The 72089-nt window shown below is 46.8% G+C and overlaps 1 protein-coding gene and 1 pseudogene across 1 annotated transcript; one reads left to right on the top strand and one right to left on the bottom strand.

Moving 5' to 3' along the window:
* Positions 1-27628: 27628 nt before the first annotated feature.
* Positions 27629-59709, top strand: LOC146176061 (uncharacterized). Its single transcript, XM_084582387.1, has 5 exons — positions 27629-27849; positions 54747-54947; positions 55779-55910; positions 56397-56649; positions 57100-59709. The coding sequence occupies exons 2-5, from the start codon at positions 54753-54755 to the stop codon at positions 57834-57836; spliced, it is 1317 nt and encodes a 438-aa protein (XP_084438513.1). The 5' UTR covers positions 27629-27849; positions 54747-54752; the 3' UTR covers positions 57837-59709.
* Positions 59710-65913: 6204 nt separating this feature from the next.
* LOC146176062 (chromobox protein homolog 3 pseudogene) lies at positions 65914-66674 on the bottom strand (annotated as a pseudogene).
* Between the last annotated feature and the right edge of the window lie 5415 nt (positions 66675-72089).

Here is a 72089-nt window from a genome sequence, read left to right on the forward strand (position 1 = left end):
GATGCGTAAAGTAGGACATCAGATGCCTTTTTCCACGCTGGTTATAGCCGTACCATTGACTTGAGCGCAATACTGATACACATCCGTTAGATGATGATCTCTTCTAGCGCGCAGGTTCTGCAAATATTTTTATAACATTGCACAAAGGCAAGCATATGTTATTTATACTGACTTATTTCATATGTGCATGTGCCTACTCTATTCGCTGATCGTCTCTTTCTTTGTGTCTTGTGTAGAGCTGGCTGTTGCGTACATCCTCGTGTTGCACTGAAAAGTGCTGTTTTGCACGCAAATGATTTTAACAAGACTTCTATAGGGCACCGTTCTCCACAAAACCTCGCTTCATGGCCATTATGAGCGACATATCACGGGCGTTCCTCAGGCGACGTGACCGGCGCTGGTTGGTCGGTGGCTTGTGTGACGTCACAAGACTACACGACATCGAGTTGGCAGAACCTGCAAAAATGAGTAGTTCGTTTGAGACAAAAAGATGAGATGGGAAACGAGCCCCCGATCTCCAGTGACAAACGGGGCTCTTGCACGTAATGTGGTATAGCTCACCATATTTTAATGAGTATGACCGAGATAGTATAGGCAGAAATTAAGGAAATAGTAATTAAACAAGTTACACTAAAGAGATTCTGCCAGACGGAAGCCGTAGACCGAATCTATTAATGTCGTCGCGTCATAACATAGAAAAAAAAAACTTAGGTGTCCCCATATTTTGATTTTATTCTTGTATTTCGTTGTTTGGCTTCCCTTTCTTGCTTTGTTTTCTTGTTCACCTCCTGCTCCACATAGGCCGAAATAACGATAAGGTATACCCTCAAACAGCTGAAGCGGACGTGTGAAAAAGAAATCTCAGAGAAACTGATCAAGTGAACACAGAGGCAGGAAAAGAAATAGAGGGAGGGGGGAGGGGGGGGAGGGGGGGGGGGTGCAATGGTTGACTGGCAGCTGACGGCATTTGTGACCATTACAACCACAACCTTCATGATACGTCAAGTTGCATTCACTGCAGAAAAGAACAAAAGAACGCGCCTCCGAGTGCCACCTGTTTATTTTGCTGTGTGAGAGTTCAGTTCAGTTCAGTCGTTCAGTCGTGTCCGACTCTTCGTGACCCTATGGACCATGTCACGTCACGCTTTCCGGACTCCCACTATCTTTCTAACATCACGTAACTTCATCTGCGGTGCCTCGAGGATGCCGTCTAACCATCGCGTTCGCTGCCTACCCCTTCTCCGGCGACCCTCAACCTTTCCCGACATCAAATCTTTCTCCAGCGACTCCTCTCTTCTCATCAGATGACCAAAGTAGCTGAGCTTTAACTTCAGAATTTGACCCTCCAATGAGCAGTCAGGGTTTATGGTCGACAATATCGACTGATTTGACCCTCTGGCAGTCCAAGGAACTCTCAAGAGTCTTCGCCAGCACCACAATTCAAACGCGTCAATTCTTCGGCGGTCAGCCTTTTTCACAGTCCAATTCTCGCATCCATACATCGCATGTGAGAGTTGGCTAGTGTCAATTTATGCCCGGAAGATCAATAAGCTCGCCATCCTTCTCTGGCTCCGATTTGGCATCCCTCTCAACGCCAACTTGGACCAACTGCCATGACATTCACCGCATCTTGTGCAATATGCAACGTACAACTTTTCGCATAAATTTGCGAACTAATATGTATTCATGGTGTTACGACAGTCGCCATCACAACCTGCAGGAAGAATAAGCATCTTGTCGAATTTTACTTATATCTTGAACAATATTGTCATTGATATTAGGTATGAAGATCTCAAATAGATTTATTTGTACATCGATGCAGGGGTGAGCTTATGAGTCACTTCTTTAGAGGTGGGTATGGGAGGGAGGATGCGGCTCCATTTGAACAAATGTTCTACACGCTAAAGAAAGAAGTAAGGTTTAATTGCAGTTACTCTACCTGAAATGTAACCGATTACAGTAGTCAATTAGAGCCCCAATAAAGTAACTGAATAATTACCGAACAGCAATCGATTACTATTGGGTCACTTTTTTCGAACTCTGTTGCCATGACAAACTCGCGCAAACTTCAATAAGCTAGTGCGGCTTTCTTAAATTCTTTTTAAAGTTGTTAATTTTCAACAGGACGCATTTTCCAAAATTCTCGTCGCTGTGAAAAGTAGCTGCAAGTAATGTAACTGAAAAGCTGAAATAATCGTTTATGCATGCTTTTTTTTTTGGCAAAATCAGACGCGGCCTACAATAACGAGCATGCTATATATTGAGGTTTCTAATTTCGGATGTGTTTTAAAACTGTCAACAAGAAATGTTGAAAGTTAAGAAAATGGTGGTACTTTATAACAACGAATTCACTGTGCATTACTTGCTTGAAGAATAATCTATTCATAAATGGCGCCAGCTAAACACCAAGAACGAAGACCGCAAAGAGTGAAATATGCCGCGTAGTCATGTGCACAGTCGTGCGGCCGAAAAATTTGACGCAACCACATATCGTCGCGGATGCTTCCCCCCTGTAGCGTTTTTTTTTTTTCAAGTAATTGATTGCCAGTAATCATTTATGGAAGAAAAATAATTGAATTACCATAAACGTTATGTTTCAAAAAGTAATCAATTGATTACAAAATTGCACAAATATGCGGTTAATTACATGTAATCTGATGCGTATAACATTTTACCAGGTATTAATTAGTGCGTGAGCACTCATCGTTAGGCTATCGCCCCGAACAAAATCTTGTTTTGATGTGGCGCGGCTGTGATCGGTCAACAGATGCATAGCGACTGCATAACAGCTGCATGCAAAACAACGCGTTGCCGAGACAACGGCAAGTCCCGCAGTGAGGCGCTGCTGTCAGGCTGCGGTCAACAGAATGAAGACATTTAATTAGTGGCAAATGTGTATCTCATTTCAGCCAGGTTCTGCTCTTGCTTCGCCTAGATTTGTGTATCAAATATCACTGAACAAGGGTAGAGGGGAAGCCTCAGTTCACAAGCCGAACTCGGCTTCCGAACAGAGGCTTCCCCTCTACTCTTCTTCAGTGCTCTTTCATTCTGTGTAGCCATCTTCTTTTTCTCGTTCTACCCTAGCTTTGTGCAGTTACGCAAATCTAGGCGACACAATAGCTGAACCTGTGTAGCACTGCCTTCACTCGTATTAGAATAAATTCACCGCGATTTTTCTAGGCTTTACTTTACCATAAAGTTATTGGGTTCATTGATGATGTTCGATGTAAAATTTCGCGTTTCAAGCGAGGAGGGAAAGGAAGGGGGGGAGCGACGCGACAGCATCCTCTCCTAAAACAGTCCGTTATTCTATGCAGGTAGAAGATTAAAATACGAGCGCCGAACATAGGCGACTTCTGCGTAAGGATACAGCGCGAGCTTGCACTATTGAACGCGATTCACAAAGTGTGGCTCATTTTTCCTTCGAGAGAGTGCTTATTATCTGAACAAAGCCGGCCTTAAAACGACATTCCTTTCAAAACAACAAACACTGCAGCTAAGTTCGATGGAAGGCTCAAAAAAGACGATGGCAGCAAAGTAAAATTCTGCGAATTCGAGCTCGAAGAAAACACGGTGCCACGGCGGCGCTTTCTGTCGTTCGAGTTCAAGGTCAAGCCAGTCGGGCCGCCGCCATAGAGTAAGGGCTCGACGAACTGCCGACGACAGGAGACCCGCGCGCAAGAATACATAGCTGCACCAGAAAGAACGAGATCGCGAAAAAGAAAGAGAAGAGCTAGATACACAGAAGGAGAGAGCGACACACCAATAAAGAGAGAACGAAAGAAAAGAAAAGCAGTTCGAGAGCTGCCGTAGAGAAGATAAAGACTCGTAATAGACAAAGACAGGATTCCGGACCGACGAGGCGGGGGCGTCGTGTGAGCGAGCAGACATCGAAACACGCGGCGGAACCCCTCGGCTCCCCGGAGAGTCCGGAGGGTCAAAGGCGCGGTTCTTTCCAAATTCCTGGATGCTTAGCTCCTTCGTCGAAGACGCTGCCGAGCACTGGCACCGGCACTGGTCGCACCCTGCACGAGCCAATAGAAACAAGGAACCGACTCCGGTGCACCACCCTTCTCGTTCGTCGCCTCTCCCAGGGAGCGGTCTGTGGTGGTGACGGTTCGTCGCAAGTACGCGCACAGGTCGTTATCGCATCGCGAAATAAGTCAGCAAACCTAAAGAACTGGAAAAAAAAAAAGAAAAAATAAAAGACGTCGGAAAAGTGATTTTGATTTTGTGAACAACCCAGCAAAGGAAACAGGCAACTACAGTCACGAAACATGGGAAACAGTGTGTGCCCGTGTATATTCCTTAGTTAAGGTCGAGTGTGCGAATGTGCGCGCAAGGAGAGAGAGTGAGAGAAAGAACGATAAAGACACAGGGAGAGAGTGCTTGAGGCGACTCATGTGTCTATATGCGGTGTGTGTTTGTGTGTCACTGTCCTATACTGAAGTTCTTGCGGGGAGGAAACGGAACTGCAGAGCATCTTCCGTTCGGGCAGATTGTGCGACTGTGTGCCAATTGTTGTGCAAATAGCGTAAGGTCAAGGTCGGGCATGCAGTAGGAACGAACAACAACAACAACAACAAAAAAAAAACAATAAAAAGGAGGGAAGGAACGCACGTGTTAGAGGGAGTGCCAAATCCGTCATTCGCTGGCAGTCGCTCTCCACGCGAATTGCACGGAATCGCGAAGAAAGGACAAGGGCTTGCCAGAAATGTGGATATCCGGCCGCTCTGCACAAGACGCACTTGATGCCGTTGGGGAAGTGGACGATCTTTACGTAACTACGCCTGCGAAGTGGAGCTGAGATATGTAGGCCGAGCGTTTCTTTCGTGAACCACTACTATACGCTTAGTGGAATTTTGCACGTCCGGTAAATTGCACGTGGGAAGCTCTATTAAAGAAGAAAAAAATGCCTCCGGCTGCACCTTAACCTCCTTTCAGTGAAAGTGTGCCGCGAAGTTTTAAACTAGGTGTCGACAACCCACTGAAGTAGACAAACATCCCGACTTCAGCATGCCTTCCGCCAATCTCTGTGGCGAGGCAGTGAATGCGGCAAAGTCGTGAAAAAGGACAGCGGCAACCAATATTAGTTCCACCTTTTTTTTTTCGCTACTTGATTTTCTCATCACGTGCATCTCGTTCAGTAAAGCTTTAGATAAACAACCTAGTTTTTGCATAATAGCCATTCTAGGTTAAAATAAACAACCGTGATAAGAATATCGCAGTTCTCGTTAGACCGGCAGGTTCTCTGCCCTCACAGTTCGGTCACAGTCCAAGCCCCCCGAATCTCGCCGTGCAGGACGTGTCCCTGCCTATGTGCAAATGGTTGAAGAAAGAAGGTCTCTGTATCCGTGAAAGTTTGTGGAGGGAAATACCAATACAAAATCAGCCCCCCCCCCCCCCCCCCCCTTTTTTTTTTCTTTACCTTTGTTTATCGTTCCTACCTAAACAGGGCAGTCGGCCAAAATCTGTCACAAAGCTCAGCAATGCGTTGGGGTCAGGCGCACAGTAGCCCACTGCATCACTTCAATTAAAGCAGCGACTGAGGGCGTGTCCGTCGTCGCGGCAGCGACGACGACATCAAGATTCGATAACTATCTCACCAGCTCGCCGGACCTCCTCATGTTTCTGACCCCTATGGCATACTTTATGTGTCTTCCTATAGCGCTGTCTAAGGACAGATCTCGGGTGGCCCTACAGGAGCCTCACTTAATCGGCTTACTCTTGTAAGCGTGTGACGTCACCAAAACGAACAACACCGCAACTCGCCATCGCTGTAGAGTGCCGACAACCGAGCAGGAAAGCCAAGAAAAACTGGAAAGAAAATCCTTACATCTATTCAGAAGAGTAGCGACAACTTCCCGACTGGGTGTGAGCCCAACGCAGCGCGACAGAAAGGGGGCACTGAGGCACAGGGCGACGTATACGTCAACCACGAAAGATGCGCAGGGGTTCGTTGCCGAACGCTCGGTAAACAGTCTCCCGGTATGCAGACTGCCTGTTTGAACACGGCCGCCTTCTTCGTGTTGGCATCCCTAAAGGCCGGAGCTGTTCGCTATTGCATAGAACTGGTTTTCGTGTATTGAGCGGGGTAGCTTCATGAATATCTCTCTCTCTGCGCTCTGAGCATATGTTAGCCACACACGGTCACTAAGTGTGCGTACCTGAAAGCGAGCACGGCGGTTAGGGAGGCACGGTGCCATTTATAACGAGAGCCCAGGTCGCCATGCCTGTCTTATTAGCGAGCGTTCTCATATGAATCACAGCGACGGCTGCGATGCCGTGCGATAATCCGTGAAGCTTATTACTCGCCAGTGGTGAGCCGCGGTTATGTATGACCTGCCGCGCAAGACCGCAGCAGAAAGCAATAATGTGTCATAGAAACAATCGCTTTCTGCTACAACACACGTGCCGGCCAGCCACTACAGATATTTAACAGCCTGGTTTGTCCACTGAAAGCGATAGCCTAACCACAGCGCCGCCAAGACAAACTGTCAGCACGGTGAGCACTGTAGTTTGTCGAATTTCCACCTATTTTATTTTCACAGCTATTTTTACAGAAGCGACGTGCAGGTTGCCAGCAGTGCGCCTTCTGTACCCTTCGTACTACGAGCTTAATAGAAATATTTGTTTATATTCTATATATGGAGCTTTCTTCAAAACATTTCAATTTTCAACATTTCAAATATTTTCAAAACATTGTCTGTAACTTTGTAGTTTTGTTTCCGTAATAATGTTGCAAATTCCTTCTTTAGGGGGGTTGAATTCATAAATGATGGTACAGCGACTGAGTAGTAAACATATATGTGCGTTTTGTAACCATTTGGGTAAGTAAAGTTTAGTTGTGCTCAAGATGAAACTTTTTGGTAATATTTCATTGCTTAAGCGGAAACAATGCATAGGGGATCGTGCTTGGCAAAAAGTAAAAAAACAAAAAAAAAAAGAAGAAACGATAGGGTTTCGATCTTGAAATATGACAACGGGCATGTAATTGGGCTAGTTGGTATATTGTTATATCACCGGAGAGTTGAAATACTGACAACGAACAAGAAATTTTTTAAACTATTAAGGCGGGACTTTCAGCTATCAACCGAGCTAAACAAATGAACCTTCGGAGGTTTTCAAATTTTACAACTTCAGAATTCATCAGAAACTTAAACAGGTCTTGGATTAAGATATAGATGTATACGTTGAAAATGATAATGCTTTCAATGAGGGGGAAATTATTTGAGTTGTCTTTACTTTATATCATTAGTCTCAGATCACCTCAGACCAGAAGTTTCTAAGATGCTAGCGACGATGCAACCTGTTGTGTGTATTGTAATTAAACATGTCATTACGATGGTCTAAGCAACGTGAGAAACGTGAAAAGGTAACAAAAAATTGGATATTTGCAAGTATAATTAGGAGAGTCTAAGGGCCATTTTGACGAGCTGATAACATTGCGGTAAATACATCGGTAATAACATCGCTATCTTAAATGTTGCATGAGCTTTTATTTAAACCTGTTTTTATTGCACAGTTAAATGTGTTTAAGTATAAAATGAGTATATTTTTGATGTTAATTTTTATGCACGAGATAGCAGTAAAGAATAGGCAAATATTTTTCGACGTGTGGGAAATATTAAAACCACATTTCGAGAAATATGATTTGAAACCATGTGTCGAGTCAGACTCAGAGCAGTATTAGCTGCGAAGTTCTTACAGCTTATTGAAGCCCGCCGATACTTTGCTATGTCGAATAATTACATGAACAAGCTAGCGTGGTAGTCTTGGCTGCAAACCTAACGAGATAAATAACCAGTATGTAATAACTCATTAGCAGCCACTTCAGCTTTAATGAAGTAAACCACTGCCGCTTTCTCAAGAAAATTCGTCCTGGTCTGGGGCTGAAGACCGCGAATAATATCCTTCCGTGGCATCCGTCCTGCTTATTAAGCTGACCAAGACGGCTCGCAGATGGGAGGGAGAAGCCAAGTAGATCGACAACCCGTAGCTGGATATGTCTCCGTCCATTCTACTTTGAAATAAAACATGGGCATCCACGCTCGAAGCACTTCTGGAACTGCAACAGAAGGAATAATTACCAATTGACCATAACTTGAAAGTGAGCCTTGATGTTTGTATATATGCACCTTTTTACAAGAGGAAGCTTCTTATAGAGAGTTTAGTGAAGCGATCCTCAAGAAAAAATTTTGTGCGCCAAATTAAAATGTGCATGATAAATATCTTTTCATTCAATGCACCCAGAAATTCTGGGAAAGTGTGTTTTTTTCTTCAACGAGAAAGGGTTAATGAAAACGTTTTGTTTTTTTCAATGATTCAATTTTCACTATGACGATACATATCTGTCTCAAGGTTCTCTTTCGACACGCTGGTAGTTTTTTGGTGCTAAGTTTTAAAAGTGCAATTCATTGATTCTCAAGGCAGTTTCAATCGCTCGGTGCGAACTTAGGACAAACTTTAATAGCAAGGAATTTATTTCCATTCGAATCAATATATTCATAAGAGTGTCTTACAGTACTCCAACCGTTACTTCTTAATTATAAGTAATTTCCAAGAAAGCTGGGCTTCATTTACTTCGTGTTTACAAACCCTCGCTTTAACTAGATCTTGGCAGTGGAGGCTGTATAGCTGTCGAAATTTAATGAAAAATCAAACTGTTACGTTATTTATTTATTTATTTATTTATTTATTTATTTATTTATTTATTTATTTATTTATTTATTTATTTATTTATTTATTTATTTATTTATTTATTTTAAGTACTTACAGCGCCCATGAGGCATTATTGTAGGGGGGATACAACTACATACAATAACACATGCAAAGAATATATCGGAAAACTTGTTAGCAAAGTAACACAACACCCTAATAGAACACTAAATGAATTCACAAGTAGTGGTAAACGCACGAGGTCTTGAAGAAATAGACCAGTCTCTCGCCAGCAATCATTCAAGGCGTTCTTCTAAACATTTTCATTCATTCATTCATTCATTCATTCATTCATTCATTCATTCATTCATTCATTCATTCATTCATTCATTCATTCATTCATTCATTTTTTCGTTCGTTCGTTCAATAAATAAATAAACCTTACAATAAACCTGGATACCCACATCACCACAGGCAGCTAAACACGAATGGTTTTCCCTGCTTGTAAAGGAAAGCTGGAGTTATAAGTTTCCCACCATGTAGGCTGATGAGCAGATGTAGGCTGAGTTGTGCCAATCGTACTAGGCGTCACCCGCTCTTGCAGCTATCCCAACATGTATGACGCACTTGGCGCACTTTACAGTGGAAACTGGAAGGTGGCGGCTGTAGGTATTCGGCTGGGAAAGGGAAGGTTTGACGGGGAGGTCGGCCTTTCCCTTCCACTTTTTGCTCACTCCATCTCAGTTTAAAGAGTTTACTTTATTCTCGTTTTTGTATTCCATTTACTGCGCTTTCACTTTCAACCTCATGTCCAGGCGTTTCGTAAGCTCGAGGAACTTCGACCGAGACACTTAATGCCCTTGAGACGCAAAACTGGCCTACCGTATGACGGTACTCGATCATGCGTAATTAAGGGCTGTCAAGCGGGTGTCTTTTCGGGGCCGTGGCCACCATGCGCTTTGCGTGGTCGTCGGTCGACTGCCCCTGCAGGTTTCAAGGCCCGAAGTGCGAAATCTGAAGAAAAATAAAGTTACTTAATAATTCATTGCTGCCCTTTCCTGCATGGCTACGACAACTTAGGCCATTTTGTTCATTGCCAGAACATGTTCCAGGCGAACATTCTATTATTTCACTGCTTGGAAAATGGAAGTGAACGCTGAAGAGGTGTCTCTTTCTGGTGGCTATATATTTGCCTATGATAACTGTAGCTGCATATGACAGGCATTCATCTCGTTGAAGGAAATACAGCTACATATCGAATAAAAGGCGCGTTACGGGAATTTACAGCCAGCGTTAGTCTGAATCCAAAATTTTCAACTTCCTAGTGCGGACACGTATAAGCACAATAAACGTTCTGGTCACAAACAAACAAACACAGTGTTGTCATGCTTCTATATCGAGCTTGAAGGATACAGAAGAAATCGAGAGTAGAAAGCATGCTTCTCCCTCGTAAGTAATTGTTCCCTAGTGCCATATTTGATTAACTGAGACATAAATAATAAAAATAATAATAAATAATAATAATAAAGTTTGGTCTTAAACTGAACATTAAAAAGACGAAGATCATGGCGTCTTGCCCTATCAAGTCTTGGAGCATCAATGGACAAGAAGTGGAAGCTGTGACAGATTTTCTGTTCTTGGGCGCCAAGATTACCTCGGAAGGAGACTGCAGCCATGAAATTAGGAGACGCCTGCTTCTGGGAAAGAGAGCAATGGTTAGCCTTGACCGCCTAGTAAAGAGCAGAGACATTAGTCTGCCAACCAAGATCCGTATAACCCGTGCTATGGTCTTTCCAGTTGTGATGTATGGATGCGAGAGTTGGACTGTGAAAAAGGCTGACCGCCGAAGAATTGACGCGTTTGAATTGTGGTGCTGGCGAAGACTCTTAAGAGTTCCTTGGACTGCCAGAAGATCAAATCAGTCGATATTGTCGACCATAAGCCCTGACTGCTCATTGGAGGGTCAAATTCTAAAGTTAAAGCTCAGCTACTTTGGTCATCTGATGAGAAGAGAGGAGTCGCTGGAGAAAGATTTGATGTTGGGAAAGGTTGAGGGTCGCCGGAGAAGGGGTAGGCAGCGAACGCGATGGTTAGACGGCATTCTCGAGGCATTGCAGATGAAGCTATGTGATGTTAAGAAGATAGTGAGAGACCGGAAAGCGTGGCGTGACATGGTCCATAGGGTCACGAAGAGTCGGACACGACTGAACGCCTGAACTGAACTGAAATAATAAAAAAAATCTCGCTTACTAACACTCACAACTTCCTTCAAAATTAATGAGAGCGTTACCACATAAGTCAAACGCGAGGGGGAGATTTGTACAACTGATATGCTATTCACAAACAAGATACAATGATTAGCGTGGAGGGCACTCTTCACAGAAAGTGATTGAGGAACGCAGGGTAATACAAATTATCTTGGACTGCAATTGCGAGACTTATTAAATAATTATTTTATGGCTCAGTAAACACAAATTAACCTATGCAACATCAGTGATAAAGAAAGCTTATCTGATGGCATGATCCTAAAGAAACAGAACTGAAGTAAATCGTGCGTAACAGGTAATCTTAGCCACATACCAGAAGTACGATGACAACCACCTAAAGCTGTCTTTTGTACTCGAAGCTTGGGGAAACCTATTCAAATCAAGAAATGCCTCCTCCAGTAAAAAAAAAAAAAAAGAAAAAGACTTAAACGAAATCTACCAACAAATATTTTGTTCTTCACAGGCGTCCGGTGCATATAACGTAACATCCTATTTCCCCGCAAGGAGGGTCCGAGAGCGTAAATATCACGGATTCGAACGAAAAACTATCTTCTACGCACGGTTCGTTGAACCCTGTGTGCCACTGGCGTCTATGGTTTTCATTCATCACTTCTTCGCGTACCGCCGTCCGGACAAAATTTTCCCATCTCTGCACGTCAGCACAACAAGCGACGGGAACCCCTAACCCACGTGCCACTACACAGCGTGCTAGTACACACTTCCTGCGGATGCTGGAGCCAAAAGGACGGAGCTGTAACCCAGCAGCGCTACGAAATAACCCAAATACAAACAGTAAGAAAAGACGGGAACACGAGTTCAGAGGGTATCCCACTTAGTTTAAAAAGAAAAGAAATATTGTTTCACACGCCAGTCAGAGGCACTAAAACACAAAAAAGAAAAGAGACCAGGGGTAAAGGGGCAAAGGGGAACCACGTTCACTAGAAAACTCTTGCACGCCGCCAGTATATTTTTGCCCGTCGAAGCCGCGCGGCAGCGGACGTTGGTGAAAAATCGCTCGAAAACAACAGGAAAGAGGCGCTTTTTAACTCCACTGCATTTTTTTTTTTACGCACCAACACACACAGACCGGCCGCCTTCGAAGACGCCGCGTTTGAGCGTACGTTGCGCACAGTATCTAGCGACGTCGCCGCCAGTGACGGTCGGACGCGTGCAGTTGGGGTGGGTGGGTTTCTCCAAAGTCGAGCCCGGGAAGAAGTTCGCAACTCCTCGTTTCCGGACGCGACGCGGGTGCGGCGCCGGTGGTTCTTGACGGTGGGAAAAGAAAAACTGAAGACGCTCGAAGATTCGCCAGAATTCGGCATAAGGCGCAGAAAGAGAGATGCGAAAGAGGGTAACAGAAGCCGCGAAGCGTTTGCTTTACATAGGCTGTCGCGTTTGTCGCATTTCCGGAACCTTAAGTTTCCCTCGTTTTCGTTCTTTTTTTGTTTTTCTTTTCTCGTACGGGGTTGTCCCTCACCTTTGGTTTTCCATTTCCGCACACCTGATTCAGATATGGGCTGGTAAAGAAAAATCTCCGCCGCACGTGTGTCGTCAACTTGAGTGACACGAAGAGCTTTTTTGGCTTTTCTCACATTTGTATATGATCCGATTGTTGGTAAATACATGTATTGGTACTCTGAAAATCCTTCCTCTTGATAGATGATTCATAAGGTGCTCACACAGAGGGTTATTTCGATATACTGCCAATAAGTGTCTATTGTGACCGATTGTGTTTCACTTTGCGGTGCTTTGAAAGGTCTTTATAGTTTGGTTTGGTTTGGTTTGCGGGGTTTAACGTCCCAAAGTGACTCAGGCTATGAGAGACGCCGAAGTGGAGGACTCTGGAAATTTCGTCCATTTGACTTTTTTTAACGTACACTGACATCGTACCGCACACGGGCGCCTTTGAAAGGTCTTTATACCGTAACGACTACGTTACATATATGTCATGGAACTGGCCACATGTTAAATGCAATAATGATTGTTCCAGCACCGATCGTCTCCCCAAGTTTCATTTCCGCACAATGAAAGAAGGGGGGAATTACACCCTTAATGGTATTTATTTGTAAGATTGGTTGATTGGGCTATAGCTTCTGTAAATAGGTCATTTTTGACGCGCTGAAATTTCCCATAGACACAGGAATAATTAAAAACAGACGAGAGCTGCTTCCAACTGACTTATGCTGTAAAACCCATAAGCGTTTTATGTATGAGTCTTTGTCAAAAAATATACAGTAGAGAAGGCTTGCTCTGAAGCCCTGTAATGGGGCTCACTGCGCATCTCCAGCGTTCGCAATCTCACAGGTGTCGAGAATTCGTCGTAGTGGTTAGGTATTTCAGGAATGTTTTAATTAAGTTGTTCGATTAACTCACTAAGAGGCAAACTTCTCGGGCTCCGTAACTTTGACAAATGCATTACATCATCAGCCATCATAGAATAACAGCTTCAGCAAGATGGCAAGAAAGGCAAAAGATTTGTTTCATAATTGGGACGAATAGTCAACTGACTCAGGTACTCGCAAGTGATGTAATTTTTTATGTCGCAGTGATTTTTCGGGTTTCGTAGGAGTGGATGACCGACGGTTGAAAAGGGTAACGAATTGGATACCAAGGGAAGGGAAGCGCACCAGGGGGCGGCAAAAAAGTCAAGCGGGTAAACGAGGTTAAGTTCGCATAGGAAAAGTGAATGCAGCTAGCCCAGGACCGGGTTATTTGGAGGAATATGGCAGAGGCGTTCGCCTTACAGTGGGTATTGCCCGGCTGTTGATGATTATGATGATTTCTCAGGTTATTTGGCCTGGACTTCTTCCAACGATACTGCACTGATTTAGGAACTTAACACGGACGCGGTACATTTTGTATTGAATAGGCAGGAAACCGGCGGTCGAATTTTTCAAGTTCTTTTGGGCCTCGCATAACTTGGCCGCTTTATAAGGAAAGGAAGGGGAATAAGGGGAGACCATTAGGAAATACCTCACCTTTTCCTAGCTGCTGCTCTGGGTGATGATGAAAAGGAGTGAAGATATTTTTTTTTATAACCGGTGACGTCTCAAATCGACATCGCTACGAGTGGCGCCATATTAGAGGGCTCTTTCAATTAGAATAATGTGTGCTCTTGAACATGCACTCGCATCCGGCAGTGCACGCGCGCCTACGCTGGCGTCGCTATACTGCAGGGATCGAACTAGTACCCTGGGCACCAGCAGTATAGCGCCCTGACCCCTGCGGTGGGGCGAAGGGACTGAGTGAACGACGGAAGTTCTATAATTGCAACATATATGTAGCGCAGGAGAAGCAATCTTTCATTATTACAGCGCAAAGATGGCACAAAACAAGAGGAGGACACAACAGCGCTGTTGTGTCCTCCTCTTGTTCTGTGCCGTCTTTGCGCTGTAATAATGAATGTATGTAACCAACTCGCCCAAAATGTTGTATTAAGGATAAGCAAATAGCGCTTTTGTGTACAATGCGCAAATAAAGAAAAAATTAAGGTGATCGATAATAAAAAGGCAGGCGAAAAGCAATACTGCTTCAAGTATGGATCCTACTTTTTTATAGAAAATACCCTTCAGTCCTTCAGAGAGCCACTCTGATTTATTGTTTACAGAATTTGACATAGGTTTCTGGTTAACAAGCCTGCGAATAGAAGGCTTAAAATTGCAGTCGAATCTGGATAACTTGAAGCAAGGGACTAGAAACTAATCTACGCATGATGCGGACTTTAAATCGCTATCTCACTTCCCTTATCATAAGGAATGTTAACAAAACCAAAGAATTGGTAAAAAATATAGGAGTTCGTGCCAACCAAGTTAGAATTCAGAAATTGCGTTTTAATTTGCCGGACTCGCAATGACGCGGTAATGGTTACATTTCATCGATTATGCGTGTCTAATTGTGTCGCATCGATTAATTCGGCCACATACGACAAAATGACATGCTTCCAGGACTTCCGACCTACGGCGCCACTACCTAAATTCTGCGATAGAGGGCCAATGCATGACGCTGGATATGGTGCGCATAAACCTGGGCGGATTGGTAGTATTACATTTTGGAAAAGGGAAGGACGAAATGGCGAACATAAATTAAAACGCCTATTTGTTTTTTTTTTTTGCTTTTTTGCTTGATTTTAAGAGAGACAGAAAACAGAGACGAACAAAGTTGACTTCAGGATATTTCACGAACACATTCCTTGATCTTCTTATACATACATCCAATTTTAGTTAATATGAGCTCATGACTCAAGGTTCATAATTCGAGACGGTTAACGCGGCCAGCTAAAGTACATTTCAACACACTTGCTGCAGAGGTTCCCGAGAAAAAATATTCTGCGGAAGTGACAAGCCTTTAAGAGAACGTACAGCTTGTCGTTAACCCAAAGTTTGCCTTCCAAGAATTTCCCAGGTTCAAGGATCCCGCGCTGAACGAACCAACACTGCCGGCACGCTGGACACACACACACACACACAAGGTGCCGGCCTGCTGGATCTATCCACCTTTAGATTCCTCACTAAAACACAGCGAGAACATGAAGGTTGAGTCGAAGTGTTTTGGAACGTCAACGTCTTCAAATCGAGCTCCTCACTAAAACACAGCGAGAACATGAAGGCTGGGTCGAAGTGTTTGGGAACGTCAACGTCTTCAAATCGTGCACGCCTGCTCGAAAACCGATCGTCCGTGCCTCGTTCAGTACGCGGCGGGGGCGTTTTCAATTAGTCCAGCACCCATAGCGACCCCCCACCTCGATGCGGTAGTAGCGAACTGCTATCTTCAGCGGTGGCGCGCTCATGAATATGCAGCCTCCACAGAAGCGAGCAGCAGATGAGCTCCAGAAGCGGCGGACGCCCATGACAGAGCTAAGCGCCTAGACGGATGAAGACTAACCTCGCGTCGTACGCTCCATGCCTGACCAAGCGGAGCACTGAGAACGGCATCCGCCTCCGTCAATCTGACACGTGCTTGTTGTTGAGTAGCTCTTGACTTTGACGGTGGGAGCATACGTCGGTCACAGCTATGGATGTAGGTTTTTCTATCGGAATAAATTCACTTACTGCTTTGTAAGACGCCAGCGTCCCCTCGCAGATTACTTCGACTGCAGCAGTTACTTCCCACAGTGTACTTTTGCGAATGCTTCTGTGTCTCCTGATGTGTTTTGGCGTGTCAAGTGCAGTTCGCCCTAACGAGACTCTGATCAGGATACTTTTTCTCAACTCGACGAAAACATTGGAAATCTCATGGTTTGCTCTTTTATCGTATAGTGTGTAGTATCTGTCCGTTAAAAGCCTTTTAACAAGACTTGCATAAATCCACTCTTTCGCTACGACGAGACCTTCTAATGCCTTCAAGAAGTCGCCGTGGTCAAAGCATTCCCAACATCAAAAACAGTTGTCGATGCCACTCCACGCTGACTTGAAGTGGCTGAACACACGGCGGGGTAAGGAGGTCCCTTGCGTAACAAAGCAAGTGGTGATACCGCGTATCCGTGGACGGAACTCCAAAGGCAATAACATGACAGGAGCGCCGCTGTATAAACAGCGCCCCTGGATTGCGCAACGCCGAGCGCGGCCACAAAATAAAGCGGCGTGCCTGGGGAACAACCTCCGCTTCACACGCGCAGCTCCAGTTAGGAAGACGCCTGGTAAGATGGATATCATCGCAACAACGAAGAAGACGGTCGCCGGTTCGTTTCTTGCGTGTGAGGAAGACCCGAATGTGAAGATTTCGATTTGCAGCGTGTAGAGAGCCCTGTAGGTTGGATCCTGCTGTTCATAAGAATTAAATTAATTACCTATCAATTGATCAGCTGAACATGTGCTGGGTGCTCGTTTTATGTGAATAATTCACCTCCCTATGCTATTTCTGTTTGATTTGTAGCAAATTCGAGGCGACAAATTTCATATGACCGGAATTGAAGTACATTCTCTTCTCAGTGAGTTTATTTTTAGTATCGAACGACTTAAACAGACTTGCTTAATCGGAAAGCAATGTCGAGGACACCAACATTGGTGACAAGAGATTACAAGATACCATTGTTCTGGTAGGCGATAGCAGACAGGTGACTTAGCCGACAACTGATTCGTCGATAGGAGAGTGATGTAGCCATACCACATGCTGCTATAAAGTTAAGAAGAGCTGCCAGCTCGTATTGTTCATTTGAGGAGGGTGGGTGTGAGAGAAATATACTTCCCAGGGCTCTTTGATGGCGAGTGAGGCAAGCTACTCTTTGGCCGTACGGGTACGTCCGTACGGCTTGATTAAGCGGGATTTTATATCTATGTCGGGTGGTCGCCTATGACAAGTAGCTGGATAGCGTCGTAGCTTAGGAATCTATGTTGATAAGAATGTGTGAGATGTTACGAGGATCCGCAAAGAGACCAGCCGACGGCAATCATTAATGCTATCGTGTCATACCCTTAACAGCGGAGCTTAAGTGTTCTCCTTAACTTTAGTGCCATAGCTCTGAAGGCCTCGTTTTGCAGAAAATCCGGCGTCGGCGTGTGGGTGAAAAATCGCGTGCATGGCACTGGCGGGTGGTAGGTATTGTCTTGTTTATGACCGGACACTGGTTGGTCGTAGGGTTGGCTGACGTCACGTGACCACGTGATTTGGCTGATTTAGCTGCTAAACTAACTCGGGTCTCTCATTTCAGACGGAGGGGTGATATAAGAATCAGACTCCCAGGACCCTTGCATTCAGAGTCAGACCAACACCACCTAGACGAAGCCGTCACGATGCCGTATGATGACGTCACAGGGGAGCGGAGATGCCTTTAGCTAGCCTAGGTGGTGTTGGTCAGACTCGTTACGTCTAGGCCACGCAGGAACGCTCCTGTGCCTTGGTCAAAGTGGGGATTTATACCTTTATCGGGCTATCATTCATGTATGACTGTAAATATAGATTATCAGTAAGAGATAAAATAAAGAAATTTAGGGATTACTAATCGGGCGCTATCGCGTCATAACATCAACGGCGAAGTTTAAGTGTCCCTGCAATTTTTTTTCATGTCCAATACTCACTACCTACCAAACCATTTCTGATATTCCTAGAGATCCGGAATAATTATTACGACACCTGCAATAAGCAAAACCTCGCTTTATGCTAAGGTTGACCGAATCTCTGAGCTATGCCTCGTCTTAACTCAAGCCGTTCCCGTCTCGACACCGTTGCCGTGGCGTAACGCGGACGGGCGCTGTGGTTCTCCATATATACCCGCCAATGGCGCGGCATGGAAAAAACGGTGGCATCCACAAGCGGAGGCGTCCATCGCGTACTGGGGCCACCACACAGCACACTCGTGGTATTCACGCACGCCGCGCTTCTTCGTCGCCGGAGGCCAAGGTGATTCATCACATGCGAGCGGCGCTCCGTCTCATCGGGACCGCGGGAACAAGATGGACGAGCATGGCGCGTCGGCTGTGAGCTTGACGCGTACCTGTACTTTCATCCTGCCAGGCGAGAAAAAAGAACCCCGAAAGACGAACAAGGGGGCCAACCGAGGGGTCTTTCGTGTAGATCACAACAGAAGCGGCTTCTCTCTTGACACCTGGGATGAGGAGGCCCAAAAGTTATGCGCGTGCACACAGACCGTGGAAGCAATTAGAAGAGAAAGAAGCTGTGTCTACCGTGGCCAGAATCCCAGAAAAACGATCCATAAACGCGGCTGCGGCGGCAGCGTCGGGGCGTTTGTTCCCGTCCACATTTAATTGCTCGTTAGCGGCTCCTGGCTTTAAGCTCGAGGAGGGTAAGCATATATGTTGCAGCTCCCTCGGATTCCAATGACTGCTCGCTGGTTCATGGCTTGCTTGCATCACCTCTACGTCCGCCGAAGTTGGTGTATCGACTACAAACAGAAGCCGCGATAGTGTACGTCCTCGAGTGGAGAAAGCCCCCTGGCTTTGTCTGCGGTGAATTTGCCAGAAAGATGTGGGTGCCCCGTATTTTCAAGGAATCACCTGTACGCCATTGTGCAGCTGCCGTGTGCTGACGCCCTGTTTACTAACGCGCACATCCATCCTCTGACTTTAGCTCGAGCTCGTTTATGGAAAGAGGAAAGTTCGTGGAGACCTGCGGTCGTACGAAGCCACGTGATCGACTGTTTAGAGCTAATAGACGCATTAGTCAGCCCATCTTAGAACAAGCCAAAAGACACAAGACAAAGAAGAGATGAACACAAGACGACGCATTTGTCATTGAATGACGTTGTCGGTCAGTTAATAATGAACTTTATTTTTTATTGCATCTCATTGTGCAAACTGCTACGAGCGCAATGACTTCAATGCAAGAACATCGCAGCTTAGCCTCTCCCTTCCAGGCATTAGGATGCTTCTGATGGAACGAACGTCCCAAGGCAGAGTGTCCACATTGTGGCAACAGGGTCCTCCTATATGTAGAAAGAAAGAAAGAAAGAAAGAAAGAAAGAAAGAAAGAAAGAAAGAAAGAAAGAAAGAAAGAAAGAAAGAAAGAAAGAAAGAAAGAAAGAAAGAAAGAAAGAAAGAAAGAAAGAAAGAAAGAAAGAAAGAAAGAAAGAAAGAAAGAAAGAAAGAAAGAAAGACTGAGCCGCAAATCTCCATAAGCTTCAAGCGCAAGACGCAGGACTTAAATCGATATTGAGATGCATGGTGGGCACTTTCCATATCTCGCAAATGATTAACCTCATCGTCGTAGATGATAAAGCATACAGCGATCAGGCTTACACCGCAGTAAACTGCTGGGAAAAAGAAGAAACGTGCATTACGAAACAGGTGGGTAGATCGAAACAAAGACTGGTGGGAACCCCTTACGATGACTCATCGCTTAACCAGCCACCGCAGGTGCTCCAACATTCCGTAAGGTTGGATACATACAAAAGCCAAGGAGTTCGCATGGACAACTAAGTAAATATCCGAAAGGTCTTGCTGCACGGACTGCGAAAGAACATGGCGTCTCCGATTTTGAGCGGTATAGGCTATATACGAGGCGTTCTCACAGGCATACGCAGACTGTATTACATGGACTCGACACGATGACCAGGAGTAGATCAGCGGCGCCCACGGCCACCCGATATGACCGAAAAGCGGCATGTTCAAATGGCCCGACCGCCCGCTCTTTCGGACTGCGCCCTGGGCATTTGTTTCTTTCCGAGTCCCACTGACCTTAACCCTGGGGCGCGTATCCGAGCTGTCCCTCAGCCGACTATGAGGCACATAAACGGACGGTACATACGATAAGAGTCCTGCTGTCTCGTCTGCGTCGGACTCCGTAAGTGTATACAAGTTTCAAATGCTCGACACAACTTACGCATCACGCGCTGATGAAGAGGCGATAAACCCGCTTAAGGGGCAGCCTTTCTTCACTGAACACACTGAAAACGGTGGCAGAACGGAAAAAGCAACAAACAGGAAACCTGAGAAAAGCCATTAGGGGCAATAATAATAATAATAAAAAAAAACGAAGTCGTTTTGGGAAAAGGGTTAAAAAAAGAAAAGAAAACATAGCTGAGGCTTTCCCGGGTGACTGATACGGTGCTTTCACTTTGACGTGAGCCCAACTGCATGCACGGTGGAGTGGCAAGCGGACGCCAGACCTCTTTCTCCTTGGACTCATTTCGTATTCTGTAAGCGCGCGGAGATACAGAACGGAACCCCGTCGATAAAGAAGAAAAAAACAAAAAAAAGCCGCAGGTTTGTGTGTGCTTGTGTTGCTTTCTGTGTAATGAGTTGTTTGCAGGCTGCCGTGAAACGGCAGCGCGTGATTCACGAGACCATTTGTCGCCTGAAAAACGGCTGAATAGGGACGCGGAGAGGATGTTCTAGTTCGGAGAGTACTGTTACTGCGACGAAAACAATCAACGAGGTCGGAAGCCTATACAGCTTCTCGAATCCCGCGGAACTAAAAACTGTGCCGGTAATCAATTTCAGGCATTAAGTAGCCGTACTTGACTGCCCACAAATGCTCCCTTCTTCAGACTATGCAGGACCGCCCACAAAATATTACAAATAAAGACATAGACGACACAAGCACTCATTCCGAACTGATTCTTCATTGACACCTATACAAATATATGCCTAAAATCGCCTTCCTTAGTGATGCAATTAAGCTAATATGTCCCCATCAGGTGCCCGCCGTCAAAAATTTTGATTTTTCGAGAATCAGTTAAATGGATGGTGTGGAGACTCAAAATGCACGTGCTTCTCTAATGAACACCTCTAAATCATATGCAGTTCTGGTTCCTATTGTTTGCTACTACCTAGCGCGCTTCAAGTAGTGGCTTAAAAGGGTGGTTTTCTTTTCCTTTTTTTTCCACACCAGCGACAACACGCACACACAAAAATCAAATTCCAGTAACTACCTGCACTTCCACTTGTGTTCCTGTACATTTTAATTGAAACGCCAACCAGTTTAGATGAAACAAGTGAATCAGTATGGGAACTGTACTATACACTCTTTGTTCGTGAGATGAACATGCAACAGAATTGTCACGATGTTTTGTTGTGCGAACCTTCTTAGTTTTTGGAATAGTTTCATGATTACAAAGTTTTCCCAGCGTTATCAAGCGCGAGAGCATCATCTGGAAATCTGACAGTGCTGGGTCACTGTCGTTAAGCAGAAGTGAGCCCTGTCCTTTTTTGTGTGACCACTCGTACGCGGTCTCCAAAAAGTGTAACAAAGGCTCGCTCAAAAATCCGCGCTGTTCAACACATTTCAGTCCTTTCCTTCGTCTACTAAGCATGCTGAATAAATATATTATGGCAATTACTAAACACCAGAACTAATGGCACAACTGTGTAAAAGCCGAATAGCGCCTGAGATAAAATATTTGACGGGAAAATTACCCATGAAACAATCAGTGACGAATACGCAGCGCAAACAACTTTGTCTAGCTCTGATACTTGGACATGAGCAACACGACTTGTAATTGGCAGTTGGACTTTTATTATTAATAATAATAATTTGCTTCTCAATACTACATGCACTACACTAGAATACCACACTACACTACACTACACTACACTACACTACACTACACTACACTACACTACACTACACTACACTACACTACACTACACTACACTACACTACACTACACTACACTACACTACACTACACTACACTACACTGCAATGCAGTAGACTACGCTACACAACTGGGAAAAAAGTAAGGAGGTGGAATCCCTAATAGTGAGCTAGACGAAGCTAGCACCTTTCTCGAAACGTTGCCTGAGAGGCTGGAGCCCCCTTTGGCCCTTGTTCATTTTGATTTAGTTTACTAAACAGCATGAGGTATGCACTAGTTACGCTGACAGTGAAATACAATCCCAGTAATTACAGTTCATTGCATTATATCAGCTTTATACTACACACGATAATGCAGCCATATCGTGCCGTACCCCATACCATACCATACCATACCATACCATACCATACCATACCATACCATACCATACCATACCATACCATACCATACCGTACCGTACCGTACCATACCGTACCATACCGTACCATACCGTACCATACCGTACCGTACCGTACCGTACCGTACCGTACCATACCATACCATACCACACAATACTCTACCGTACCTTACCGTGCCGTATCATGTCATGCCATAACATACCGAACTGCAAGCACTTTTTGCTCAAAAGTTCTTATAAAATTATTCAGGTCTTTAACATTAAAGGAAAAGTACCATTTTCGGAGCAATAACATATGGGAGAATTTTTATCAAGGTTAGTAATAAAGACTAGTGCATAAAATCGCACCCGTAAGTAGTTTGTGACACGTTCCGTAAATACAACCGTTCCAAAGCTCACCGCTCCAAAATGCAGCATCATTTTTTTATTTTTAAGTGACAATCCAGCACTCGATGATGCGGGCAAGAACCTCGGTTGGCGCCGCTGAAGAATGGGCCATTGCACGACAACGCAATGCCACTCTGGACATTCTACAAAAAATTGCATCATATTAGCAATAGTAAGAAAAATACATCTGCAGTGACGCAATCTGTAAACAGACCGACGAAGTGTCACAGACCTCTGTAGTTTAAAAGACCGTGCAAGATATTTCTTCCGATTACCGTCACAGGAATGGTCGTCTGGGAATTCACGGATGCTTGCTCTAACAAAAAAAAAAAAAGATTAACAAAGGTAAGGTAACACTTGAGAATTCTCGCATGTGTTGCGCAACGCCATTACTCATCGTACACGTTCCAACAGCGGTTCATCTGAATTCTCGACAATTCTTCCATCAACTCCCAAAACCTCTGGCGCTGCATGGTTATACACAAACACAACACACACACACAAAAGATTAAAGTAAGACGTTCACACAAACCTATGATGCGCTCGCTGCCAACTGCCTGTTATTTGTGATACGAAGAAGAAAAATGCATCACAAAAAACGTACACGGTTACAGTAAGAAGAAGAAGACTAAAGGTTAAGAAACGATCAGAAACAAAAACAATAACAGCCAGTTGGTAGCGAGCACGTCATCGGTGCGAACGTTGTGTGTATTGTGTTTGTGTATAGCCATGCAGCGCCAGAGGTCTAGCCAGATAGGTATAGCCATGCAGAGAGAGACCATACTTACTTAACCAGCCAAAAGACGAGACACAGCAAAGAGGAGGACAGGAGCCCGCTTGCAAGTACTACTTCCATCAGCTGTTGTCAACCATGTCCTTAACCCGTAGCATTCATTATAGGCGGTGTCAGAGTGGAAGACACGACCTCCCGGTAAAGCGATTCGGAACGAATTCAAAAAAGAAAGGAACGCGTATTTTCTTAAAAAAAAAAATAAAATAAAAAAAAAAAATAAAACGCGGTTTTTCAGCCTCCCACTCAGTAAGCGGCGGTGGGCCAGGCCAGGACCGCGCCACGGTAACAACGACCGATCCTGACTCACACAAGAGGAGGTTATCGCCTTCGCTTGTATAACAGGCCCGCTTGTGTTGTGCGTTGCGCCAAAGTTGTCATCTAGGTGCACCGACCTCGCACTTTGAGAGGGGGAAAATTCACACCATCACGATGTTACTGACGATTATGTGCATGTTATAGGCTTTCCTCAAAGAGGGGATGGGGCGAGGGGGCTTAAGACACAAGTGAGCATAACAAGTGCATTTCAAGAGTCATGTCTCTTACTGTACCTTTAGCGAGAAACCGCGCAAGGTTTCCTCGTTCGCCAGCGCCACCACCATGGAGTTGAGGAGTAAGCTATAGGGCAAGCTTTTCCAGTAAGGGTTGCGGTAGCTTTATATAAAGTATTAAATTGATGTCAAGGACAGTAAAGCGATTGCTAACGCCCGCGGAAAGTTCGGCATGTTCGTAGTAATAGCTAGCGTAGAAGTGTAGGTAAGAACGAGAAAAGGGAGAAAATTATGTGGACAAGAACAATGATGGGAGAACAAAGTACTGACAAGCTAATTGCACTTGCGGAATTAAAACAAAAAGGCTGCGTGGCTTTCGAAAACGACGTTTATTGATAATAATTCATTTGTCTATTAGCCATACCTGCAGTATCAGAAACCTCCATTGCAGAGGCGGGAAAGAGTGAAGAAGGATACAAGGCAGAGGAACAGACTTGTAATCAATTAAAAGGGTAAAAGGTAACTATCATGGCTTCACAAGCTCGGAAGAGGACAACTGCTCGCATATACACGTCTGATAAGAAAGCCCTGAGGATTGAACCGGATTGGCACTCGAAACTTTAATGAGACGACCGATTACAGTCGTAACATTAAATGAAAAATATGGTCTTTAATAAGTGTTCCGTCTGTCTTTAATCCTTTCATTTTTTTTTTAAATCTAATATTAAGTCTAGAGGCTATTTGCCATGCCAGCCGCGGTCACGAGCATATCCTTGCATCTCATCGTCCGCCTCCCTCTATTAAACTTTTCCTTTTCTGATATCCGCTCTGAAGATGCGAAACATTATAATTATCGTATTATAAGAATTATAATAATAGATATAACTATAAAAATGTCCCGTGCTACGGTATTTAATATACGGATTTTTAAAGGCTCAGTCTTGGGGCCTTTGCATTTTTGCTTCATATCAATGCCTTGCTGTCAGTTATCTGATAGCTTTTCGATGCACTGTGCATACTGTCTCCACTGTGTTACCTGGCAAAGCAAAAGTTGCAGTTATGTGGATAAAAGTGCAATTAGATATATTTGTTTCCTTTGGTGACAAACAGCCTTTTCAAGTTAGCCCATTAGTATCTGTGCAGAGCACACTGAGACAGCTGCTAGAGCTAATCTGCCCATGCGCAACAGTAATGAATCTGTGCCATGTTTTACACAAATCGGAAACTTCAATTGGGACAAGAATAAAAAAAAAAGAACTCGTTACGTCATTGATCCACCACCATTGCTGCAGCCTTTGATGCGCCGGTGCTGCAACATATATCTTCTTTTTTAGTGCATAACTTCTCGAGACAACTTACTGGTAAGTCACCGAACAAGTCCTCTTCCGTGGTATTGCTAGGAACTAGACATGGAATACCAATTTTATACGACGTTTTGTTGCGAGGGATCGGATGCTTTTGACACGGAGAAGTCGACTTGTCCGAAATAATGGCCGACAACAGATATTAAGCATGTTTAGGTGAGAGAGGGGCTTCACAGACCCTGGAGAGTCTGGGACTGCAAATAAATCGGAAAATTATTTTCCCTAAAAGGAATCAGCCAATGTAGGCAAATAGCGTAGCCATACAAGAAATAGGCTCATATCCCAGGTAGGTAATTACCGTGAGGTCTTTGATGTTACTCAATAACCTCCAAAGTTCAAACAGCGCAATTAATGAAGGAGGAAATTACATCTACAAGAAATTAACTGGTATCTATGGCAACCATTTTACCTCATTTTTTGAAAATTTATTTTAATTGATGAATGAATGAATGAATGAATGAATGAACGAATGAATGAATGAATGAATGAATGAATGAATGAATGAATGAATGAATGAATGAATGAATGAATGAATGAATGAATGAGGCATTACCACCCACATCCCATGGAAGAATGTCGTGTTGTCCTGACGAACGCCGAATTGATGGCGATAAAACATTATTGGTTATTGCTTTTGTGACACCCAAAAATTAGTTGTGGTTTAGGTCTGGTTAAAGATGAATGGAAGCGGAAGCTACTTTTGCCTCATTCATTAGTCCTTTATCACGCCCTATTAGTGTAGGGCTCTACATTATTGGGGACACTTAAGCTCAGCCTTTAAGGGTATGACGTGAGAGCGTAGGCTACCAGACCACACATAAAGACCTGCTTCAACCAAGCCGTATGAACGTGCCTGCGTGTCCCAGGGGTAACATGAATTAAAACGTCGTGGCAGGCTGATTCTCTCACCCTCCCACATAAAAGGAGAGGCCCGAGTTGGCGCTCTTTCAGGCACCCACAGACACTGACACTGAAGGCTCGGGTTCGCTAGCGTTACTATATAAGATTTGCCAAAGCCTATATAGTAACTCTAGAGTTGCCTGCCGTAGTGTAGCTACCGCTTCGAAAACAATACTGCATATATTAGTTAAAGAGGACTTTTCCCGACATTAAGGTCATTAAGGACATATATGCAAACTGTACAAACAAAACAGTTTTGAACATTAGACACAACCTACGTCCACCTCATAAAGCTTGAGTATGTAGCTTAATAAAAAGACAATCTAAGCTGTCTTCCGGTCAGAGAAAGCCTTTCGGTGCCGTGGAGCTGAACCATAATTCCCCCCTTAGCAATATCTTCTTTCATGGGGAAAACTGCAATGAACGGTAAACAGGATAAGAACTCGGAAACCAGGTGGGCAAACCAAGTTGAAACTGATCTTTACCTCACTGTAGCCATCCAAAGGAAGCGCCTTCGAGAGCCCTATCAACCAACGGAAACAGCGTTAACGAATGTATACATATAAATTGGTGTCTTGCACTGCAACAGCTAGAAATTCTATACAAATAGGGCATTTTTCCTCGAAAACGGAAAAGAAATGAACAGTCGGGGGAAGACGAGCGGACGAACTTTCACAGAAAGCATCAGAACCAATGAAACAAAATGCGAAAAATAAAGAAAAATAAAAACAAGCAGGCTTCACCGAAATCACTCAAACAGCTAGAAAATACTCAGGGGTAGAAAGGAACGGAAATAAGCGAAGCGAAGCGACAAAAAATAAATAAAAAGAAACGTGTGAAAATGTGAGAATTTCGCGCACACAGGTACACAAACAGCGTCTGTACCTTCGTGAGTGGACGCGAGAGTGAAATTGCTGTTATGTAAGCGGTCCCCCTTTCTCTTTGCCACGGTGGGGGAGGGATGGTGTCTCGATTCAATCCGGGTGGCTTCTCCTCTCCCTTGTCTCCTCCTCCTCCATAGCCTCCTGGCTGGGCTTCGCCCACCCTTCTCTCAGGCTTTCTCTTTCGATACCGGTGACTGCTCCGGCCGAATCTGCAACTGCATCACCGCCTCTCCTCCCCACACCCCCTTCTCTTATACTGTGCTTTGTCGCTCGGGGAAAGAAGAGCATCGCGAGAGAAAGAAGGAAAGAGAGGAAGAGAGCGGAAGGGTGAAGCATCTCTTCAGCGGACGCGGGAGAGGCGTCCGCATAAAAGAGCTCGGGCGGCCGGTGCGAAAATGCAGACAACTGCGACGACTACCAACGTTAGCATCGGGAGCATTGAAGCAGCGCCTGTGCTTAGTTTTGGTCACGGTTCGAATCTCACCGACCCGAAGGAGTCTATTAAATCGCTAGTGACGTCAAGAAGACAGGAGTGCGGTGTACATCCCCAGCTAGTTGTAATAATAACGGTTGTTCGCCTCGTATCTCGGTGAGAGAAGGTGACCTGCTGATATCAGTGACACCTTGGACTTCGTCTCCTACGTGGCTCTTCGCGATTCGTCGGCTTCGATTGTAGGACGCTGCTGATCACATCCAATATTTCGTTCCCCGTTCTAAACAAGGTAAGTCTCAGTGCTTTATATCTATTTTTGTTTGACGCTTCAAAAGAAGAAAAAATGAAAAGGCGCAAAAAAAAAAGAAAAAAAAAACTTCACGGCCTTTCAGTTATCTGAAATTTTTATGACTGGCTTCGTGCAAAAAGTATTTTTTCGAAAGAAAATTGGCATGCAACTACTTCTGAAACGCATGCATTTATAACGGAGACAGACTTAATCCTGCTTGTTAAAAATTGACGAACAGTTAAACAAGTATGCCTTTCCATATTTGAGCTGGATTTAGTCATTTGTCTGAGCGTCAAACTGGCACAACTAGATGAGTTCTAGTGTTTTTGTTTCATTTTCTTCCCCCATGGGCTGAGTAAGCAAAGCTTTATATTGGTGATAGTACTACGCGTGTAATCCACAAAGCTAGAATCGCTCGAAATACGAGCCCACTGATAATGTTACAAATTACTCAGAACAGAGATTCAGATTTAGAAAGACAAGCCTCAAAAGGAGGACATTTCTGTCCTTTTTGTATCTCCCTATGCACCGATAGGCGTGACTGAGCACATCCACACTAAATGCAAAAAGAATACACTCTCGAGACGAAGTTAAAACAAAGGCTTGACAAGCGTCGCAACTGTATATCCGTTACACGATGTTGCCACTATCCTATACTCCTACTATGCCACTCTCCCGACGTGTGAGCAACGCATACATACAAGCACTCTCAAGCGGAACGCGGTATGACTCGGCTCTATTGACGCGAGGCACTCAATCGCGGACGTATCAACATATACGCAACGTCGATGGCCCTGGCTGCCGCCGCTACGTCTGACCGCGCTCATTACAATTCCGAGCGCATACACTTTCCCCGGGGCTATACCGGCCACCGATACGGTCAGCGGACAGCTCACAGCTAAGCGTACCCCCCCCCCCCCCCCTCCCTATTCTTATACGACCGCTGTCTTCATTTAGGCCTTCCTGCTTGCGTACCTACTAACCTTAAGGTCAGCTACCGGCAAGCTTTAGTCACCGAGACGCTGAGTCGTTCCAGGCGCGTACGCTAGTCATAGACAGACTGTAATTTGAACCTTATAAGCTTAGTCCAGAGTAAGCGAAAGAGCTTACAAGCGTTAGCGCATGTACTATGACGAAGAGACCCTGAGGCACGAAGGGTTTTAGCCTGCCAGCCGCGGGTAGCCAAAGATAGCGATTATGCTTAATTATTCGCAAGCACGAGCGTGTCACCTCGATTACCGCAACTTCTAGGTATATACGAGAAGGTTGCAATTTCGAAGCCCGGTGACAAAATTGCCTGGATGCGAACGGCACCAGAGGGCACTGTAGTCTTCTTCAAAAACATCACAAACGTTGCTTGCTTATACCTGAAGCCTGACAAGGGGAACTGACCGGATATGTAGCATTTGCATGATTGCTTAGCTAAACTGTCTTGAATTCCGCCGAAGAGTGCGCATTAGCGGAGGCGTGGCCTTAAGGCGGCTTCGGCCACGTTCAAAACATCCGCTGCACGTGTACTTTCATTACCGCTGCACCGACTGAGAAATTTACTGCCGTAATAAGCTCAGAAGCTGGAGAGAGTCCCCCTCCCCCCCCCCCCCCCCCCTTTTTTTTTTTTTTGCTTTACATTCCAGCGTTCATTCAAGTTTAACATCATGGTTGAACGCCGTAATCGCGTCCCAGCTAAGTCCCAGTTTGTTCATGTATAGAACCTCGGGACCTTGCTTCACTGCAAGGCGAAGTGAACGTGCCAGTATTATCTCCTGAGGTGCTAGCTCAGTGACTTCGTACAAGACAACGGGAAAGCCCCTAAGAGGCGCGACAAATCAGAGCAATTCGGTTCTTAAAGAAGTAAACGCGGAAAATAAAAGAAATAATTACACATAAGGACCTGGGTTCGCGCCAAGAATGGGCGACTCCGTGCCACCGACCGCGTCTAATCGCCAATTACCGATACTATACCTTCTCCCCCTGCACACGCGCACTCATCCAACCTCGCTCACCAGTTTGTGGCGCTGAACTTGAAAACAAAAACGCGGGAAGTCCTCGGAAACTGCTCGGCTTCTGTCAAAATTCGATTTATAAGCTGGGCTTTCTCTATCGATATCGGTGAGATCAAGGGGATCGCTTCAGCGAAAGGGGAATTTCTCGTGCTCCCAAGCACCTTTAAGGGGCTATAATTGGCGTCTAAAAAAATCAAAACAAAAGAACACACCACTTAATTGGGTCGTTAAGAGGGGCGTGACCGTGGTACGACGTACTTTTCCGAGCTCGTAGTAGTTTCCGAATGACCTCACACGTGCTTTCCCGCGGGCGGAAGCTAATAGGGGAAATGGACGAGTTTGTGTGTGCTTTTGTTTACTGACTAGGGAAAAAATATCAACCTTGTATTATCAATCAGCGGCGTCAAAAGCCTCGTTGTTGTAGTTGCAAGAAATTAGGAGAGTAAAACTCGTATACAGTCAGAAACGGACCGAGGGGAACAAAAAAAAAAAATAATAAATCAGGAAACCTGTGCTTTAAGTTGCTCTTTTTAGATGAACCCGCGCAAAAAAAAAAAAGTTAAAAATTTGTGGCTAGTTCTAATTGCCATACATCTAAAATAGGTATTGCACGGAATAACTTCGACATTTCTTTTTTTTCTCGCAAAATTGTTAACAACTATGTTTATCGCGCCTAAACAGACTGACATCACGTAAGGCAATTATTCTGCGCCCCAATACTCATCGATGTTTGGTTGAAGTTGAACCTCACTGATCACATTTTACAAAAAAAGGGATGATCGAGTGTTTAGCGTTTACCCGAGCGTGTCCATGCGGTTACAGAGGACAGCTTTCTTTTGTAGCCATATGGCTGCACTTGCGTAGATGGTACAGTAAGTAATTACTCCCTTCTTATAAACTTACTCCACCTTTTAGGTCACTGATAAACAACCGACTAATAGCATTTTATGCACAGGCTGGGTTAAAAGCTCACAATCCAGCGTTGGTTGCTGCTGCTAGAAAAGTTCCCTTTTATCACAAACTTGGTCGCGCGGTGAACAAATTTTCTTAGATACGATAGTACACGATGACATAGGATAGGACTGGGTATAGTGCTCAGTGGGAGAGGTGGCTTTCGGTGGTCATAATCGGGCTTATGATAATGATGATCATGAACTATTGTCCCCGACCCCGTAAGATTTCAAGCATGCGAACTTGTCACATTAGTACTGTCACCCTAATGTGCACAGGTTAAGAACTACGAGCAAAACCATAGCTGAAGCGGCGGGCGTACAGAAATGTGGTGTACAGCGGTAAAGATGTCTCCAAATTCGCAGGCATGTGGTGAACGCAGTACACGCGGGACAGATGGTGGTGTTGTGAGATGATTTTGTTCTAATATGATGACGGTTCAGACAACCACGACGATAAGATTGCCTATCGGGGAAGGCGCATTTCCACAATGAACCCTGGCCAATCTCCACTAGTTAGTGAGTGCTATTTACCAAAGAGGTAGTACGCACTATTTTTTTTCCTGGATGTCTGCAGAAACGGCAAAAAAAAAAGTAATACTAGAAGCGAAGCAGGCGTCTTATTCTTGACTTATATATAGGTGCAATATACGAGAAGCCACATAATAGACTTGTAAGACTCCGAGTGACAGTGACAAGTTCCGTCGAGTACTTCCGCGCTTCGCTGCTTAGGAATAATATGAATGCGTGCAGCAGAACAGTTCAAGCCTTGCGCATTTCACTCCTCAAAACTTGACACGCGAGCGTGTTCACGACTCGCGCCCTAGAGACCCCGAGCGTCCGCCCTGTAATTAACAAAGACTGTACGTCGGACTGCTCAATAAACACCCGCTCCTGGACGGTCAAATGCGTGCGACACAGGGGATATACGGAAGCGGGTGTGACCTTGTAACGCAAGGGAAGAGCGTCACGCTCTGTCTATGGTCCAAGGTTAACGACGAGACACAGAGCACCTTGAGTCCGCGCTGATGATCTCTCTCTACATTAAAGGTAGACGCGCAATGGAGGGCCTAACGGAAGTGAAGATGCCGTTATGCCACACTACGCAAACGGCCCCCGAGAGCGACAGATAAACATACGGACACCGACCCGACGATAGCTCACCCGCTGTGACCGTCGTGTACAATCGTGTGTACGGTCTTGTACGGATCTACGCAGTACGTCACGTCGTTACGTACACACTCGAGGCGGGCGCAGGAAGAGACCTCCCCTGCAAAAGCGCGCCGCCGTCATCAGCTGTCACGACCCGACGACTCTCGGACGTAGTCGCGAAGGGGGCGATGCGCAAAGGGACAACGGTGTACTCGGCTTCGTGGCGTACACAACAGCAAAAGAGAAGCAGGAAGAGGCGCGCACGCACTAATGTAGCTTTAGGAAGTGACTGTTGAGTGCTGTATGGCGGAAGAACAAAGCAGGGTCATTGCGCGTGTACTTGAACTTGAAAAATTCTGATCAAGAAAGGGTGTTGAAAACGAATAAAGGATACAGTCTGTCCATTCCGCTCCATTGACTTCGTTCGCCGTTTGAACGTTGCCAGAGATGTTCTATATGCGTGAGAGAGAGAGAGAGAGAGAGAGAGAGAGAGAGAGAGAGAGAGAGAGAGAGAGAGAGAGAGAGAGAGAGAGAGAGAGAGAGAGAGAGAGACGAGGAGAGAGAGACGAGGAGAGAAATAGGAGTAGAGAAGGCAGCATTAGGAAGAAGTTGAAAATTACTTAGGCTGGGAAGTCAACGCTACAAGAGCCAAGTCGTATTCGAGGTAGACATATATTCGGGGCCGTTCGGCTTCCTTCTCTCGACTAACCCCTTTCCCTTTGCCTCTCCTGAGGTCTTCGTTCTCCCCCGCTCGTTCATCAACCTTTTTCACGCGGATTCCACGAGAAGAATGGAGGAAACGGCTTCTTCGCTCAATTGTCGTCGGTCGTCGCCTCGTTATGGCGGTCGCTCTGGTTGTGTAGGCCCCTTTTATTACAGTCATCACGCATCCCAGTCACGCCGCTTCCCATGCTTTTCTGGCGGTCAATCATTGTTGTCCTGAGGAAAAGGGGGAAAAAACTAACAAACAAAACAAGAAGGCTAAAAACAAACATGACGCCCTTCCGATTTCTTTGGTCGTCTGCTTCCTTTCCACAAGCAGACGACGACGAGTTCGACTCGGACCGGTTCACGCCAAGCGTACTCTGCAGTGTCAGCTCTTTTATAGCATAGCCGTTTGAGTGGATTGTGAGCACAAACGGAACCCCATGCAAAAATACACAGCACATATACACATACGGAAGTGATCTCCGAGTGTTTGGCTAGTCTCCACCTCTCGTCTGCGCCCAGGAGTCGTTGAATGTATTGACACAGCGGGGCTCTGACCGCCAACTGTCACGCGATGCGCTGTCATTGAGCCTTGGTGCGCTCTCAGTACCAGTGAAATGCGATTTTTAATCTCGGCACCTATAAGGTAAATACTCGCTTTACACTCACCGACGACGCGACCTTCGTGAGTAGTTGTACTTTAATCGCGAAATGAGTATACACACGCGTGCGAATGACCGGTTCATTGGCATGATGTTGAAATGCGAACTTACCTGCGTTTAGTTAGGAAGCAGCTTTTAAATCAACGTAAGATCAATTTAAGGACTCCTAATTATTTTTTTTTCTTCCAGACTGGTATAGACTGTTACGTTCCCACTACGTTCGTTTCATTCTCTCCCCTACCTTATCACTGTGAGCGCTCGTCATCGATTTATTATTGGCTTTTTGTTCTGCAACGCTAGCTCAATTGATTATATGTGTGATAAAGTTTTACGCTGGTTTGTGTGAAGCAAGAATCAAAATTGTATGACACTCTTTTAACTGACCTGGTTAAGTATATGCAGGTTTTATCTGGGGAATGCAGACGTTACTGGTAACCTGGTGCGTTTAGCCAATTAACGGGAAGTATATCAAGCTGATCAAAGGCCTGCACACACAGATGCAGGAAAGCCCATAAAAATTATGGCTGTATAATTAACTTTTCTGGACAGTGTTTGTTCCTCTTGGTCACAAGGATTGTCTTTAGGAGTCCCCCATGATCACAGATACACTGAATGTGTCATCTATATATGGCATTGATATTGGACTGGTACCTGAGAACAGGAGACAGCAGCTTACTTGTCAACCTTGAAGCATTGCTCTTTAATTCATGGAACGGTGCGAAGCTCCGTCACTTTAAACTTATACTGATGTTCAAGATTTTCCTTTCCGTGCCTCGACGTGTAGGAGAACTTCGGGCCTCAATTGAGATGATTTAACTTAAGGAGGCAATGTGCCATTGAAAACCTTCCGCCGCTAATGTAGAATAGTTCCCACCCCTTCTGAAACTTGTCGTAGAAATAAGATAACCGGCCGTAGTGAACAGAGAATATAAATTTCTAATGAAGAGAACAAGGGACTGCTTACCACCTATTAAAGCATCTAGACGTATATGAAAACACCTAAATTACATTTTCGTGAAGACATTTAATAGCTCGCAGCATTTTCGTCGTGTATAAACTCGCACCTTGTGTCATCTAGACGCGTCGACCTTTTCTCCTCCACCCTGAACTTGAAATGAGCAGCCGCAGAGCGCAAACAAGCCAATGGGAGCCGGGTCAAGTGGCACAGGAAGCCGAAAACAAAAACCCAAGAAGAAATATAGAAACCGGTCGTTCTCGATCTGGGAGCTGAGCGGAACGCCCAGGAACGCCCCTTTAATGCCCGCTGCTGCCGCGGGGGGCAGGAAGGGCCCCTCTTATCGCGTGACGGTTTCGCCTCCGAATGCACGAGGAAGGAGCGCTCCTTGAGGTGGGAGAACCCGCAACGCGATGGGGACATTCCGTTATTGCCAGGCGGGCGCCAAGAGTGGGTGGCGATAACGAGGTGACGGAAGACGCCTGTATCGATCACTGTCGGTGATCTTTAACGCGTACGCGGCGGTCGATGATCGGCTCTGTTTGGCCTGAACGACAGTCGAAACGATTGCGAGCTAATCTACAGACAGCGCAACCGGCGACAGCTATCACCTACCCCTGTAGGAACATCTGCCGTTTCATGCAAAAATTGTACACATCTTTTTTATAGAACAGCAGAGAAAAACTTCGCGACACTGCAAGATAAGACGAAGCAAGTATATTTACGTACTAAACGGTTGTAATGTTAAGCAGGGAGCCGCAAAGCCAAACAAGACAACAGAGTCAGGCGAACTTCCTCTCGCCCTAGAGAAAATATTTCCTTGGTTTCAATGATAATCTCGATAACAAGAATTTTGTCAAAATAATAACGTTTTAGCCCACTGACAACAAAGAAGAGCAAGTAGGCTGAAAGTCACAAAGAACAGCTTATGCGTAACAATGAAGTAGATGCTAACGCTATAGATCGGAAAATAATGGGACCCAGCTATCTTCCGTAGTGCCATCAACAAGGTCAGATGCGACTCCCCCCCACCACACACATACACATACACACACGCACGTCACCGGTGACAAGAAGCGAGTGGCGTGAAATGCATTTCGGAAACCGGGGCAGCCATAACATGGGAGATGCCATACAGGGGCCAAACGGGCCATACACGGAGGGTGGTGAAGGTCGAGTTGTTTATTTCTAGGGGACGTAATGCGGACAGGGGCGAAGCTGGTGGAGGAGGTTTGCTGGCTCTGAGTGCCGAAAGGACACCGTGACAGCGGTAGCACCTGGCTGCTCTCACAGCTATCTCTCTCCACCTCCTCCCGTGCTCTATTTGCGTGCCGTTCTCGTGCGTGGAGGTGTCGATCAGAGATCCGGCCGCAGCCGCCGCTTCTTCTTCCACTGACCCGTTTCGACGGAAAGGATGACACGCCCTTACTTCAACGGTCCTTTAGACGAGAACGAATGACTCCGCGCAGAAGAAATAGAAGAGCGAAAAAAAAAAAAAAGAATACCAGCGCAATAACCAAGCAAGACGACCCAACAAGAAAACAAACAAACGGGCAGGGACTCACGCAACACATTACTTAGCTCTAAGTTAGACGAGGAAAGGAGGAAGTACGAGGGTGTGAGGGAAAGAGCAGAGGCAAGTGAGGGTGTCGAGCGAAACGGTAGCGCGTATAGTAAGACACGAGGGGAAAGGGAGAGAAAAAACCTAAAGGCGAGAGCGAGAAGTTTGCGGGCATCGACATCTCGCGACGTTAAAGCGGTGCCTGTGCGATCCGCAGCCTCCCATGTGCAAGAAGCGTCCGTAGTTCTTGCGCGTTGTCAGGAAGTTCTGGCGATTGCCGAGATCGGGTGCTCGTGTGTGCACGTGTGCTGTGTGACTTCCCGGTCAACGTCGCAAGAAGGCAGGGGCCTTTGTTGGCAAACCTCCATCGAACTCCGCCCTCCCAGCGGGGCCGCCACCGTAGCGTCGTTTCGTGGATTGTACATCTTCCCGAGCCGTGAGCGTGCTTGGTTGCAACAAACCAGAACCAGTGAGGCTCGAGACGAAGGAAAGTCTAACGGTGCATGACATCACAGCCAAGTGAGTAGCTAACTACAGTCTCAAGCTTAACCACGAAAAATCTAGCCCACTTATTTTATCGAACATAGAAATGCTGAAAAAAAAAAGAAACTAACCTTCTAGGATTTAGGCATGAGGGAATATTTGTTTGCCAAAATAAGAAAGGAACAGACGCTTTGTTGAATGCGCTGACAAAAGCACGAATGCCTGACTAACTATGAATGTCCTGTCCCAATCATTCCCCAGTACATACAACACTCGAGCATACAAAATACGCAGACTAAGAAAAGTGGTGACAACGCTCTGAGCTATGGAAAAGAAGATGATAGGTGTGACGTTAAAACAGTGAAAGCGTGCAGAATGGGTCAGGGGATATTCTAGTCGAAGTGGAACAGAAGAAATTGGCATGGGCAGGGCACGTAATGCGAAGGTAAGGTATGTGATGTTGGCTAAGACTGATTCGATGGATTCCAAGGGACGGCAAGCGTAGAAAGGGGCGTCGGAAAATTAGGTGGGCAGTGAAGATTAGGTAGTTTTCAGGGATTAGGTGTTGCAGCTGGCAGAGGATAGGGTTAAATGGAACGATATACGGGAGAGGCCATTGCCTTTCAGTGGGTATAGTCAGGCTGATGATGATGATTATGACAGAAAGTGGCTGCAGCACGCCGGGAGCAACGTAAACAAAATACATAAAAAGTCATTGCATCTGATCTACATTTAAAACGGTCCCAAGTACATATTCTCTCTTATGTAGAGATATTTAGTGTTATGTGCCCTAAACTGACGTGTAGGGATTACGTAATGCCCCTTTCAGTTCAAGACCATCAAGGTTTCATGTTCAGAATGTGAAAAAAAAAAAAGAAAAAATTCCATTGCTTCCTGTTCTCTCATTCGTAGGAACCAAGATCTCAAGCAACAAAGCTAACAGGAGCCGGAATAACAGAACACCATGTTTATTTTTAGACGATCGCTGAAATCTCAACTTTCCCGCTTCTTTTCTCATTATCTACATGCTTAGTCGATGCATTTTTTTTTTCCAAACTTATTGAACTTTTTCAACAAATCGCATCTGTAGCGATTCCATCCTGTAGCCGTTTCTATGCTCAAGAAATCATGATATCTGAAGCTTATTAGTCGCACTATTATGAAGCAAGCGAAATTCGCGCAACAAGTTGATCGCCGCTAGCTGGCAATGATCGAGTCTCGTGGGAACCTTCACCAACGCCTTATATCGGTGCCCGTGAGCCCTGCTGCATCCGGGAACTTGTAGTGCATTTGTCAAAGTTAGCAACGTTACAAAAACAACAGCCACGCGTTTATAAAGCAAAACAACAAAACAAGAAAACGCATGATCAGAGTAACCAAAAGATAACAAAAGACGGTTTAATTAATCAACCAGATATATATATATATATATATATATATATATATATATATATATATATATATATATATATATATATATATATATATATATATATATATATATATATATACAAGTACCTGCTCAATCAACCTCTTCTCTCGAGCAGAAAGAGAAAAGGGAAAGCGGTAATGTCGCCGTAAGAAGTAAAAAAAAAAAGAACAACAGTACAGAAAACATGAAACACGGCACGACAAAAAACCGAAAAAAAAAAAAAAAAAAAAAGAACCGGTGATGAAAACGAAAGCGGCAGAGAGAATACGAAATAGGAAGCCTCTGCATCCGGAACAAGGGTGCCCAAGCGGGTGACCGGGTCCGGGTATACGGGCAGGGTAGAGACAGAAAGAAAAGTCATGCACGCTCGTAGGCGACAACTCACGTACGCAAGATGCAGCGCCAGTTTTCGAGTTTCTCAAACAGGAGCATTTGCTCAGCTGGAGCCGCTGCCCGCCGCTCTGTCACAAAAGGCGCGATAGCGATGCCTTCTTACGGTGGAAACGCCAATAATTTTATATTTGCTTATGCTGATAAGGTTGCTGAAAAAGATAATGGGGAGCGAGATGTGGACCGTTGTTGAAATCCCAGCAAACATTTAGCTTTGGGCAAGTACCTCAGGGAAGGCATGATGTTAGTAGCTAAAAGCGTTCATTTCAGCTATAACTTGAATTTACGTAGAAAGGCCGAAAAATTTTAGCTCAGTTGGCCTGCACTTAGAGGGTCACAGAAAGTCCCCATCGAGCGCACTAAACTACACCAAGCGCTCACAGTCCTTAAACTCACAGTATACAGCCTCCTTCAGGTGTATAAAGCACAAAATTTGCGTGAAGTCCTCAAACGCCTTGTTCTACCTATAGGAGACTACATTGGTTCCCTTTGAGAGCAGATTTTTTCGATCTCTTTCAGATTAGTTTTAAGAATGGGGTTTGATATTTCATTCATTCCGTGTGCACTTAGGGCGTGTAGTTTTGAAGATTCTCTCCAAGGATATTCTGGCAAATGAGGAAGTTCTCAAATGAATACCGATTCGGCTCTTATATGAACATATCTTACAGATACTGTGTGTAAAAGCACATATGCACGTGCTCGCAATGGGTTTCGTAAAAGGCTGACACTGTTTTCGAGTGCAAGATGCGAAGCGAGGCTATGAACAAGTAGCTGTCGAGTGCTGCCATTGGCTGCACCAGAAAACGACGCACGTCAGCACCAGGGCTCGTACTGACTCCTGCGTGCAATTCCCTTTTTGTGACAGCCCAGAAAGGTGCGATCTCACGCAGCGAAGCGGAGGCACGGCTTCACACCCCGTGCAATCGAGTTTTCGGGGAAGACGGCTGGGGGCGCATTGGCATTACTTACGGGTGTTGGCCGAACATCACTCCAGCTATAGCGTGGTCGGGAAAGCCTATCTGCACAAAAACAAAGAATAACTGAACAAAAAGAAGGAAATAACTTAGCAGTGCATACAGATAGTAAAGCTGACAGATTACAAACTGTATACTTCAAATGCAAGGCACGCGAACAACCGCAGGTCACGCGCACCCATACAGTTTCCTAGGGAATACGAATTCGATTCGGCACGCGCTTTATTGTGCAAAGTGTTTGGTGGGGCGCGTAGACCGGCAGCCCGATGTTTTATGGTAAGACGAAATTTATGGCGTTCCACAAGGGTGGGACGGGGTCTTCCTCCTATTTATTCTCGTGTTGTACCGGAGGATTCGTTTTCTGCGGAAGACGACATTGCTTGAACTGACCTCTAACAGGAAAGGTCGCGCCTCTTTTAACGGATGGCGCTTTTGTTTATAAGCGTGCTTACATCACAACAAAAAATCTCCCCAGAACATCTGGCACAAAATATTTAAACTGAACTTAAAAAAAAAAAAGAAAAAAAAAGTGTGTGGACGTCTATTTATTCTAATGGTATATGTTCGTTATTGTTTTTTGCAGAGAAGAACTTAATTACATCTGGAGACAAGCGAAACATATTTATGTGACTAAATTCGATATCATTATCTTTCGGGGCACATTTTAGCGATGGCCGCGCCTTTTCTACGAGAGCACTTGATCGCTCATGGAGGCCTGCCTTGAAAATGCTAGCGAAGAGGTTGCTTTTGTTGTCTTTTCCTAACCAGAATGAGAGGCTTTTGTGAATGCCTTGTGAATACTTCTCGATATATACGTTGGATGAAATAACGTTCTTCACGAATGCACCGCATCATACTTCACTACCTGGCGCCCACCCTTCAAGATCATGGTCCCTGCTTCTCAAGTTAACTGCTAACAAGAGATATGCAGAACGAAGACCCATAGTTGGGGACTGTATCGAGACCTCCAGTCATTACTGAGTAAAGCGAGACACAGGTGCACCAGAGAAACAGATAAAAGGAAACCCAGCTTCTTTTGGTACAACTCTTTAATTAGGTTCTGAACAGTCGCTTGTCAAATTCAGTGTCCCTATCTCTCCCTCGCTCCAGTGATGCTTGCTGATACCTCTCACGAGCATGGCCGGGGCGCATCCTTCTCAAAACCGGTAAAGTTCTTCCACCCCAGCCATCACTGCCCTGCAGATGAAATTCACACATTCCGGTGCATACACCAACAAGAGGTCATCCGAAATCGGTCAGCGCTCCCGCATAAGTGTGAAGGTGAATGATCGACCGACTCCTTGCCTCCGAATCCTTTACTCCCTCGTTGCATGCTTCCACCGCCGTCCGGCCCATAATTCACGCCGCGTGATGTCATGGCACGCACGTCCGACTGCCTTCCTTTGTACGCTGTGCCGCCGACACTAAAAGAAGAAGCACGCGGCCATCCGCTTTCGACGGTAACCGAATTCGACTCGTATAGTCACGCTCGCCATTTAAAGGCACAGCCTTCGTGGTAACCGAATTCGACTCGTAGTCACGATCGCCATTTAAAGGCACAGCCTTCGTGGTAACCGAATTCGACTCGTAGTCACGCTCGCCATTTAAAGGCAGTCTCCGTGGTAACCGAATTCGACTCGTAGTCACGCTCGCCATTTAAAGGCACAGTCTTCGGGGTAACCGAATTCGACTCGTAGTCACGCTCGCCATTTAAAGGCACAGTCATCTTGGTAACCAAGTTCGACTCGTAGTCATAGTCCCAGTTTAAAGGCATAGCTGTGTAGTGTTGTAATTGGAAGTTAGGACATCAGTATAATGTCTTCCACTCACCAATACAAGCTCCTGTGGCGATTTAGAGAGAGCGAACGAGAACTGTAAGGATCATTCTTAACGAGCAGCCCAAAGGGGAGTTCCGTATACTGTTACCATTAAGCGAGAAAGGCAGAGAAATGATGGCTGATTAAACGTGACAAAACCCTTTCAGGCATCCTAGAAACGTTACCTATTGTAGGTGTTGTAGATGAAAGGCCTCAGGCGCATAACGTTTAAATTGAGATAATATGTAGAACGTAATTCAGACATGTATTCAGCTGTGCAACCGCAAAAACAAAGAAATGTCAGAGAGCTTTTGCCGCACGCATACTTCGAGTGAGAAGAGACACCGCACTGAGAACATTAGGAGCTCTAGCTCATGCTGCCTGGGCTTGTGGCCGCAAATAATAGCCTTGAAAAAAAAATGCGCTCATTAATTTCATACTCGCTCTTGTAAACAAATTGAATGAAGACGTGTTGATAGAATCCCGTTCTCTCCGCCTTGACTTATTTTTGCCAGCATCATCACATGAGAGTGCGAACCTTGTTCTTGGCGCATAACAGCCTTACTCAATTATACGCCATAAAACACAAAACCATCAAATTACTACATGTGACGTGCGCCTTCATTTGAACACACGTCCTTCAATAATTTCGGTCAGGCTAGTTAACTCTTAGCGATGATTCTTTATTCGCACAGTATAATCAACTTGACAGGGGCACACCTTCAATTTAATGTCATTAACTGCAGGTCAGAAGAGAAGACAAGCGTTTTCTGTTGTATAGTGGGAGTCAGAAGTGAAATGGGGAATGTTAAAACACCGCGTGATTGCATGCGATAATATGGGAGCCGGGGACGATGACATGACTCACGGAAGAGTTGAATGACCATTAACCGGGAAAATAGTTAAACAATCTTGACCCTAAGCGGCTTCCTTCCTTTGTGTAACACAAGGATTAGCTTACTCATATAAAAAGAAATCTGAGAAGCAAATGCAGTGCCGAAAAGAGTAAGAAGCTCAGCCGTTTTCTATGAAGCATACAAAGGTCGTTAACACTGCAATCCAACACAAAGGTGCAGACATCATGAACAACGAAACATTAAACCAACCCTAACGCGAAGCGATGGACCTGGCGAGGTTAAAATTACTCCTCACGTGAGGGACGGTCATTCGTCAGCGGAAGATGAATAGCGACGACAAATCCCTGCCTCCCAGTCGTCCTTTGGCCCGGATCTCAGAGCCCTCTAACCCTTCCGCACGCAGATGCAAAGTCCCAGTCTTACATTGAACGCAAGAATTAAACATACCACCCTCCTCTTGATCGCCTACGGGGCGTAATTTATTAGTACTCCCATCATTAAGCGCGCGCTTTTGCCGCAGGTAATGACTCCTAAATCGTTCGTGACTCTCTGGCGCGTGACGTTATCGGAGAGGCTGCGCGAGGGAACAGCGTTAGCTCTCTGCCTTCTCTTTACATCACGTGCACACCCCTTTTGCATGCACAAATCACTAAACTGGGCGTGTCCTCGTGCGATCGAGGCTCATATAGAACATACACGCCCGATTTCTAACCACCCTTGGCTTGCTTGAATGAATTTATATAAAAAAAGAAAACTTGGCGTCAGACATACATTGCAGTGCGTGCGTAGAGAAAGTGCCGTGCTCTGAGCTTCCTTAGAAGCGTGCATCATTGTGCAATCTGGAGAAGGCGTGGTATAACGCTGGATTTAACAACAACCTAGAAGAATATCTCCAAACACACACTCCTGGCTGTTCTCACGCATCAGAGTTGCCATGCGTCTATGACAGAGAAGAGACGTGATGAAGAGTTTCGTGTGCAGGCTGTGCAAAGAAACGCGCCTGCGTTAGTAAACGCAATCTTTCCTGACTTGCTTAATCCTCCTTTATATTTTGGTAACACTGTACGGTTCTTGATTATCGGGGATATAGAAGGCCGTCACGAAGATTTCCGCCCGCCACACCCGCGCACGTGCCTGCCCGCTCGACGATCACGCGAGACTGTTGCGTTAGACGTAAGAGTATAAAACAGACAGACTTTCATGCGTGACGGTGGGTTGTAAACTAAAAATCGTCTGGGAAGAGGAGGAGCCGAAGGCTCGATGAACCGCAGGTTAAAGGACATAAACACGAAGGGAAGTTTATCGAAGGGGGCGGAAGGGAGTATAGTTTCTTTAGGGCTACCGGTTTGGCAGGGAAGCCGTTTTTCCGAGCCAGCTTTTTAGCAACGTATACGCACAACGGGAGCGCACTGTGCATGGTTCTTTCCGGAGTGTGTTTGGTGCTCGTGAACTCTGGGAAGCGCCCGAGACCGAAAGGAGAGGGCGGGGACACGAGGAAGGAAAGTTGCGGTGCAGCGGGGTGCACGATCGCAAAATGAGTTCGTTCGCACAGGTAGGTCCATTCATCAGGGTGTCTCGTGCCAGGCGGGAAAGCGAAAAAAAAAATGAAGGAGGCACTCGCCTTGCTATTATGAAGGTAATATAGAAAAAAAAAAAAAAAAAAAAAAACTTCCTACGATGCTGTAGCTCTTGAAAGTAGCTTGGTAGCGAAGGACTTGCTTTACTTCACCTTTTCGAAATATTATTTTAAACTTTACAAAGCTTATAATGCGCTGCCGCGCTGGCTAAGTAGTTAGATCGAGCGCTTGATAATTTATTCTGAGCACGCTTTTCGACGGTGGTGAAAGGCAAGGCATCCGTGTAACGTGCATGTTAAACAACCCTAGGTCGACGGTAAACAACCCTAGGTCTTCTAAATTAATCCGGAGCCGTCCACTACGGCGTTCTTCATAGTCGAGGTCTCTTTGGGGCGTTAAAGCCCTCAAACTAAACCAAACAAGGCTTATAACGCGACAAGATTTCCATGCGACTGCCGTTACTACGCTGTAAACCTTGCTACTAGAATCGGTATTGAATTAGATACATTAATTCACTATATATGTATACATTTAGCTGTGCACGAGCACTCCGGAATCGTCACAAGAAGCCCTGTTGAAATATTGAAAGAGACTCGTTATATTTCCTTATTATAACTCATATTCATGCAACACTTACGTAAGGTTACAATACCATATAAGCGCTTCCATTTTTACGGTCATTTTGTGCATAGAGGCGGCCATGCAACACGAAATAATGTGTAAGCTGGAAACTTTCCCGCCGAAGGTAAGTCGAAAATAAGGAAGCGAAAAAGAACTGGAACGATTATGACGGAAAGAAGGCAATTTCGAAGCCCAAATGTGTAGCTGGGGTCATAAAAGCCGGGCCTACAGCCGCATACCCAGACGGCTTGTTTCTTTTATGGCCTTAACCTCTAAGAGAGAAAAAAAGATAAGCTATGAAGCCATCGCATACTCACGCAATATTCCCTGCGCGTAGCGCTTAACCTTGGCAGCTATAAACGTCGCAGAATGGCGCGAGCCCCTATAAAGGCCCCGACCTTCCGGCCGTGCCGAGCGGAGATATTTGGCGTTGCTCGGGATGGCACGGCGAGCCAGACGGTGAAACCAACAGGTCAGCGCACTCGCCCATGAGTCAATTTAGTCGGTTTCTCGTGGCTGTGACAATAGTAAGAAACCTTGTGTGGTCATTCTAAGGCACTCTTTCAAAACAACCAAACACTTACCACTTGAAGACATGCTTGTATGAGCAAGCATGTTTAGAATGTGCGACTACAATGTCAGGGAGAGTTCATATCTGAACTCCAGTCATGGCTTACTTAACCCGGGGTCTCACTGAGCGAGACAGTGAGCCGACGTGTGCTTGAGTGAGACCAGGCCCGCCTAGATGAACCTGAGTTCAGTACAAGCCAGTGCATCATGTCATACTAAGTTACAGTGAAGCTTAGTCTGGTTTGCATCCAGAAGTAAGTAAGTGCTTTATTTTCCGTTTGCAAAGTACAGTTGTAAACGGACAGGTTCGAGGAAAAAAGCTGCGGAAACAGCTTGACAGGTCCTAAAACCCGTTCGTTGGCAGCAGCAGCCGTGCGGAATGGCAATGCTTTCAATACAATAAAGCACAAGCATGAAGAAAGAAACAAAAATAACAAACAAAAAAGGTGAATCTGCAAAGCTACATAGGTTAGTAAAAAAGTAAAAAAAAAAAAAAGTGGCCGTAGGATTCGTGGACTCGCGGCAGTAAAAAAAAAGTATGCGTTGAACGCGAATCAACACAAGAAAGATTTATATAATCTCGTTAATATATGGAAGATTAGATGTCTGCATTCAGTTCTATTGAGAGCACCAAAGTGCACTCGTAACGTTGGCATGCCTATGTGAATGTGTGGAAGCTTCGAGTTGTGCGGTGATCTCTGCTGAGAAGAGAAAGGAACACTGGTGAAGTTGACAATCATGAATTCGAGGATTAGGGCTTCCGAGTTTTCAACGAGCAGTTCAGCGACATCGTATAGCGTATCTCAGCATACTGGCAACTTCACTTGGCCCGGCTCAACCGGGTGAGTATGTCTTGCTGCTGCAAAACCGAAACATACGCGATTAACCCAACTGGAAGAAAACGTCGATCGACTATTTCTGTCAGCCGGTGCAGCTACAGTACCACAGTTATACAGCTGCCCTATATAGCTGCGTTAGTATAGTTTGCAAATGCAATTTGCCGACCGCGTCTCTTTTAAGATAGTTTGTCATTCCGGAACACTGCGCACGTAAAAGGAATGCTCCTGAAATAAAATAAAAAAGGCGAGGTGAAATGTATGGCTCAGGGTCAAAGGCCTGCAAAAAGTACACGCATCATACGCACGCAAAGAAAGAAAGAAATGGACCGGCAGTGGGTCTGGGGAGCGTCACCTTTTATCACAGGGCTCTATCGCAGGAAGACAAGAAGCAAAGGTTCCACCACGCTCGAGCGTCAGGCTGAGAGAAAGGAATGGAAGTTGCCGTAAGTGCGAGAGGCCAAAGAACGAATCCTGGCGGAAACCTCTAGAAGGCACCGTATTTCCTCGAGCATAGGCCACACACTGCCTTATTGTGTAAAATCTGGTGGGCACTATATAGCCCTTAAGAGTGCCACAATAGCGTTAAAGGCGCCGGTCTGTGGCTTTCATTTTATATCTTCGTTGACGTATATGTTGATGTACATGCACTCCGCTACTCGCATAATCCCTAAATTTTTTAATTTGTGTCTCTATTATCTTGCATACAGTCGTGGGCTACAACAATAGAACCATTGTTTTAACCTCCACCGGCTACACCGGTATAGGTTAATGGTGCTCCGATGATGCTTTGCTACACTAGTGCAGCTGTTGTAGGTTAAGAAAAATGACACCGTATTATGTGCAACGGTCCTGAGTTCGATCCCCATTCCACGCACCTTTGCTCCCATCTCAGAGGAGCTGCTCGAGTTGGCAGCTCCTGCCAGCTCAGCCATGTCATGTGGTCTCGTGACGTGCACAACCCGGCGACCAACCAATGTCTGTCATGTGGTCTCGTGACGTGCACAACCCGGCGACAAACCAGTGTCCGTCATGTGGTCTCGTGACGTGCACAACCCGGCGACAAACCAATGTCCGTCATGAGGTCTCGTGACGTGCACAACCCGGCGACAAACCAATGTCCGTCATGAGGTCTCGTGACGTGCACAACCCGGCGACAAACCAGTGTCTGTCATGTGGTCTCGTGACGTGCACAACCCGGCGACAAACCAGTGTCCGTCATGTGGTCTCGTGACGTGCAAAACCCGGCGACAAACAAACGTCCGTAATGTCTTCTACCGTCACCTGCCAGAAGCATTCTCGCGATTTGTCGCTCAGAACGCCAACACCACTAATGCTAACGTCGGACTTTCTGCCAAAAGGGGCCTTCAACCTGCTGCGTTAAAGGACTTCATCTGTCGAATAGGTCGTTAAGTATTCAACGTTTTCCATTATGGCGCCTCTCCGGTCGTAATCTTTTTATCAACGCCCGAAATTAAATTTTAACCAGTGAACATCCAAGTAAAGACTCTAGTTTTGGAAATCCAAACAAATGGGGATAATGATGGTCTTGTATTTAGTTGAGAAGCAACTGTTGGGCTATATACCTTAGTTGCACGATCATAAGACACTCTGAACGTACAAGAACCCGCAGACTTAACAGTTGGTGTATTCGAGCGAATACGGAAACTTCGCGACAGTGAGACTCAGAGGGGAGTGAGAACGAGCGTAAATATCCTCACGGCACGCAAAGGGGCAAGGCGGAAGGGAATAAAAGAAAAGAGGGGAGAGGGTGATGGGATCGTTCGTGTGACGCTTTATTTCTGAGGCGAGGTCGTAAAGACGGCGCGAACTTTGGACGTTTGACGAGGACATCCGCAGCACTATTCGGCGGGCTATGACGCGTGCCGGCCTGCGCTCCGCACCGTTGTGTGTGTTATGCCGCGCGTTACTCGGCTGCGGACGCCAGCCCCGCCCTCAGGATGTTGGCTGGGCAACGACGTCACCGAAAGGTGTGAAGAGGGAAGCACCAGCGTGGATATCGACACACGCGCGTCCTTGCCAGACACACGCGCAGCGCGAACAGCGCCGACCCTTGGCACAGCTCCCCAGTTTTGATTGTGTCTATCTGTAGTGTTTACGCGTCTGCTAGCTACCGTTGAGAGGACCGCATTGCAGAACTAGAGGCGCAGTCTTCAGAGGTGAGTTGCTTGCTTTTTGCCGTGTGTAGCCTGTTTGGTTTCACCCCCTACGGTCAGTCAGGCGCTTTGGTGGGCTTGCTTCATTGCGCTCAATTACCGTCAAAGCACAGCCCTGACACGAGTCTGTGGGGATGCGAGTGGGTGTAAATCAAAGCTAATTTCATGACCTATGAGTCTGCCAATATGGAAAGGTGCCCACGAATGTTTTCAGAACACAAAAATTTGAGGAGATATAAATTTCTCCAAGCATAGACTCTTGGCCTGAATGCTGTAGTGAACGCTCCCTTCTGCGACCCATAATATCCATCCCTCAATACCATGCAGCGCCATTACGAAGTGAAGAAACTTTTTGTGAGTGGTCTTGTGTTCTGAAATTATTTGTGAGACCTGAAGCGGAATTCATTATTCCTGAATGAGTAATGTACGTCGCCGGTATACATGTATAAGCACCCATAGTATTTGTTTTTAATATTTGAAGCACTTTTTACGTAGTCTATGAAACGACGCTTAACAAAGGCTGCGCTAGGCAGTTTCAGTTCACGCTCCTCTGTGTTGCCTTGGTACGATGAACCTGATTTTCTATTTTAGCTCAAGTTATCGCGTTAGCAACGGGAGATTTAAGTGTTCGGCCTGACGCTTTCTAATATTTAAACTGTTTGGAGATGTAGAGATGGTGTGTGTGCGTGTGTGGTGCTTAGGAAGGGGAACGGGGTAAATCTTGGCAATGTCTGTTGGGTCCATAAGAATGAATACTACGCGCTCTTAGTTGCCGGGAGGGGACTGTCAATAGCACCCGTCTCAGCAAAACAGCACAAAAGTCGTCAGTTAGTGTTAAAAGCGGCGCGAATTCCAGCTTTACTAAGTCGGCGCCATGTATACATTCCAGTTTCAAACTTCCGCAACCGCGCGAGTTAAGTTGATCCAAATTTTTTATTACTTCTGCTCTTAGGCCAATTCGAACATACACGCAACTCTAATATAAAATGATAATGCGTCCCGATTGCAGCTCTGTACCATTTTTTTAGTTGAACCACGCCGCGCGGTATCTGAAGTGATCGACACTCGCTTTTCCCGACATCGTCATTAGAGGCTCCTAAATCACTTTCAGCCTTTTCACGGAAGCAGGGCACCGCCTGTAATGATTCTAATGCTCACGCAAGGCGGCAAAAAGCCGCAGGCTTCACCTCGCGCTCTCCGCCACCCCTCTCTTTTTATTTCTCTCTCAACGAAGTGGTCTCGTAGTAGCTTTGCGGCAACACCATGAAGCGGGCGTTTACCTTCAGTACAGAGAGGCCCAAAGAAACAAAACTACGCAAGCGAAGCGTGCAAGTAAGCGTTCGAAAACTGCTAGATGTAAGCTGCCGAGGTGCATATACGGTGATCGATGATTACTGACGAGTCAGTGACCTTTTTTGTAGGGACGTTTGCTTGGAATCTGGCATTTTATGTATAGGCCAGCACGTAATGTGCTTCGCGCGCTCAGGAGAGTGAAGCGAAAACTACGCTGGTGGTCGCTAGGGTGCAACATGTCGAACATTTTGCATTCCCGGTTTGCCTGGTGCTATTGAGACGAGTAAGCTGCATATGGGTTGTTGAACTTGTTTGACTTTAGTGTGGACCTGTACTGAGTGAAAGGGGCTGCTGTTTTGTTAAGTTCTTTTTTTTTTTCTGCTGCTTCAGGGTCTGCTTTTTTCTTTTCTTTTTTTTTTTCAAGGTAGTGATATTCAGAATGCTGTTTAACTCTATACCGCGGTGACTTATCACAAGAGCCTTCGCGCAGAATAAAAGATAGTCGGTTTGGTATTCACGGGCGGAAGGAAGAACAATGCATCTTATAACCTCACAATGCGGAAAGCTTGACACATCATAGACCAGGCCTTGGTATAGTTACAGCGGAAGAAAGCTATTCAGTTCGCCTGGCATTGGATTCACTACCAGATGCTTGCTAACTCCTTTGGGGCGTGCAATATTTCCGCATATTAAGTACGTATTGCGAGGACAGTTTGCAAAAGAAAGTTACACCCAACTATAATTTTAGCACTCTTTCCAGCCATCCGTACGGGGAGTCATACTATTGCCTGGAAAGTACGCGTTGCAAAGATCGCGCGATGCAGTGTGTGCAATTCCAGTCAGCGATTTGTTAAGCCCTGAATCGGCAAAGTCGCTTGTTTCTTCGCTGGATGCCTACCTGATAGCTTGTCGTAACAATTTTACGTTCTTAACCATCGTCTTCCACTGTTCACGAAGAGCAAGATATAAGTGTCTCCGCGTGCCCTATATTTTGTGTAATCTTAATGCGCGTCAAGTCAACAGCTTCGCGAAGCGCTAAGCGCTACCGAAGGTCGGCGTCCCTGCAGAGTGCATTACACATTCGGTGACGCTTTGCTATCAGATAGGGTCATACAATTAAGGATCGCTTCAGTTTGACTAACCGAACAATTGACAGATAACGCCTCAAAATACGGCTGTTAACACAGCGGCCACATGCAAAGTCTTCCTTCTCTGTCTCAGTCGACGAAGGCTTATGCATCAGGCCTGGAGGACCGTGATCGCCATTCAAAAGATAACACGGCAGGTGGTAGCCATAAATACAAATCCGTGAACTCGAGGCGAATGCGATGGCACCCTACTTGTGGACGCAGGGGCAGTGTTTGACCGGGGAGACGGCATGCTGAACGGGACCGAGGCCTCTTTCTCACGGCATGCTGGAAACAGCAGCGGGCAGGTCAGGATCGCAAATGTTCGTGGCTCCGGTGCTCTTTCAGAAACAAGAAAACAGGAAAGAACTAGAGACAACAGGGTATGTGGCAAGGCGGAGACAGCCGACAAAAGGCAGCGGAAAAAGCCATGGTACAGAGCTTCCTATATACGCATAAAACAGAGAGGATGAATCCGGCGCAGTCGGCAAGCACGGATTTAGTTGCAGCCGGTTGTGTCTCGGTGTTGTCGCAGCGTCTTTTTGTTTCCAACCGTTTTGACGTTGCAGTTGCCGTTGTTGTATATGTGTTTTTTTGTTCCTCTGCGCACTTTCAGCTCCGCCTTACTCTTTTTTTTTTTTTCTTGAGGTGCTCTACATAACAATTGAGCTCTATGATGCGGCGACCGGGAGTCGACAGAGAGCGCGAGTTGTCCCGTGGTCTCATTTGTGTTGGGTTACGACAAGCTGTGACGCGGTATTTGATAACGAGCTCCAAGTGAAAGAAAAAAAGGGAAAACGCCGAATAAAAGCTAGTTTATATGCAGGGGCACAAAAGGAGTGAAAATATGGAAGTTAAGAGTAGCGTACGCCGAAATAGAAACATCCACAGCCGTGTGGAGAGAAGGTGGGTATACTGAGAGAAAAAAAGATGAAAAAAAAAAAGTAAAGTTGAAATGGACGACTCTTCCCCGGAAAGGGAAATTTATGTAAGCCATACCACACAGGGCAAAATATATATATCAAAATGAAACACATCTACGTACACGCAAAAAGAATAAAGTGCTTCCGTTACTTCGTAGCGTCAGTTGGAGATGACATACATCTCCAAAAGAAGCGAAAGTGCAAGTACCTTGATATAAACGCAGTCGAAACCAAGGGAGTCTTGTTCTGTCCGCCAAGCTGAGAAGCTCATGCTTGCACGACATAGGTGTAAGTAACGTCACGTTTCGTAATAGCAGCAAATACGTAATTCACCTACAACGCACTTCAGAACCTGTGACGGTAAACGGGTTAGATGAACTCATTGATTGATCGTGTCTTTACGTGCACTAACATGACAACTATGACGTCGTTGCGAGCCATTCATAGTGAACGCGATCAATTATTAGTAAAAATAGTAGTACGGAGGGGTTCCACATTATAGCTATAGGTTTGCTGCAGACCGCTCATTTAGAAAACCACGAGGCTAGAGCCCTAGGATGAGCACATTAGGAGCACAAAAGCCTGCTTCATTGCCTTATTTGGCCATTTGCTCAAAGGCTATGGAGCCCGAATTAGTGACTCGAACTGGCAGGTCAGATATGCCCCCCGATCTATCTAACGAGCAAAGCTCTTAACTCGAACACTAACAGTGAGTGATACGGAGTTAAATCTGTCCTGCGGGCGAAAATGTAAATCAGAAGGGCATAATGCGCGCTTTTTGCGTCAGCGTTGGTTTATGCTTTTTATAGAAGCTGTGGCACCCATGTAAATTAAAGAAGCACATAATTCTTCAGCCAACATGTACGTCACTTCTCGCAGTTTTATTTCTGACCTTACATTGCGCATTTCCACAAAGCAGGTCTCCGAGCCCACATCTTTGTTACCGTAGGCACCTCCGGTAGCAAACAAGGATCGGTTTTCACGCTCTTCCTACCTCTCGACATAAGAGCGGTTCCACTTCATGCAAACCGACTGCATTCCTTTATTGCGTGGAAGCTGCCATCAAGTGCCAAATCTGGGTTCAACGAACACCAAACAGCGCCATTTTACGCGACCAGGGGAACGAACACGGATGCCTTGCTGACAAAATGTACCACCAAACGTACGCCTTGCGCGACCTCTAACGTTGTCGCTGCATACTAATCTCTGCCGGGTATGCGCAGCAACACACTGTGGGCAAGCATCACTAGGAGATATGCCATCTGAAGGAAGGTTCTGATGAGTTCTCACCGTCATGAAAAACGGAAAGCTAGCACGGAATAACACGGCCACCCGAACATTAATCTAATCGGGTCTACGTTCCCTCTGCGGCCACAGTCGAAGAAACGTAGAACATGAGACGGAGTCTATCAAGAGGAGGATGGAGAGAAATTGCAACTGCGATGCCACCCAGCGAGTCATTTGACTAAGTGCAGAGGCGGAAGCTCTTTGACGTTCCCAGAACAGAGTCGGATGTATTCGGCAGACGCTCATCGCAGAGTCACGAGACTCTCTCGTACGCACAGCACGCATGTTAAACGACTCGAGTCTTCGCTACGCTTTTTCATCCCGTCTATATACCTGCACACTCGCATCTTCCAGAGCTCATCTATTTCCTAGGCTAAACGCATGAATGCGCGTTAGAAACCATGCGGGCGAAAGCGATTGGGTGGCGGCGAATACGTCGCCGGAGGGGTGCCGAACTAAGATCGCGTAAGATAAACATATCGTCCGGCGGCATCGCAGCACAGGTGTACACCTAACGAAATTCAGTAAGCGATCGTCAGGGCGCATTAGAGGTTGGCCTCACTAACTACAGCCTCAGTGATCAGAAGCAGCAGTCGCCATGACCGTTCAAGTTCAAGTGCATGCATCCTGCTTCATGCTCACTCTCGGTCTCATTCGCCACGCGGAAGAACGTCGTACAAGCAAGACCCCGCGGCGATGTGCACGCACGCACGAACGTACACCCCAAACACAGTGGCCGCGCAGATTACGTTCGTCACGCCCACGGAGGCACTGTACGCGCGCGCTACACATACGTAATGCACGCACGAAACGGAACGCTCATAATTCGTGTAGCGCGGAACATAATTGCACCCTATCTTCTCGCGGCGGCCTATTAGTACGCGAATGCACGCGAGCGCTCGCTTATTGCTTGCGAGATCGTAAGCAACAACAAGAAAAAAAAGGAGAGAAAGTGCGCGCAATCACGTGACCGAACGCGGAAGAAGAAGCAAGAGAGCGATTGCAAGGCAGAGAAAGATTATAAACACAGCCTAGGACAAACGAGTGTGTCCCTGCCGGAGGAACAGCGAAGCGCGGACATTCGGAATGAAAGTGGTTGCCGGGGGACGCGCCATAATGGTGACGAATGGAGCAACATCATCGCGCACGGCCGAAAGGAGTGAGGGGCGATCAAATTACTCGCTGGGAGCTGCCGAAAGGGAAAAAAAAAGAAAAAGGAGGGAACTAGCGTACACGTAAGGATTCTGCGAGATGATGATGATGATGACGAAGGGGCACCTACTATGCACTATAGACCGGTTTCCTGGGCAATGTTTTTACACTGTCGGTCCTCCCATCTCCTTCCCACCTCCTTTTCCTCGGCCGTCGTTATGCCCACTTGCGGTCGATGGTCGGTTGTACTGTGTAATTGGGAACGCTCATCTCTCGGTCCCTACTCGTTCAAGTTCAATGGCTTCGAATACTTAGACACTAAGAATTTCACGGATATGCTTGTCGATAATAATGAGAAAAAAAAAAGAGTACCGGCCCCGAGGCTGATCGTGAGACCAGGGCCGAGATGTGGACTGTTAAAGAAGGCAACACTAAAGCTTATCATGGAGACAGTAAGCAAACGCTTCTAGGAGGTGCGCATGAGCATCCTGGGCGTACAGGTAGCAGCTGTGCAAACGACCACCTTGCATCACATCCCGGCCTCGGCGGCCGCTTTTCGATGGAGGCGAAAAGCAAGGCGCCCGTGTGCTTTGCGATGTCAGTGCACGTTAAAGAACCCCAGGTGGTCGAAATTTCCGGAGTCCTCCACTACGGCGTCTCTCATAGCCTGAAGTTGCTTTGGGACGTTAATCCCCACAAACCAAACCAAACCAAACCGAGCGCATTAGAACACGGGAGTGCGACTTTCCCTTACACAAGGGAGCGCCGGAGTGACCAGTGGTTCACTGGCCTAACGGTTTTGGTTCCGGCTCACAGCGTAGTCGAGACTCCTTTCTCCCCGATAGTATACGTCATGTGCCAATTAAAAATTTGGACGCGGTACAATAAATGTTCGAGCTAAAATTCTTAATTAAATTCAAATAACCACGAGCATAGCATTTAAAAAATAGTGGGTGGGTATTACAGAACTATGTTCAGTTTGCGTTCAGTTCGGAACGCTCTGTGATCGGTTGGAAGCTCTTCCGCTCAAAGCCTCGGAACTGAACGCTTTTAGGTCACCGCACCCCCTCTTTCTTTCGGCAAAACTACAAACCGGAAGTGTGTATCAGGTGACGTAAAAGCGTTCAGTTTGCGCTCGTGCACTGCCTGTAATACCGGTCCTGGTGAAGTCAAGGTATATATACAATATATACAATATATATATATATATATATATATATATATATATATATATATATATATATATATCTACCTTGGTGAAGTTTCCTGTAGCATATACCGAGTAAATTCAAAACACCACCTCAATCAGTATGCATCGAGACGCGTCAACAAACCTGTCTCATAGTTTTCTCTCTCTCTCTTTTTTTTTTTTAATTTCTCGCATTCGCAGAGCACAATGGCACAGTCATCGTGGATATTTAGCCTACCTGTGCTAGCCTTTGCGCTCCTGGCATGCCTCGCCTGGAACGGCAGTCCTGCGGCGGGCCACGGTAGGCTCATGGAGCCACCATCCAGGTCTTCCATGTGGAGGTTCGGCTTCAAAACACCGCCCAACTACAACGACAACGAACTCTTCTGCGGAGGCTACTCGGTAAGAATACCTTACAGCATTTCTACTGCCACATGACACAACGTGGACTTAAAAAGAAAACCTAATGAGTCGCGGAAGCAAGAGGTGTGCCATAAAATGACGGCAGAATCCGTATGCTGGCAGGAGAGGGAGAGGATATAAGGAGGAGCAAGCAGCCTGGGTTAGAGCGGTGAAATTGCATGCAGATGACACTAAAGAGGAAGATAAAGATCACAAAAGCTGCAAAGTATTGCAAATTCTGAAAGCTGCTGAAGCAACACTCCGAAATTTGAAAACAAACATTGGACACCCACCACGAGATAGGCTGAGATGAACGGCCATCTTGGCAACAGAAACTCTTCGGCAAGACTACATTTGGCGCCCCTAATCATTCAGATGACGGCCGGGCTAACACGCTGAACAAGAATAGGGATACGCTTCAGCATATCTACGGGAAAAGATCACAGACGGTCCTGAAGCGTATAAGCCTTCTCGTTTTTCGAGACAGTTTTATTGTGAACGAGGACCCCGTATACGAGACCCGGAACGTCATTTTCGCTTTTGACTTTGCCAATAACCCAAACTCCATGTGTCCATAATAATAGGGGCGTGTTTACTTCCGTTTCTCATTGCGAGCATAGAATTAATTAAAGCGATGTCTGACATGCAATGCATATATTATTACAAATGCAGAGTGAGTTACCCGGGCTTCTGCCTTCCCAAATTAAGTCTACGGTCTGTTTGGAGAGCGTGGACGAAACAACATAAGAGGTTTCATATGCACTTACTCTTCTGCCGTAATGTGGATAACAAGCACTTTACACATTATGTTTTTCCTTTTCCCTTTCCCAGGTACACTGGCAGCAAAACGGCGGCAAGTGCGGTGTGTGCGGTGACCCCTGGCATCAGCCGCAGCCCCGTAACAACGAGGCCGGGGGAAAGTACGCCAAGGGCATCATAGTACGGCGCTACAAGAGGGGCGAGGTACGTCGCTGCCGTAGCGTTACCTCGCGAACACCAGCACGTTTTCTGTACTCTGGCATACTATGAGAATGTCCTATTATTAAGGCATTATGAGGGATGTAGGCGACGTAAACACGGACAATGAACCAAAACAAAACGCCATAGTGGCTGTGATCCGAAAATGATAAAACGGACAAGGCTAAATATGTTATTAAAACAAAAGCTTTACCGCATTTCGCTATGTCACCGGCTTTGGAGATAGTTGATGATAGTTGTACGGGCCCCCTCACAAGGTCGTCACCTAACAGGCTTGTCGAAGCCTGTCTAAGCCTGTCAAGACCAGGCAGTATATCAGCAAAACCTTAGCTGTTTAGACTATCAACATCCGGCTACAGCCGTCTTGATGGCTATTGAAAGAAATTTGGGGTCATGTGACACGAAAGAAAGGATGTGACACGTACAGTTGGAGATTGAATCTTCACGGTCTCCTCCTTTATTCGTTCGCAGGTGATGAAGGCCTCGGTTCAGCTGACCGCCAACCATCGCGGCTACTTCGAGTTTCGGCTGTGCCCTGTGAATAACCCCAAGGTGGCGGCCACCGACGAATGCATGGCCAAGCACCCGCTGACCATGGCCGACGACCCGAGCGGAAGCACGCGCTACATGATCGACGGTCGCAAGCGCGACTTCAACCTGCGACTCAAGCTGCCTGACGACATGACCTGTAGCCAGTGCGTCCTCCAGTGGTCATACACTGCCGGTGAGAAATATTGTGTAGCGCGATTCCTGTGACAAGACACATACATACTCTAACACTTATCTATTTTGCAATTGGCATGCCGTTTTCTGGTGAACTGTGCCATTTGAAAATAGACCATATGTTGAAAGTTCATATTCTAAGCTTAGTCTGACAAAAATAACACTGCACGCAGAGGGACAGCAGAAAAATACCCTTAAAAGGGTCACTTGAAAGCCATTAAATAGGATTTTTATGACAGCGGAATCCATGGATAACGCTTGTGACGTGGACCACATGTAAGCGTGTCAGCAAATGCCTTAAGATTTCTTGCTACAAAAAAAAAAAATTCGACCAGCAAAGCTGGCGGCCATAAATATAATCACTTGACGAACAGGTATACGCTACGCTGGAATGCGTTGAGACAGTGTCGAGGAGATCAGAAATATTTTCAACATATTTTATTTTCGACAGGCAACAATTGGGGTCGCTGTGAAAACGGATCCAGCGCTGTTGGATGTGGTCCTCAAGAGACGTTCCGAGGCTGCGCTGACATCGCCATCAAAGACGACCTCGTGGAGCAAGAGGGCGGAGAAGGTGGATTCGACGTCGGTGCCGGTGAAGTACCTGCAGTACCCCGTCCACCAGTCACGAAGCGGCCCGTGACTCCCCAGGTGCCCTGGTGGGTAAAGGGAGGCCCCAAGGTTCCTGTCACTCCCAAGAAGCAGCCGCCCCACCGCGGCTACCCTTGGAAGACTGTGCCCACTCGCCGCCCATACCACGAGGTTGAAGGCCCCACCAAGCCGGTTCCCGGACCCGTCGAACCCAGGCCAGTCTACCCTGGCAAACCAGAGTACGAAGGTGGATCCGAGGATGGAGGCCATGGCCACCATGGTGGCAGTGACGGTGCCGCGACCCAGGGTTACACCGAGGAAGTAACCGAAAAGACGACGACCGAATACCCGCGGACCATGATCCCCAAGAGGTATTCGCCGAAGAACAAGTGGACGGCCGCGCCGCCAAAGGAGACCAAGAACAAGCCATCCTTCGTGAAAGGAGGCGGTCCGTCCTACAAGCCCACCGGTGCCAAGGAAGTCATCGGAGGGTGTAAGGGCGTTGGATTGTGGAAGAGGGTCCCAGGACTTGACAAGTGGTGTTGGGACAACTGTCACAGGGGATACTGCCCGCCCAGCCACTGCACCTGCCACTGACGCTCTGTGGGACACAAGTTATAGTTTAGAGTTTCCTTTTATTTCTGTTTATTTTTTGTTAACGATGTCTTTCCCACCGCTCGACCCTCTTCTCCTGCTCTTTTAGCACTTCGCCAGCCATTCTTCCTCATGGACACTGTAACCATCGAGTGCGTATTGCGAGTCGTCTTCATGCACACACGCGGTGACCGCCTACGCGGTCGCCGTTTCTCTATTTATGTACACCACATTTCGCGAAAAGTTAGGCTGTCTGCTTGTTAGATGATGCAAGTCTAGACTTGTGAGTGAATGCGTAGGCTTATTTATTGTCCAAGTGGTGAGACTGCACTTTATGTCATGAAGGAATTACCGCACTTGCTGATGACTTACTGGCATCGTAGGTGTCCTATAGGGCATTTTTATTTAAATTTCTTGGGCTCGGTCATGGGGTGCTTTCGGGCATACTTCGGCAGTGGCGTCCCCTACGAACCTACGTGTGCGGAACACACCGTTACTATCTTCATGTCTTCCTCAAGCCCCGCATCACAGTGTCACATTAGCGGCAGCCGAGAAATAGGGAATAGCACGAACATTGCCGTGTGGAATCATTACTTTACGCGTAGCGCAAAATCCGAAAATCAGGAAAAAAATTGAGGGACTTTAGCAGCTAAAGTAGTGAAAGGCGAAAGCCTGAGTGTCGCATTCTGCTACGCAACTGGCTCTAAATTATTTAGTTATTAGCTAATTAATTAGGCGATTAAGCAATTAGTCATTAAGCAGGTAATTAATTACCTAATTTAGCAATTAGGTTGTCATTATATCAGTTATTGCATTAATTACTTAATTAGTAACTAATTAATTATTAAGTAATTAATTTGTAATTTATTACTTATTGCCATATGGCCATAAAGGCACGCATTCGCGCATACTGTGATGGTGCTCTGGGATTGGTCGAGACCTCTATGACGTCATCCCGCCTCGGCCAATCAGAGCCGCCGCAAAAGTGGGACACATTTTGTCCACGACAGCATGAACCATTGACGGCTTTCGCCTTCATAAAGGTGTGCATTTGTGAAACGGCTACATTTGTGGCGTGGCATTTGAGATGTGATATGATAAACATGATAATCAGATATGCATTGATATGATAAGCAGATATGCATTGAAGCTGGATTGAAGAAAAGGGAGAGCGAACTAGCCTAGTCGCAGGTTCGACAGGTTTTTGCGGTGTATATTTACCAACATGCGTGAAAATTCCAGAGGGAAAACGAACAAAAATGCAAAAAAGAAGTCAGAAAGCCCGCACACTCGCTGCGCGAGACGGCTTTAGATTGCAGTGCCAAGTTGTGCACGTTGTGCGTGAGCGTTGTGTGATGTTTGTACATACGGTTTTTATTTAATAGGGAGTTTTTGAGCAACGTAATTGCACATTAACGTTTTGTGATGCATGCACTAGTACTGTGCTAGGAACAACCAGTGACGAATGAATACCTCTGTCACTTAGCGCGAGGTTGCAATCGTGCATGTCACTACGTTATTAAGCAATAACCGTTCGCCAGAACTCCCTAATTTCAATATGTGCATACCTCTAATCCAAGCACATTCTCGCGCTGTTTTCTTGCTTTCAAGCGATGAACATTTAATTTCTGACTTTCGCAAGCTTCCTTACGAACATTGTCCACTCTTCGCACTCGTCCTCGTGTATCTATATTTCTCCCGCCGAACAAATGTGCCGTGTGTGTGGGAATTTCACGTGTGCCTATATCCTATATAAATTATGCACGCAATCGCGTTCTTCTCTTGTTATTGTTGTTGATTTTTTTCTCTGTTCACAAGGGACAGATGTGTGATGCGATGGTGAAATAAAGGTGCGCTAGCGCATGTCACACACGAATCATTGTCTCTTGTCTAATCGTCGGCTCCAGAAAACGCCAATAAACTGATTAATCTTAGTGCACGTCAGATGACTGCAGGTTGGCTCCAAAGTATTCCGGAACCCTCCACCATGACTCCTCCTCGTCTTGAAAGAAATAATCAGCATAGCGAGAATGAACAAGAATGTAAAAAAAAAAACGCCATTCATTTCTTATTTATTTTCCCTTGTCACTGCACAGATGTTGTACCAACACTCCATACCTGGCCGCTTTCTTCCGATCAGCAGACCTCCCAGCCACGGAAGCGTTCGCTACCTACCCTCACCACTGAAGTGAGCTATGCCTTGCTATTGAGCTCATGTATATTCACCGACTCACGGACCATTGCTGTGCTTGCACAAGATAAGTGATCAGGTCCGAAGGCTTAATCTCCATTTTGTGCGGCATACTCTCAAACAAGACTGTCATCGGGTCCTTAGCACGAAGGCCTGGCTGGAAACATCAGAGCTGATACACTAGCCCGTGAACATAGAGCGGGGCATCCTCGCTCTGGTCTTTACCTCCGATCCACTCCCTACCCCACATACCTGGAAACATTCCCTCTCAAGAGGCTCCTATAGACATTTTTCAAAAAGGAGCGGAAGTGTGCTATACCATGCTGGACATTCAGTTGTTTTCGCATCACGGAAAGATTGGACAATTAAGTTCCCTCACGCAACCTCCCATCCCAAAAAGCCAATTCCTTCGAAGCTCGTGAAAAGGTCCATAAACACCTATCCTCGAATTCTCCGGTGAATTCAGACCCTCACGTGCTAAATCTCTACCATTCCGCACGCCTTCACCCAATACTATACGTAGACGCATGTCCTTTGTGCGGTCTCATCCCCACTTACACCAATATCCACAATCCACAGAAACCCAGTCACCTTAAGATGTCTGATGCGGCCTTGGAGCAGTGGGAGGGGAAGCTGGGTAGCGTATATACCTTCACCCATGAAAGACCGGAAGGCCCTGCTTGCCATCGCAAAGCAGTCAGCAGAAGCCAATAGCTAGACCCTGAACTAAAGGCCTACTCACAACAGCTCCAAGCACAGCTTCTGCCAATAAATGTTTATTATTCCTTTAACCTTCCTTCTTTCGCTCCCTTAAAAGATGACTTCGTGTTCGGGAGCAACCTTATCATTCATGTACAGGGTCCTTCAAAATATGTGCGAACACGGCGAAGCGTTCGCACATGTTCGCATATTCGCACATATTCGAAGCGTTCGCATGCGCACATAGCGTGCGCATGCGCCACATTGTTTCGATGCGCGACCGCGCCGGATGCGCTGACGCTCACGGAGCGCGGGCACGCTTCGCCGTGTTCGCACATATTTTGAAGGACCCTGCACATGCAGTAATGTACTTGCCCTTAGCCGGCCGGGAGTGACCTCCTTTGTGATATATAAATGCTTCCCGATATAACCACTCGCCTTATAGAATAAAGCTTCATTCATGCCCCATGCTCCATCGTGCCTACAAAGAGTGGGTGGTTCCACAGAGATTTGAACAATTACCCCCCGTTTCCATTGTCCTTGACTAATTAGATACGGCGCTGACAGTAGAAGGTAGAGGTCACTGATCCCATGTAGCGACTCCATATAAACCAGCTCTGACCACGGAAAACGCGGTTAGTGTAGAAGCAATGAATGGGAATTTCAGAGATATCATTGCTGAGTGCGCAGTAAAACTAGGTGGTATGACAGCTAGATAATAAACCGGTAAACTAACTAAAAATACAGACATCACACTAAGAAACCCCAGAGCATAAAAGCCTCTAAACCAACCGACAGGATAGACCCGGCAGCGCTAACAAGAGTAACCAACAAGCGCAAATTGTCCGACATAAGGAAGCATAATGTGGATAGAAACGAATATGCCCTAAGGAGCGGCGGTAACCTAAGCTTGGTCAGAAGGAAACTAGGCATTATCAAAAATCACATGTATGTGCTGAGACACGAGGTGGATGGTGTCATCACCAATCTGGATGACACAGTCAAAGTAGCCGAAGAGTTCTGCACAGCCACCCTTCACCACCTCGATCCCCAGCATGTTGTTATTGTGGCTGTAGGAAGAATTGGAAAAGAAAATGTACGGGCCTGCTACTGGCTCTGTAGCTGAGTCCCCTCCGCTGCCTCGCGCGGACAGAAGAGAAAATAGAGAAGAGGGAAAAAGAAGAGGGAGAGAAAGACGCGTGCCGCAACAACAGCCATCGTCCACCAGCGAAGCGGTGGCAGGTGCAATGACGGCCTACAACAGAGAAAACTCGGTGGCTGGCCAGCCCCCGCCGCAAACGGCGCCGACCCACCATTCCAGCCCCGTAAGGCCAGCCCCCCATCAATCCCCATGCGTGGCTGTTGTTGTTGTGGCTGTAGGAAGAAGGAAAAGAAAATGCTCGGGCCTGCTACTGGCTCTGTAGCTGAGCCACCTCCGCTGCCTGGTTGATTAACTGATTGATTTACAGGAAGGGAAAGGCGCGGTAACTGCCTCAGTTGTTTTCTGTGGATACCCTTCCAAAGGGAAGGGAGGAAGGTGGAAGTGAAAGTGGAAAGAGATAAAGGAGCAGTAGTGGAGGGCTACGGGGTAATACCACCTGGGGATCTTTAGAGTGCTCTGACATCGCACAGCACACGGATGTCAGACACCTCCGTTACCTTGTGCAGACAGAACTGATCTATTTATAGAAAGGGAAAGGCGCGGTAATGTCTCACTTGTTCTCTGTGGACACCGCAACCGCGCCGTAAGGGAAGGGAGGAAGTAGGGAGTGAAAGTGGAAAGAGAAAGAAAGAGGAGGCCGTAGTGGAGGGCTGCGGAGTAATTTCGACCACCTGGGGATCTTTAACGTGCAGACAGAAGAGAACTGATTTACTTATAGGAAGGGAAAGGCGGTAACTGTCTCAGTTGTTTTCTGTGAACACCGCGCCGCAAGGGGAGGGAGGAAGGTGGGAGTGAAAATGGAAAGAGAGAAAGAGGAACCGTAGTGGAGGGCTTCGGAGTAATTTCGACCACTTGGGGATCTTTAACGTGCGCTGATATCGCACAGCACACAGACGCCTCTTCGTTTCGCCTCCATCGATTGATTCGTTTAAGGAAGGGAAAGGCGCGGTAACTGTCTCACTTGTTTTCTGTGGACACCTGCCTGATTTGCCTGATTTATTTATAGGAAGGGAAAGGCGCGGTAACTGTCTCACTTGTTTTCTGTGGACACCGCAACCGCGCCGTAAGGGAAGGAAGGAAGGAAGGTGGGAGTGAAAGTGGAAAGAGAGAAAGAGGAGCCGTAGTGGAGGGCTACGGAGTAATTTCGACCACCTGGGGATCTTTAACGTGCGCTGACATCGCACAGCACACGGATGCCTCTTCGTTTCGCCTCCATCAAACTAGAGAAGAAAGAAAAGTAAGAGGGAGAGAAAGACGCGCGCCGCAACAACAGCCGTCGTCCACCACCAAAACGGTGGCGGGTGCAATGGCGGTCTACAACAGATAAAAATTCTCTACTTTCTCTTTTCTGTCCGCACCAGGCAGCGGAGGTTGCTAGCTACAGAGCCAGTAGCAGGCCTGTGCATTTTCGTTTCCTTCTTCCTACAACCACAACAAAAACAGCCAGCTGCCAGGCGACAACCTCGGCTGTTCAGCACCTTCTGTAACGTGTTATGTGCAATAAAATAGTATTCAATATTCAAAGTCTTTCCGGTTTCCCGCAGAGCTTACAAGAAGACAACTGCTCGAGGTAGCGGGCATAAAGGAGAAGAGGGTAGGTAGCAGTACATGTTTGGAGTTGGTGCCAGTGGGAGGCCCCGGTTAGGGTTACGGAGGGAGCCGGAGGTGCGTAAACGCGCCGACTACCTCGGTAGTAGGTAAGGATATTTTTGAAGGTAAGCAGACGCTCCTGGGCTGTCGTAGAGGATCCGACTCCTGCCCGGAAAGTGAGACCTCGGGCGAGGGAGTGGACCTCCTCGTTACCCGAGAGACCTGTGTGTACTGGGGTTCAGATGAGGGCTACAGGGTGGATAGGATACAAAGAGCGCAGAAGCCAAGCCACGGTGCGGGATACCAGGCCATTGGCGAAATTTGATATTGCTGATTTTGAGTCGGGTAAAATTTTAGTAGCTAGGTGGAGATGAGAGCGAGCGCAATGGCTGTCAGTGGTGATGGAGCCTGATGTGAGTAATCGGGCCTCATTGTTGGCCACGGCGTGTACCATGCATGAGCCCTACGAGTACTCTGCCACGTCCACGTAAACTACCTCGGAACTGTCGCCGTACACCTTGTGCAGGGCTTTGGCGCGGGTTGCCCAGCGTTCCCCGTCGTGCTCAGGGTGCATGTGCTTGGGAATAGGAGGGATGATGAGATGGGAACGTACGTCTAGAGGTAGGGGGACCCCCTGGGTAGGAAGAATGATCGGGGTTATGCCGCCTAGCTGAGAGAGCAGAGTGCGGCCTACCGCGTACCCGACAGTAGAGTAAGCTGTGCTGGTAGGGTGGCTTTTGCCAGCTCCTGAAATGTGTTGTGTGTACCGAGGCTGAGAAGCCGGGTAGTAGAAGTGCTGGGGTGTAGACGGAGGGCGACCTTCGTGCAGCTCCTGAGGAGCGCGTTGATGCGGTCCCGCTCATTTCGCTTTAAAGGGAGGTAGGAGATTGCGTACGCCATGTGGCTCGTGATTAGGCTTGTGTGAAACGGTGTTGCGTTCTGACTCGCGCGCCGGATGAGAGAGAGAAAAAAATCTTTGTCAGTGACTCAGTCTTGGCCTTCGATTGCACTCAGCTGGTACAGGTGGCCGATAGTTTGTCTGTCAGTGACCGCTTGCGCTTTTGTCAAGGCCCACAACTGGACGTCCGGATCCCAGTTCGCGAGAACAGCTTCCCAGTGTTCCAGCGAGGGGGATGGTACTTGATCTGCCGGAGGCGGATCTTCCGCGCAGTCCCAGATTATATGGTCTAAGGTGGCAGGCTCGCCGCACAGTTGGCAGTACGCATTTACTAAGTCGGGAAAGATTTTTGCATACGTCCAGGGGTTTGGCTATGACCGCTTTTGCAGCCGGCGCCACGTGGTAGCCTGTTCTCGGCTGAGCGAAACGTGAGGAAGAGGCAGGCTCGCTCTTAGCTCCTTGTAATAAGTAGTAATGGCATGACACGTATACCCAGTGACTCACCCCGTCGGGTACCCGCGTCCGAGATCCCCTCACCAGCTCAGCTGACAAAACCTCGAGCATATTGGTGAGCGGCTTCGTTCCCCGGGAACCCTGAGTGAGCCGGCACCCTTACCAGATCCACTACGTTCCTATATTTTGGCAACGCGCTAAGAATTTCGAATGCTGTGGCAGAGATACGACCCTTGGCGAAGTTGCGAAGGGCCGTTTTGGAATCACTGAGAATAGTGCTGGTTCCTTTTTGAACAATTCCTAGGGCTATATTGCTGCCTCTTCTACTGGGCCCGTGACAACCGTAGCTGCTACCCTGTGGGAAACGCTCACCGCGCTCACAGTGAAAGCGTTCTTTTCTGTAAGGTCACTTTTTTTGCCCCCAACGAATGCTGGTGAAGCTTTTTTGTTTTATTTCCTGTGCTTTTTTTTTTTGTACATGAATATAAACCCGTGAAACACTCCAACTCAGAGCAATAAAAAAAAAAATAAGTCTTCGATATACTCTTAAGGGTTAACTCTCGAAAGCGTGACATTTTGTGACCCTGTTTGGTTTTATTGAGTTTAGCGCATTCTTGACATCCAATTTCGATGAATAAAACAGAGGCTTCCATTCACGCTTCGCTAACTAAAAAAGATTTCAGGGAACGAAAAAAAAACAAAGCGGGAGAAAAGTGGATCAACGCAGTGGAACGCTGTGGACAACTGCACATGGGAAACAAAACGAGTGACAAATGGAAAAGGAAAGTGCAGCGGTAACTGCAGGAATGGCAGAAATGGAGCGTCAAAACACGTCGCTACGGACGGTTTCCACCGAACATACCGGGCCAACACAGTAACTACCGATAGAAACACTTCACCCCAAGCTGCACCGCTGCAAAACGGCTTGACACTCGCACGACGTCCTGCGTGTGTTTGGTTAAACACGGTTAGAGAAAAGGTGGAACAAGACAAGGCTTAGTCTGCACATGAAAAGAAAAGGCAGAAATTCGGAGTGTTCCCCGGTACCAACGCAACCTGTCAACCGGACACTCACATGATGGCCGTGGTGGGAATAAAAAATAAAACAGTTCGGCCGCGAAAAGTAACAAGGCGGAGTGGAAGGGGGGGTACTCGCTCGCTAAGCCTTGGTCGATTTCTCGGCCTCTTCATCGCGGTTTCCGCGAGTGTCCCAGGTCAGGCGTTCCTCGTAGAAACGAATCACTACCTGCGGGCAACGGACGTTGGCCACTCGAGCAGGCACTATGTCCACTTCGTCACAGTTCTTCCACTTGATGAAGAACATGAGCTCCCCTGAAGAATCGGTTGCCCCAACGATTCGGTCCGGCTCCAGGCCTCGGTCGAAGCCACGAGGTTTAGCGTCACTCTCGGTCTTTTTGCGGCTCGGCGCGTCGCTGTCATCCATCTTCTGCGCGGGCGGTGACTCCGCTTTTTGCCTGCGCTTCTCTTCGAACTGCGCTATCAGGAGTGGGCAGTCGAGGTTCTCCTCCGGCTCCCAGGTGTTCTCACTGTCCCCGTAGCCTTTCCACTTGAGCAGAAACTCAACCTTGCCCTGCTGCACGCGCCGGTCAAGAATCTTCTCGACGATGTATTCTTCAGGCTCGCCAGGCGTCCCGTCCTTGTGAGTACGTTTCTTGCCCTTCCTTTTTCCAGGCTGTTCCATGGGCGAGAAATGGTAGCACGTTGCACGCCGCTTATTCTAGCCACTGTAACGCCGCCGCCGCTGCTGCTACCGCCACCTGGTTGTGCAGGCTTATGCACGGGAGAGAGGGCACACCACCACGGTTGCGAAAAACACGTTGCTCACAGTCCTCGCACGACAGTCGGCACAAACGAGCACCGGGAAACACGTAAGACACCGCGGCAAAACAAAAGAAAAGCGCCCGTTCACTGCCGACTGGAGTCCGCACGCCGACCGTTCAGCATATTCCCATTCCCTGAAAATTGCAGCAACGGAAAAGGAAATGCCAGGTGGCGTCACTAAAAAATAAAACACAACAAAAAGGAAGTCAATAAAGCTATATGTTTTTTTTAGTGTACATTGGAGTGCATAAACTAAAATGCATACGCAATAAAATAGTTTGCTAGATTAAAATTGCTTGCAGTAATCCTCTGATAATGCCAGTTGTGTCCGTTGCGCCATCTTTAGTACGTTGAATCGAAACCAGTAACAGCGAGCGCATTTGAAGACCGCACTATCCGATGCTTTTGTGGCACAATGGATTAACACCACGTAGATGATTGTAAGACGTGTTCGTTTGCTGTAGGCGGAATTTTTTATTTCTTTTAAATTCACAGCATTCAAATAATTTACGACCATATTTCCTGGGGTATGTTGTTATTATTGTGGCTGCATGAAGAAGGAAAAGAAAATGCACGGGCCTGCTACTGGCTCTGCAGCTGAGCCACCTCCACTGCCTCGTGCGGACAGAAGAGAAAATAGAGAAGAAAGGAAAAAGAAGAGGGAGAAAAAGACGCGCGCAGTAACAGCAGCCGTCGTCCACCACCGAAACAGTGGCGGGTGCAATGACGGCCTACAACAAATAAAGTTCGGTGGCTGATTGATTAATTTGAAAGGGGGTGTTTACTGTCCTTTAACAGGGATAATAGCCCTCTCCAAGTTGCAGAGAGAACCACACAAGAGCACAGCCAGTCTAGGCCTCCACAAGCGAGCTCGAGCAGCGCAGCGGCACTTCGTCGTTCTCCTCGTCTTTGTGATATCCTCGCCTAGTTCATCCTTGTCTTCATAATATCTTCGCAGAGTTCACTACAATTTCCCCCGGAGCGAAGAGGAGCCATCCTGGTGACCGTGGTGAGGGCAAGAGGAGCGTTTTGAGGCGGCTCACGTGCACAGTTTCGCGGCCGCGATGACGCATGTCCGAAGAGGGAGTGAGTGGCTCCACGATGTAATTCAGAGGTGAGGTTTGGCGGACAATGCGGTAGGGGCCGTGGTACTCGGTTCGAAATTTTGATGACAATCCCGCTGGGGTGCCAGGAACCCAGAGCCAAACAAGGGATCCTGTAGGGAAAACGTGTGGCGTCTGATCTTTGTCGTGACGATACTTTGGCGGCCTTGCAATTCCGATGTTAAACTGCGGGCTAACTGGCGGCATTCTTCCGCATGTTTGGCAAGGTCTGAAAGGAGAGTCCACTCGGAGGAGTCAGGACGATATGGTAAAATAGTGTCCATCGTGGACGATGCCTCATGCCCATAAAGCAGGAAGAAAGGGCTAAATCCAGTGGTTGACTGCGTGGCGGTATTGTTTGCGTACGTCACGAAAGGAAGAACAGCGTCCCAGTTGGTCTGATCAGCGGCAACGTACAAATTGATTGATTTATGGGAAGGAAAGGCGCGGTAACTGTCTCACTTGTTTTCTGTTGTCACCGTAACCGCGCCGTAAGGGAAGGGAGGAAGGTGGGAGTGAAAGTGGAAAGAGAGAAAGGAGCCGTAGTGGAGGCGGCTACGGAGTAATTTCGACGACCTGGGGATCTTTAACGTGCGCTGACATCTCGGTGCCTGGCTAGCCCCAGCCGCAAGCGGCGTTGACCTACCGCCCCAGCCCCGTAGGGCCAGGAACTGCCAACCTTCACCACCTCAACCTTGGGGGTTCGATCTAGGCGTCCGTGCGGCGCCATATTTGGTGCTTCCTCGAATGCCGCACCACACAGCATAGGGAAGCAGGCTCAGTTGACAGCGTGCACCAGCGGCGTTTCAAATTTGTTGACACGAAAGAAAAGGCGCAGTATCTTTCACAATCCTCTGCGGACGCCTTAACCGAGTCGTAAGGGAAAGCCATAGTGGAGGGCTTCAGAACACCGCGCAAAAGACGCTTCCGTCTCATCGCACTTTAGTGGTCCAAAGTGCCCTATATGGCATAAATAAAGCTGTCTCTCATTGCTAAGCATGAAGAACCACAACAAGCTCAGCCAGGGAAACGTTACCTCTCGCTACGTATATCCTGGCATAGCTGAGCTAAGCATCTGCCAATTTTTATTGCGAGAGCAATACTACGCTCATGAACGGCCTTTCGCGTAACGGCGGCCGGTAGCCACGTTTGACCTTTAGAATGACCTCTGACGTCATACCAGTGAGAGAGAAGAGCTTCCAAGTCCAGTCGTCGCGTAGCGGGGGGGGGGGGGGGGGGAGTGAGGGGGAAGAGTGGCAGTTCCTGGCCCTACGGGGTTGGGCTGAGACAGTAGGTCACCGCCGCTTGCAGCGCGGGCTAGCATGCCAGCGAATTTTACCTGTTGGAGGCCATCATTGCACCCGCCACTTCTTCGGTGGTGGACGACGGCTGTTGTGGCGGTGCGCGTCTTTCTCTCCCTCTTCTTGTCTTTTCTATTTTCTCTTCTGTCCGCACGAGGCAGCGGAGGTGGCTCATCTACAGAGCCAGTAGCATGCCCGTGAATTTTCTTTTCCTTCTTCCTACAGCCACAACAACAACAACAGCGTAGTGGCGGCCGGTAGCCACGCGTGAAGACGCGGCTACAGTGCTCTAGAATATATCAAGCACGAATATATTCAAGAATATATGCTAAATGCGGCGCATTGCTGCATTTCGTTCCTTCTGTTGGCGCTGCGCTCGCTTTTAGTCACAATAGAGAGGTGGGTAGCGGAGCCGGGTGATATACTCGCGTTCACGGTCGGCCAAGTCAGTCGCCATGCCTCCGCAAGAGAAGACGCGTCGCCTCGCTGCTTTCGCAACCTATCCGGCTTAACAAAAGCTAAGCCCCAGCCAATTTTTTCACCATAAGCCAAGAAAGGCATTCGCCTAAATAGAGGCCGAAATATAGGTCAGATTAACCCCTCGTGTAAGACTGACACCAAAGCGATGCTGTTTCCGGTTGGTTCGACTAGGTTATCAGCAATTATACTTTGAGACCCGTCATGTTTATCTGTTGTCACCGGTTAAGAGGTGCACAGATATTGCGTCTTTGCTGTAAACCAATCAGTAACGCCACTGATTCGTGCTTTACTGCGTCTGCTTCTGTGTGATGCGGTGTTCATATGAAAGGCAGAGCACTTATGCCTGGATCGGACGCCCGATGGGGTCAACTTCGTATGCATGAATCGTCTGGTGAAGTGATCGGTCATGACCGGATGCGACGTCTGTTGTGGTTGTTAGACACGGCACGAATGTGACATCCTGATGACGTCAGTTCCGGTTATAGACGCGACCATGCATTACGTCCTGATAACGTTACATCCGGTCATGTCATGCTGTCACATCCGGTCACGGTGCTGGCATTCTGCAAACACGTTCAGCTGCACTATAGCTGCACGAAACAACCTCCGGCTTAAACAGCGTCGCTGTTAAAATTCTAAGAAATGCTGTTAGTCACGAAGGCAGGATCTCTTGAGTGCTTTTCACCGTTTACTAGAGGAAGCATTAGAGAGCTGGATTGGGAATGGCTGCAGAAAGGTTAATTGAGAATACTGCATTAATCTGAGATTCGCTAATTATATCGCCTCGACAAGTATATCAGATGAAGAATGGCAAAGGATTATTAGGGCAAATTCCTTTCTAGGTTCATGGAATGAAATCCCGTGCGCGGGAGTTGTGTGCGCGATTTGTTCGCGAGATCTGTGCGCGTGATCTGTCATATTCCGCGAGTTCAGCGAGATGTGTTCTTGTCTAGCGTTCCTGCCATCTGCAACCCTTGTACCATCGCTGCCTAGGGAGCCTCTTCGTCGTCCAAGCCGCCGTCTTTCCTGATTTACGTGCTGTTTCTGTTTTGTTTTTTTTTCTTTGTAAACTTTATATCCTAGAGGCAAAAGGCAGAGCTGCCCTTTGCCACCACAACAGCAGAAGCAGCAACAGTGTCCTTAATTTTTTTTTTTTTTTTTGGTGTGTGCAAGTGTTGAAACTCCTCCTGCTGTCCCTTGATTACGACACCAAGTGTACAGCCAGCAGTGAAGATCCCCTGGTGCATTTTTCTTTGTCTTTTTTTTTTTTGCCTCTCCCGTCTCGCTTTTTGCTGGAAAAAGAAAGACTTCGTGGTATTGAAGGAGCTTCGCAAAAGGGGCCACATAATGGGCTGTTGCCGCGCAAGGCGGACTTATTGTTGTCCGATGGCGGAACGAATCACTGCCACATCGGCGCAACTATTTGGGCCGTGACCCCTTTTCCCAAGCATTTCTCCCCAGAAGAGCCGAGCACCAGGCCGGGGGAAAGCTTGTACCCATTTAAAAACCGGTGGGTAACCGGCGGCACCAGGGATCGAACCCGGTACCTCCCGAATGCGAGGCGGATGCTCTGCCACAAGGCCACCGCACTTTTTTTTTTTTTTTTTTATTTATTTCCTGGCTTTGGAAATGAAATGACAAGGCCACCGCACGGCCTTTGCAGACCATGGTTTTTCGAAACTAGGCCCCCGAAGGAGCACAGCAGGGTTAGCAGAGCTTCTCCCAAGCGCACACCCCTGAAAGAGCCGGGCGCCGGGCCGGGGGACGCTTGTACCAGCCTAGGAACGCCACGCGACAGGAGCGATAGTGTACCGGCCAAACACGCCGGAGAAAGGGGGCAGATACGGCGCCTTTCCTTGTAAACCAATTAAAATTATGTGTAGCACTGCAACGAACGCCGATAAGACGCCAACAAGCGTAATCTTTCGCCATTCTCTTCTTAAGAGCAATCTGAGAGAAGTTTTATAAGAGCAATCTAGTTTTTTATTATTGACAGGCGGCTGCGTTTCGATGGAGGCGAAACGAAGAGGCGTCCGTGTGCTGTGCGATGTCAGCGCACGTTAAAGATCCCCAGGTGGTCGAAATTACTCCATAGCCCTCCACTCCGGCTCCTCTTTCTCTCTTTCCACTTTCACTCTCACCTTCCTCCCTTCCATTACGGCGCGGTAGCGGTGTCCACAGAAAACAAGTGAGACAGTTACCGCGCCTTTCCCTTCCTATAAATAAATCAGTTTTTATTATTGACACAAACAGGCAAAGTGGAATTGTAGACATACAAATTAAAATTGGAGGGTCTATTAGATGTCTCTTAAAGGGCAACTCCGGTGGTTTTTTCATCATTTTGTGCTTTTAATTGAATTACATTCCTCGGCACGTCCTGACTCCAACACAAAAAACCGTTTTCCAAAATTCCAATTAGAAGTATTTTTAAAAAATAAAAACAGCAAATCGAAACCGAAACTGCTTTCACGGCCAGAAACGACATCACATTTGACGAAACGGTGACGTCACACTCAGTATTAGAAAAACACTCGTAC

The sequence above is a fragment of the Amblyomma maculatum genome, chromosome 10, assembly GCF_055883805.1.
Source record: "Amblyomma maculatum isolate TAMU_Amacu chromosome 10, ASM5588380v1, whole genome shotgun sequence".
NCBI classification, from domain to species: Eukaryota; Metazoa; Arthropoda; class Arachnida; order Ixodida; family Ixodidae; genus Amblyomma; species Amblyomma maculatum.

Coding starts and splice junctions, on each gene's coding strand:
- LOC146176061 (XM_084582387.1), top strand. CDS start 54,753: ATGGCACAGTCATCGTGGATATTTAGCCTACCTGTGCTAGCCTTTGCG. Junction 54,948..55,778: donor TCTTCTGCGGAGGCTACTCG/GTAAGAATACCT, acceptor TCCCTTTCCCAG/GTACACTGGCAGCAAAACGG. Junction 55,911..56,396: donor GGCGCTACAAGAGGGGCGAG/GTACGTCGCTGC, acceptor ATTCGTTCGCAG/GTGATGAAGGCCTCGGTTCA.